This window comes from Esox lucius, chromosome 12 (assembly GCF_011004845.1).
Source record: "Esox lucius isolate fEsoLuc1 chromosome 12, fEsoLuc1.pri, whole genome shotgun sequence".
NCBI lineage: Eukaryota > Metazoa > Chordata > Actinopteri > Esociformes > Esocidae > Esox > Esox lucius.
In genome coordinates this window covers 16,747,248-16,812,297 of record NC_047580.1, presented here as the reverse complement: position 1 = coordinate 16,812,297, position 65,050 = coordinate 16,747,248, and the positions used below count along the sequence as shown (strand labels likewise).

The following is a 65,050-nucleotide window of genomic DNA, read 5'->3' as shown; positions in this document are numbered from 1 at the left end:
TGGGCTCAAAAAACTGTTGTAAATATAAGATGCCTTTTTGGCCTTCAATATTATGTTAGAAAAAGTCCAAAAGTTGAGTCCAGTGAAGGGACTTGTTGAAGTTTCAAACCCCATAAGAAAAGGCTTTTATCTGCAGATGGTGTGAAACCTTTGCCAATAGCATAGCTCGTTTTGCCAACAGGCTTCAGAAATATCAATTAGTCTTCCTCCAAGTCTACACTGTGAGCTCCACATCTGAGGTGGCGTTGTGAGGTAGGGGGAATCGGGCTAATTGTTGATCATTTGTCCTTGTTCTCTCTTCTCACTGTGGTTGTGTGTGTGAGTGTGCTCTAGGGATTTTGGGGGTTGTTTGGAACAAGCCTCTAGTCTACACACAAGCAGGTTGTAACACACAGGTATGCACATGACATACGTACACACAATAGTAATATAACCTACATACAGTAGATCAGAGTATTCCTTTTTTTATCACCATCTGTTATAGTAAACCTTTCCACAAAAATGCCAATATGTAAACACGTTTTGCACAAAATGGAAGTATCGTGCATTCATGGTTAACACTGCTCATGTCGACTCAAATTTCCATTATCTGTCAAGTGTACTATAAGCTATAACTCTAAAATGTACTTCTTGTTTGGTTAAATCCTGTCTTGTATTTTACAGCAAAATGGGTGACATACAGCCATGTTAGTATAGTTACTACTTACAAATTCAATGATAGCTCATTAACATTGATGATTGTCATCCCACAACTCTAGCTGATAGCTGATGTCTAGTGAGCATTCTGGTGCAACCTGTCTGCCATGCCTCTCCAAAGTGGATGGGGCTCTGTATGTAGGAGTGGGTGCGTGACTGTGTGTGGAAGTGGGTGCTACACATTGATGGCAGAAGGTGAGTTTTCCCCCTTACTATGTAAAGCTCTTTTGGTGACTAGAAAAAGTGCTATATAGGTCCAATTAATTACTGTTAATGATTATGAAATTGTTGCTAATGATCCACTTTATATATTTGAACATGAAATGGTGCTCTGAAAAAAAGTGTTTGCATGCTGCTGGATTTTTCTGAATATTATCAGATTTTTTACTTGAAAAAATAATTTACCCACTTACACTCAATGACTGGTTGTGCTTCTAAAGGCTTCTTGATCAGTCTTCACACGCATTAGTATGGAGGAATGTTGGCCCAATTCACAACTGTTTTAACTTGTTGTTACATGAACTCTTTGTTTTAGGTCATTCCAGAATCTTAATTGGTCATGTTGACTAGGCCATTCCACAACTTAAAGTAATTCAGCTCATTGCACATCCATTTTTATACTGGCACACTTTAGGAATCAAACCAATAACATGGGTTGCCTGTTTGATTAGTTCTTGAAACAAAAAATGTCCTTGACTCAACATTGTCGGGGGAGCTACAATGGACAATCCTTCAAAGAACGCAAGTGTGAGCCATGTCATCAGCATTGGACCAGTAAAAACAGTTGTTGGTTGTAATCCCGAAGCTGACAATGTAAAAAAAAAAGGTGCACACTTGAGCAAGGCACTTAACCCTTATTAAGTCGCTATGAATAAGAATGTCTGGTAAATTAGTGTAATCTAATTCAGGTGCGGAATACAGCAGCAAACCAGACCTAAACCATCACTCTACCACCTTTATTCTTGCCTATTAACTGTCATTAGTGTTTAGTTTTCGACACACATAACGAGACCCATGTCTTTCAAAAAGTGATCTGAAGTTTGTGAAAACTCCTGGAAGATTGTTATATGTAAAGATGAGTCAAAGGTGGACCTTTTTGGAAGACATGGGTCTGGCAAAAGATAAATACTTCACACTCAAGAATACAAATTGATTATTTGTTTACTCAGGCTCCTTCTATTTAAATTTACATTTGATTCAAGATATAATAATATTCATAATCAATAATACACTAAAATAAAGAAATTCTGAGTGGGGGGCAAACCTTTTTTTACAGCACTGTATATATGTGACAGGATGAGAATGAGACTAGAATGTGTCACATGATTAGGGACAAGGCAAGAGACAGCCACTGAGCCATGGAGGTTCTCAACTAACCCAGTCTATCAACACAGTCCTCTCACTGCTCCGACACACACTGATTACCTTATCATAGAGCCATTGCTAAAGCATAGTGAGAGGTCCACTGACTATGTCTGACTGGCTGGACCCAGTAAATGGCACTGTATTTCCTATATATGTAGTCCGCTCAGTTTGATCAGGGACAATAAGGATTAGAGGAATGTTTCCCCAGCTATGGATCGACTGGAAATGGGGTCCCCAGGAAAACTCTTAATAAAAATGTGCACTGGGCGCGTAATATGTTAGCGACCTCCACTTGCTGCTAAGTTGCAACAAACAGAGCAGTTTTCTTCCTACTATGTTGCGCTAACTCTTTGTTTCCACAGCAAGATTCTATGAATAAAGATTCACCAGTGAGGGATCATTGTCGTTGTGTGTGTGAATGTGTATGTTTGTGTGTTGCTCGCCTCTGAAAGGCTAGGGAAAGAGGTGTGAGCACTGACCTTATAATGGACTGCTATTTGCAGGGTAGGAGATGTGATATGATTCAAATGACAGACATTTGTTTGGCATATCACCTAAATGTCAAAGACGCACATATCACAGTAGTTCCCAAACCTCTCATCTGGGGACTCCCAGATGGCTCACAGTTTTGGTGTAGCTCTGAATGAGCTCACAAGAATAAAATTGATAATTAGTAGACACGTTGATTCAGCTTTGCTAGCTTTGGAATACATCTGAAACGCCCGGGGGCCCCAGGTGACATTTAGTATTTTGTAGGACCGCATTTTGCCTCCAGAACAGCCTGAAGTCTTTGCGGCATGGATTCAACAAGGTGCTGGAAGCATTTCTTTGGGATTCCGTCCGGGCTGACTGGACAGCATCACACAGTTCCTGATGACTTTTCAGCCACTTATGCAGCTGTTCCAGCTCATCCCAAATGTGCTGTATTGGATTGAGGTTTGCAGACGGTACAGGTCATTGGAGTGAACCAACGTCAGTGTCATGCTGATGGAACCAGCCTGAAATGGTTCTTGACGTGGTGCATTGTCATGCTGGACGTGTTTATTTGGAACCCTGTACCCCTTTATGATAGGTTTAGCATGGCTGTTGGGGTGCAGTAGTATGCATGTGACGCTTTAAATACACAACGTTTTTTATAGGCATCATGAGCACTGCCAAAGATTCAGACCCAGCACCAATGACTCCAAGTTCAAATCATGAGAGATGTGTAAAACTCTCTATATGCAACAATGTATACTTCCCCAAATACTTGTGCTGGTCTGTATCTATCTGGTTTCCCAGCTTGAAAGCTGAGCGATAGTCTATAAACAGCATCGTTACATATGGTGGCTCTCAAAAGTATTCAGACCACTTGGACTTGGACAGATTTTGTGACATGAAATCAAAATGTATTTAATTCAGTTTTTTTGCCACTGATCATCAATTACCTAGTCCTCAAGTAAGGCCTCTAACAAGATATGGAGTTGTATTTATTTTGCCAAAATAAATGTCACATACAGTTGGATTTCAAACAATTCTTTTAAACAAATATGACAGTTGACCATTCAACAACATCATAAATAGTTTGCCACAAACTGCACTATGGAATATCAATAGGCCCACTTATTTTTAGCTTAAAGAATATGGCTCTGTTATATCCCCCAAAAAACCAAATATACACTTCAATGTGTCCCTTTTACAGTAAATGACTAAATGTGCCTCCAAGACAAATTGCACTGGCACAAGAACTCTGAACGGAGCTAGCATTGAAACATCATTAAAATCTCTTTAGTGCCCCTTCCTCCCAACACTGACCCCCCGTAGCTCTCTGACAGATATCAATGACGTTGCCCCCAGGCTACATGAACTCATGCTGTGGCTAATGTCGGAAGAATAATGCACAGTTTGATGAAAACACTGTCCGCTCAACGCATGCCCTAGTGGTACTTTTAGGCTTTCAGGGATATTTGGCTTCAGATGCCTATTTTTTTGTGAAGGTGAAATGTTAAATCATAATTATTATCATACTCCCTATTTCGGTTGGCTTAAAAAAAAAAAAACTCCTGAAAGGCATTTTTTGTGTTGTGTTGGTAACTCATTGATCAGGTGTCAAAGCTCAGTCCACAGGGTTTGAAACACGTGAGTAATTAGCATTGAATTCTGGCTTTTTCTGTTGATATGAGCCATTATGTTTGTGCTGGCAGCTTTCTATGTAACCCACCTGCAACCTGACCCTGGCTGTGCTATTCAAGTTTTGCATTTATAAAAAAAAAAATAATCGTTAAAATTATGAAAGTTTGAAGAATGATATCAGGTAGGATTTGGCTATGTTTCCAAATATGATATTTAACACTAAATATAAGATTTAATTAATGAATTTCCATGCATTAATCAAATATAAACTAATTTAAATAAATTCAACCTAGCTTACCAAGTCAACACTATACATGACCCCTCCTATTACTGATTTTGCTATATTAGTTAATAACAGGTCTATGATCCAATTCATGGAACGTATAGGCCTAAAGTAGGGATTTAAAGGATAGAAAAGAATAATTACAAGGAAAATTACATAGGAACAAATAATGTGTGCTACAACAAAAATGCATTTCTATTGGGTTTAAGTACACTATAGTGGCGGCAGCATCATGTTATGGTTGTTTGTCATTAAAAAGGACTGAAATTTGAAGACTGCTAGGGATGTGTAGACTTTCACCAGCTGCTGTAATGTAACATAGTCACCAGGGTGTCCATATGACCTAGAAGGCAGCAGAGAAACAAAAGAGAGTGAGAGGAACCGTAGAGAGTGAAACAGATGGACAGTATTGAATACAGGTTGTAGTAAAGAGAGCAGAGAGAGTGGAGCACATATTCATTTCTATGCCGGTCCGTCATTGGGTTCTTCCCTCGTGACAGCTTTATTATCAGCGCAGGAATGCATTTCCAATAATGATCCGACCCGCTTCCACACCTCATGTCAAGTGAGTGCGGCATGACATGCAGGCTCTGTGTGTGAGTGTGTACGTGTGTGTAGTTAGCAGAGGTGGGTGGAAGCAGTATTACAGTGGGAGGGGTGACTAGAAATGGAAAGGAAAAGGAGTCCATCTTGATATTTTCTGTCAGATGGCTCCATTTATTAAAACTGCCACTACATATACATTCTCGTGTATTGTGTTGTGCTCCCAAAAATATATTTGGTAAACTACCTGGAAGCTTATACATACACTAGAATGGGTATTCATGCTGCCTCACTTTGATGTAGTCCGGAAATACAATGTCCATTTTAACTGCTGTGCAGACAACACACATCTGTACATTTCAATGAAACATTGCCAAGGCCCAAAATTAGCTATCCTGGAAACCTATGTTTCAGATATGGACATTTAATGTCTCAAGAAACAAATAGATTTCCAGTCAGATCTCACAATGAACTTTGACCACTGTACTGTGAGGGACATCAGTGTTTATCTGTACTCTAATGTCTATTGATTAACATCAATTATATTTCAATAGCAGCTTTTTTACATCTACAGGACATGACAGAACAATTGTAGAAAAATGATGCAGTAAATATTAAACTATTGCATGCTCTTCTCTCCGGCTAAACTGAACACAACAAATGAAAATAAATTAGTGCAAAATACATATGCTACAATCTTAACTAGTTAAAAAAATATAATATGTTCATATTAGCCTATTTACACTGACTGCACTGACTATGGTTGATTTAAAGTTATTTTAATTGCATTTGCAAATACTTAAAGGTAACTGTTTGTAAGTAAACAAAGTTATTTGCTAGAGCAGTCTGTTCGAAAATTGTTGGTTTGACACTTGTTTAATCCTCATAGGTTTCAGATGTGTTGGTTACTTTGTTAGCAAGGATGTATTTTACCTGTGCAGGCCCAGCTAATACGTAACACCTGATAATATTTAACAGAGCTTCAGCTGGAAAGAGAGATTTTGAGAACACCTTCCATTGTTACCTCCCATTTAAGTTCATAGAAGCCTGAGAAATAGGTTCTCTCAATTCTGTTTGTTGTGCACATTTTGTAGGCGTTTATGGTGGATGGCTTTTACGGCATTATACACTGATCAACCATAATATTATGACCACTGACAGGTGAAGAGAATAACACTGATAATCTCGTTATCATGGCACCTGTCAGTGGGTGGAATATATTAGGCAGCAGACGAACATTCTGTCCTCAAAGTTCATGTGTTAGAAGCAGGAAAAATGGGCAAGCATAAGGATCTGTGCGACTTTGACAAGGGCCAAATTGTGATGTTTAGACGACTGGGTCAGAGCATCTTCAAAACTGCAGCCCTTGTGGGGTGTTCCCGGTCTTCAGTGGTCATTACCTGTAAAAAGTGGTCCAAGGAAGGAAAAGCAGGGAACTTGGACCACGGAGCAATGGAAGAAGGTGGCCTGGTCTGATGAATCACGTTTCCTTTTACACCACGTGCATGGCTGGGTGCGTGTGCGTTGCTTACCTGGAGAACACATGGCACCAGGATGCACTATGAAGGCAAGCCGGCGGAGGCAGTGTGATGCTTTAGGCAATGTTCTGCTGAGAAACCTTGGGTCCTGCCATTCATGTGGATGTTACTTTGACACAAACCACCTACCTGGGCATTGTTGCAGACCATGTGCACCCTTTCGTGACAACAATGCCATCAGATCTTTCAGCAGGATAATGCACCCTGCCTCAAAGCAAAAATGGTTCAAGAATGGTTTGAGGAACACAACAACGTGTTCAAGGTGTTGACTTGGCCTCCAAATTCCCCAGATCTTAATCTAATCGAGCATCTGTGGGATGTGCTGGACAAACTGATCCGATCCATGGAGGCCCTACTTCACAACTTACAAGACTTAAAGGATCTGCTGCTAATGTCTTGGTGCCAGATACCACAGCAAACCTTCAGAGGTCTAGTGGAGTCCATGGCTCGACGGGTCTGGGATGTTTTGGCGGCAAAAGGGGGACCAACACAATATTATGCAGGTGGTCATAATGTCATGGCTGATCGGTGTAAGTTGCAAGTCAACATTTTATAGATACCCTATTTGGTTTCGTTTTGGTTGTCAGCAACTTCTTGCTTATTTCCCTCATTGTTTGAATTACAGTATATTTTGGTTATTTATAAAATGAATACAAAATGGTCACTGTAATAAAGGCAAGCTGTTCATGCTCCCAGTGTTTAACCAGGTAAAGTTGGTAGTTGTTACTATATAAAACTTGCACAAATCTGTGACAGACAAAAAACACACTGTTCTGGTAATATGTTCAATGGTTTTGGTTAGCGGGATGGTTTTTGGTAACATATGTGTTGACTTTTTGCCAAATAGTTTGAGTGCAAGTCACCGTATAGTGAAGAATTGGAGGAGTAAAGTTTTTTATTTTACCAGTCACGGGTCGAGGGAAGGATAACCTGGTCATTCAGCTGTTTACTCACTAACCAGTTGAGCTACAAAAGAGTAATGTTAAATATTCCTGTAGGGTGTCTAGGGAACAAGATCATGTGTTTGGTTTTAGGATGAGACTTCCAGTCACTCCATAGGATTGAAATTCATTTCAGAATGTGGCTGTACAAAGTCCACTCTGACAAAAAACGGTCCCTGGCTAAATACAGTATCTCACAAAAGTGAGTACACCCCTCACATTTTTGCAAATATTCGATTTTATCTTTTCATGTGACAACACTGAACATATTCCACTTTGCTATAATGTAAAGTAGTAAGTGTACAGCTCGCATAACAGTGTGAATTTGCTGTCCCCTCAAAATAACACAACACACAGCCATTAATGTATAAATCGCTGGCAACAAAAGTGAATACACGCCTAAGGGAAAATGTCCAAATTGGGCCCAATTAGCCATTTTCCCTCCCCGGTGTCATGTGACTCGTTAGTGTTACAAGGTCTCAGGTGTGAATGGGGAGCAGGTGTGTTAAATTTGGTGTCATCGCTCTCACACTCCTTCATACTGGTCACTGGAAGTTCAACATGGCACCTCATGGCAAAGAACTCTCTGAGGATCTGAAAAAATTAATTGTTGCTCTACGTAAAGATGGCCTAGGCTATAAGAAGATTGCGGTTTAACAGAACAGGTTTCACCATGGTCGACCAAAGAAGTTGAGTGCACATGCTCAGTGTCATATCCAGAGGTTGTCTTTGGGATATAGACGTATGAGTGCTGCCAGCATTGCTGCAGAGGTTGAAGGGGTGGGGGGTCAGCCTGTCAGTGCTCAGACCATACACTGCACACTGCATCAAATTGGTCTGCATGGCTGTCATCTCAGAAGGAAGCCTCTTCTAAAGATGATGCACAACAAACACCTGAGATGCCTTTACATTGTAGCAAAGTGTAATTTCTTCAGTGTTGTCACATGAAAAGATATAATCAAATATTAGCAAAAATGTGAGGGGTGTACTCACTTTTGTGAGATACTGTACATTTTGCCTAAACCTGGCCTTCTGTTTATTGTCTGTCAGCACATCTACAAAATATTTTTGAGTGGGCATGAGCTCATGTTCTTCAATTAAGTAGTAGCATATTACATAAAATAATTGTATATGTCAGGTCATGGATTTGATAGTTCTCTTCTAGTGCAGTTAACATTCCTCTGAACAGTTTGATGCTTGCAGTGATATATTTTTTTTAAAGGTTTTGAGTAAAAAACATCCTTAGAGCCTACATTACTTTGTGGTCTTATACATCAAATGAAATACTGCATTCCCTTTGATTGTTCTCCACCAATAAAGACCAGGTTATAGGCTATTATTTAATGTCAGTTGCTTGTTGCAGCACCCAACTAATCAGTCGAAGGACCTTTCCTCTATCACGTCAGTGCTGAGTCACAAATGTGTCCTTCTCCTGTCACTAACTGCAGTTCAAAGATTTCCCAGATGAACATGATCCTTTTTTATAAAAAGAAAAAGTATAAATGTTTGTTAACACAAATAATGGAACATTTGTCCATGCAAAGGTTTACCAAAATGTGATATCACTTGATCACACAAGAATGTTTCCCAATATCTGTGTAAATACTAAATTTCAACAGGATACCTGTAACCTGGTTTCATCCAGTAAATTTTGTCAGCAAATTCAATGCAGTGCTCTTCATCCATTCAATTATTGAGATGTCAGAGGTTATGTCTCTGGTTGCAGTTAGCGGTAATTTATGTAAATGGAAATCTACCACACCCCATTGTGCCATATTACTTTCATATACCACAGCTATCAGACGATCAACTTTCAGGATTTAAACCACCCGGTATATAATATCCCTTTTATCATTCATTTATGTAAATATACACTAATGAGCCAAAACATTATGACCACCTGCCTAATGTGCGGTTGGTCCTCTGTCTGCTGCCAAAACAGAGCCGACCCACCAAGGCAAGGACTCTATAGGACCCCTGAAGGTGTCCTGGGGTGTCTTGCACCAAGACATAGCAGTAGATACAAAACATTAGCAGTAGATACAAGTCCTGTAAATTGTGAGGGGGAGTCACTCTGGATCGGACTTGTTGATCCAGCCCTTCTCACAGATGCTCAATCGGATTGAGATCATTGAGGCCAGGGCAACACCCTAAACTCTTCATCATGGTCCTCAAATAATTCCCCAACAATGTGTTCAGTGTGGCAGGCACATTATCCTTCTGAATGAGGCCACTGCCGTCAGGGAATACTGTTACCATGAAAGGGTGTACTTGGACTGCAACAATGTATATGTAGGTGGTACGTGTCAAATTGATGACCACTTGAATGCCCGGACCCAGGGTTTCCACACTCAGAAAGAGAAGGACCGGTGTGGACTTGAAATGGTCGCTGCGGGGGCACCTTTTTGAGAGACAATTGTGTACCCTTTAGTGCCAGTCCATTTTTGTACCTTATCAAATTGTACCAGCACATGACCTACACGTTTTCAGTGCTGCAGGGTCCCATGTAGCCCCTACCCTCGGGGATGAAATGGTACACATTTGTTCTCTCTTTTGTTTTGATTCACTCTGTACCATTTCTGTTAGTCAAAAGGTGCTCTTCTGTCCCCATAAAGACCAACATTTTACCTTTGAGGGAACATTCTACAAAAGTGTACCTATAAGTACAGAACTGTTCTTGTTTTGTACCTAAATTTTTGAGTGTACAGCAGAGCATCACATATTGCCCAGAGCATCACACTCTCTCCACCAGATTTTCATCTTCCTAAAGTGCATCCTGGTGCCATCACTTCCCCAGGTAAATGGTACACAGTGATGTAAAAGAAAATGGGACTCATTGGACCAAGAGATCTTCCACTGCTCCAAAGTCCAGTTCAGACGCACTTTTGACAGTGACAGGGGTCATCATGCGCACTCTGAACAGTCTGCGGCTACTCAGCCCCAATACTCCGCAGGGTGCGGTTCACTGTGAGGTGACACTCAACCATTATTAAAATGTTTTGTGACTTCTGCCACAGCAGACATTCTGCTGGTTTCGGACCAGGCCGGATAACCCACAATGCCTTTGTTTCCCTCGCGCATCAATGAGACTTGGTCGACCAACACCCTGTAACCGGTTCCTCCCTCATCGGACCACTGTCGGTAAGTACTCACCACAACTGACCAGGAGGACCCCACAAGCCTTGTCGATTCAGAGATGCTCAGACCAAGTCACCTGGCCATAACAATTTGGCCCTAGTCGCTCAGGTCTTTACTCCTGTCCATTTGTCCTGCATCCAACATGTTGACTACGAGACCTGATTGTTCGTTTAGTGTCTAAACTACCAAGACCTTGACATGTGCCCTTAGGAGATCATCAACGTTATTCACTTCACCTGTGTGTGGCCATTATGTTTTGGCTCATCAGAGTATATAGCACCATTTGACTTTTACCAATATTGGTTAAATATAAACAATATATTTTTTTGTAGAGCAAACTGAAGCAAATATGTTAACAAACGTCACCTTGTCCTGACGAAATTTACACGGTTGTCAAAACACCACGCCGAGGGAAAACGAAACACTGACCTTATCTGGAGTGATAAAGTTCTTACGAAATAAATGAATGGCAAAATGCAAATAGAACCAGTGTTGCATTTTGCTGCTGGGGATTATGACGCGAAGACTATTTCAGTCTGTTCCATACCTCTAGATTTGCTGCGCTAAAGCCCATTATACATCTACAAGTCTCAAATTCACGCCAGACGCCTTGCTCGGGAGGCAGCGCTTGAGGGCCTGTTGGCCCAAGATTTCACTTTTAGTTCCAGTCGTCACCACAAAATGTATATAAATAGTATAAAGCCTGTTCATAGTCTATGGCAGCATGTTTGGTTGTGTTTGATACTTTGAACATCTCTGGTTCAAGCCAGCTGGGGTTAGAAAGTGATTTGCTATGTTCTATCTTTCCATTACAACGGAACACTTACAAAAGCTTGCATGTTTCGCAGGAACATGTTTACTTGGGTTTGAATTCTTCAACGTGTCATGTTCAGATGAAGGGAGATACTGTTAGTTCTCAACTCTGTCATGCCATAATAACGTTTTTTCTGTAGTTGCACGTTCATGTATATATAAGAAACACCTCACGTCTTACAACTATTTATTTCAGAGCTGCTCAGCTCAAGTTGTTCTCATTCATGATCCAATATTTAGATAAAGTTAGGAAAAATAGGTCTGTACTAGCCATCGTGTAGTGAAGAGGGGTACCTTATATGATTCAGTTAAGGGAATAAAAGTTGATCAAATCCTGCCACCCTGTGGCACATTGACAGAACAACATACACTGAAATGATGCATGAAATCGTAGGCACTCGCTTCTTTGCTGGATGTTGCTCTGGTGAAAGCCCATTTGGCTGCCATTAGACATGTGAATATGTTTTTTTATAATGTAATTATAATAAGGAACAAGTATCAGTTTAGTAATTTCTTTTTGTCAAAATTCTTCAAAACGTGTTTATCCCTATATTTAATTGAAATTAGTACAAAGACGACATATCAAATGTTGAAACTGAGAAAAGTTATTGTTTTTGGAAAAGAAAAATTATCCAAAACCGCTATAAATTTTAAGGTCTTGTGTCTATTGAACTTTGAGGTTCAAAGACATTTTGATCTTTCAATATTCCAGTTAGACTATTAAAAACATTGACATGACAACACACAAACAGTTCATATGAAATAAATGACAAAATATTTTTATTCTAACAAAAAGGTCACACGCTCAACATGCACACACAATACATTATGTTAGTCTATAATCCTTTTGACAATATCTTTTGACTGCATTTCAAACTTTAGGAAATATGGTTTGAAGTTCCTTTGATTACGTTGGGGCTTAAGAATAGAGGGAAATATGCGTTCCTGAGAATGTTATCTTTTAGGAATAGGCAGTTCAAATATCAGAGCAATATTACCAAGAAGAAGAAAAAAGGTTACACTTTGGACCATAGATTTACATTTTTGAAACTGAGAAGACACATTCATACAGACTGACAATGTTTAAATACCTTGCTTAAGGGCACAAATACTGAATTTACAAGGTTACCTTTTGGTTACTGCTCCAACACTAACAGCTAGAATGTCTGCCGACTCCTAGCTTGAGAAACACTCAACTAACCAAACAGTCAAATGAACTAGTAATAAGTTATAATACAGGTTTGTTCCCATACTGAAAATCAACACAATCCTTAAAATAACTTATACTTCAACAAAAACAATTCAGGCTTTCAACCACTGCTTTTAAAATCAAATGAACTTTAGTTTCTGTCTCACTATCCAATCGCTTCATTAGATATGAGGGATGCATACAGATCCAGGCAGAAGGTCTGGTTTGTCTCCTCCTGTCCCCTCTTGGTCTTTCCCCCGTCTGGGGCTCTCTAGTCCTTGTAGGCCACCAATCATGGAGCCCAGGGTGCCAAAGCTGCTGGGGCAGTGCTCCACCTGGGCGGACACGGACACACACAGGGACCCTGGCTGGGCTTCAGAGCCCTGGGGCACGGGAGTGGTAGTGTTCTCACTGATGCTCTGTACTGTCACACAGGACTGAGAGGAGGAAACAGAAAAATAGAGGGAGTAGGAGAGTAGGAAGGGGTAGGTCAAGGGAGAAAGGTGGGAGAGAGGAGGGAGGAGGGAGAGTGGGAGGAAGAAGATCAGAGAGCTAGTTGAGTGTTGTAAGGACTCTTTCCTACTAGGTACTCTTATTCTGTTCTCCCTAACAAGGGAGCAGCGGAAAGTTAGCAGTATGGTGATGTTTATTGCTTTATTGGAAAATTCTCTTACATTCGCCATAGATATGTCACTGCCCACCAGGGTCTTCTTCTTGCGGGCTAGATTGGGATTCCAGTGACACACCAAGCTGTCATTCTGAACACTGTAGTTCTTGTGTCCAATCAGCCAATATGTGTTCATTTTGCCTTTACCCTGACAGAGAAGGAGGATATTATGTTTTATTTAAGCAGGAAGGCAGTAGGTGGTGTGGCATATGGTCAAATATCACGTCTGTGGGCTGTTGCTATTTTCAATGCAACATGCCTGGATACAACATGCCTGGATAGCAGTGGTATATAGACAATATTCCACAAACCCCTAAGGTGCATTATTGGCATTATACACCAGTTAAAAGTTTAATAACAACAGTAAGAAAATTATCATTTTCATACACAACCCTTCAGATACCTCAGCCATTAGCGAGTCAGCATTCATTGTTTGAAACACCCAGGGCATACACTCACCTAAAGGATTAGGAACACCATACTAATACTGTGTTTGACCCCCTTTCGCCTTCAGAATTTCCTTAATTCTACGTGGCATTGATTCAACAAGGTGCTGAAAGCATTCTTTAGAAATGTTGGCCCATATTGATAGGATAGCATCTTGCAGTTGATGGAGATTTGTGGGATGCACATCCAGGGCACAAAGCTCCCGTTCCACCACATCCCAAAGATGCTCTATTGGGTTGAGATCTGGTGACTGTGGGGGCCATTTCAGTACAGTGAACTCATTGTCATGTTCAAGAAACCAATTTGAAATGATTTGAGCTTTGTGACATGGTGCATTATCCTGCTGGAAGTAGCCATCAGAGGATGGGTACATGGTGGTCATAAAGGGATGGACATGGTCAGAAACAATGTTCAGGTAGGCCGTGGTATTTAAACGATGCCCAATGGCTCCCCAAAAATACTTACAAAACAGGATTTTTTTTTTTTTTACACTGCTTTGAAAAGAAATCGATAACAGTTATCATCTGATGATTTTTCACAGTAAGATAATTAATTAGAGTGTGGATGTATAATTAAACACATCACTGGCAATCTGGGAACATGTGTTTATTGACATTTCCTGATTCAGTTTTTTTCTCCTCTTTATGTGTAGAAAGCTGACCTGCTACCTGTGCTGACCTGCTAGTATGTAAATATCCTAATAACGTTATAATGTTCGGTAATTAAATAAATATTGTTGAACTGTAATATAATGAGTAACTGTGACGAGTATTCAACCGTCACTAAAACCATTACAAAGTGTGTTACTGTGTGTTACCCAAACAAACTGACCTTGACCTCGATCTCTCCTCTTAGCTGAAGCTCATACGCCCCATCTTTCATCAGGGCCAGGTAGGTGGCTGAGCTGGCATGGATCCTCTGAGCTGACACACACACACACACAACCCACACACACAGAATGGATTAAGAACAGGTGCCTGCTTGTGTGTTATAATACCTTTGTGCGCATGCATGTGTGACCCTGGATTTACTATTACCATTCAATCCACAAGGTTTTTAAGCCAGTTCCAATAAGAAAAACGTCTCTTTCCGCCTTAATGGGTAAAAGTGGCTTAAACCTACAGTAGGGGTTTGGGTTAGAATTGTGACTAGGTTTAGGTTTTAGCATTAGAGGTTAGATTTATTATTAGACATTACGGTTAGGTTATTTCTGGGTTTATGATGAGGTTTAGGGGTAGGGAATAATTTCTCTGGTTCTTTCTGGTATACAAAAGTTTAGGTGTGTGTGTGTGTGTGTGTGTGTAGACCTACGCAGACTGGTGGATTCCATTCTGGAGGCTGTGTTGACAGTGTCTCCAAACAGACAGTATCTGGGCATTTTGTAGCCAACAATACCTGCAACACATGGACCTACACCAGGGACAGCAAATTATGAGAATGTCTGCTACACAACATTTTAAGAACTGCTATATGCATTGCTAATAACCCCATACAATAACCCCTGGTATAAAATATTAAGTGTACCTCAGCAATACGTATATAGTATATATTACATGACATAAATACATTTTGAGTGGTTATGACTGCGTAGTCACACAGGGCAATGAAATATTCAGTGCTGCTATTTTCATGATGTGTAATTGTAGTGAAGGAGTATGTAAAGTCATAAATAAATGTAAGATAGGGAGAAAGAGTTGTTGTGCACATTCATAGATTTTGCTTGGTAAATAGGTGATGTGTCCATGTACAACACTGTTCTAAAGGATTTATAGGTTGATCAAATTTCCATTTTGAAAGTCAAAGCTGTCTGTATGAATAGAGCTGCGGTCTTCCATCCTGGACTGGGTGAAACAGTCCGATTCTGTAGCGAGGCAACATTGTTTTTTAGTCCAGATGCTGTTTACACAAACACTGTGTGTTTGTATATATGATGAATATTTATGATGAGCCAAAGGATTATGATCACCTGCCTAATATGCTGCCGGTCTGTGCTGCCGGTTCTCGACGTGCCGCCAAAACAGCGCCAAACAGCTGAGGCATGGACTCTACAAGACCCCTGAAGACATTAACAGCAAGTGCTGTAGTTGTGAGATGGAGCCCCTGTGAATTTGACTTTTTGGTCCATCACATCCCACAGATGCTCAGTCGGATTGAGATCTGGGGATTCTAGAGGCCAGTGCAACTCCTTGAACTCTTTATCATGTTCTTCAAACCATTCCCCGAAGGATCGGGAATGGTTTGAGGAACGTGTCAAATTGATGTCCACATGAATGCCCGTACCCAGGGTTTCCCAGCAGAACATTGCCCAGCTCTACTCAAGCAGACAACTTTAACGTTCTAAATGGAAATTGTATATACCTATAAATCCTTTAGAACAGTGTTGGACACACTCCCTCCACCAGCTTGTCATTGTCCCACTGTGCATCCTGGTGGCATCACTTCCTCAGGGAAACGGCGCACATGTACACGACCCTCACATGATGTAAAAGAAAATGGGAATCATCAGACCAGGCCACCTTCCACTGCTCCAAGTTCCAGTTCCAACGCTCGCATGCCCATAGTAGGCTCTATCGACTGGACAGAGGTCATTATGGGCACTCTGACCAGTCCGCGGTTACACAGTCCCATCTGCAGCAAGGTGTGATGCATTGTGTTTTGTGATACATTCCTCCCGTAACCATCATAAACATTTTTGGTTGTTTCGGAATAGACTTTGTTGCCCTCGCACTTCGATGTGCCTTGGGCGCCCAACACCCAGTCGCCAGTTTGTGGTTTGTCCCTCCTTGGACCACTGTCTGTAGGTACTCACCACTGCTGACCAGGAGAACCCCACAAGCCTTGTCAATTCAGAGATGCTCAAACCAAGTCATCTGGGCATAACAGTTTGACCCTTGTCAAAGTTGCTCTTTACTCGTGCCCATTTTTCCAGCATCCAACACTTTGACTATGAAAACTGATTGTATGTTTCCCATCTAATCTACCCAGACCTTGACATGTGCCCTTGATTGGAGAGGATCATCGTTATTACATCACGGAACACTGTGAAGACCATTATTAAGAAGTCGAGTAATGGATTATTGTTAGTCACAGTATCTTATTACAGGTTTTAGAAGGACTGACATAATTTGTCAGGCTGAGTATTTGTAAAAGCACGTTGTGACAACTGTTGATGTAAAAAGGGCTTTATTAAATACATCTGACTGTCCAATTAGTGTGTATAGACTTTTGATATCTCCTGTATATTTATTTGCTCTGCTAAAATTATTGCCTTGCTTAAAGATAGAAATAATGACACTCATATTTCCTACCAAAATGTTGTTTTTAAGAAGATAATTGAACCCCCCTATTTTTGTGACTCGGCTACCATTTGTCTTAGGAGCTAAAACCGCATATCATTATCTTTCAACAGCATGTCTAAATCTAAAAAGGGTTAAAAATGAAATGTAAAAGGCTGGACAGACCCTGACCAAAGTTTATGGCAGAGCTCTACCGGAAGTGGTAATTTAGATAAAAAATGGAAGCAGTACACCAGTCCAAACATTATTTAACTTGCTATTTCAGAACCTCGTCAGGGGGTGCTGAAGCCGCGAAAATGGGGTTGCAGCACCCCTACTTCCCGTGCCCTTGGGGTGTTTTCTCACCTGTGTGTATGCCTGCTCGAAGCTGCAGTCTTTTGTTGGGCATGTGGGGGATGGCCACCTGTCTGACGGCCGCCACTAGGTCCAACGACATCTTGGCTATCTCGTCAGCATGCTTGTCACCGTTCCTCTCCGGTAGCCCACTCACCACCATGTAAGCATCCCCTATCGTCTCCACCTGGGGAAGCAAAGAAAATGGGTCCGCTCTTAATACGTGTCCTTACAATATGTCAGCAACTTCCCAATATTGTATTAATATTGTTCAAATACTGGCCTTGTGCATACTAAATACTAAACTACTTAATATGTAGATTGTGACATAAGGGTCTGATGTACCATACATGTGTTCTTTTAAGTTTTTGGTTATGGTTTAAAATGCTAGGCCACTTATTTCAGCTGTATATGTAGTGTAATGTAATTTCACAATATTGAAGAAGAGAGTCCTCAGACAAACACTGATAATCAGGTAAGGGGGCAGGCTGTACCAAAATGAACAAATCCTAGGGAACAGCCCGACTGCAGCTTGGATGACTGAGCATGGATTTATTTTAATGAAGGTTTTGTTGCAAAGGGCAACTTTGGGCCCAATGTAATACATTTGGTGGTTCATCAAGTTACTCCAACATGAAATGATGGCTCACATTTTGTTTAATGTTAAATGACCCCCCCCCCACGCCCCCGGTTGTTGGAGGTACCAGTAGTTTCCACATTATTTACACAGTAATTTAAGACTGCAAAAGGAAATCAGTATGACGATTTCCTTGGCTAAAGTTATATTTGTTTTGACAAATGCACATGGTTCACCACCAACACGGCATACGTTGTAATTGAACATCTTTCCGGCAGGCCTTGTGAAGCGTGGCGTGGTCCAAGAAGCTAGGTACAACCCATTCTTCATGCAGCCTGTTAAATGTTCAGTCTTACCTTGTAGACGTCATAGGAGTCAATGCGAGTGTCAAAGCACATGTACAGATTGTTCAGCATCTCCACCACTTGCAGAGGGGTGCAGGAGGCCGAGATAGAGGTAAAACCAACAATATCAGAGAAGAAAATAGTCACCTGTACAGAATTGCAGGAAAAACAAGACACCTTTCTTAGCCTCATCATGGTAAATTATTTGTTCTGATGGTAGTGTTTCCCAACTGCAGTTATCTAGTACCCAGAACAGCACACATTTTAGTCACAGACCATCACATCTGTTTCAACTTATGTTAATCAGATTAATCTGTCTTGGACTACCATAGAAATGTGTGATGTCAGGAGGCATGAGCCCTGGAGTTGGTAAATATTCTACAAGTGGTCAGTACATTGTATCTGTGGACAGTAGAACATCTAAGCCCCCTTGAAATTTGTCCACACCCCATTGAGTTTCAAGGCCTTGAGTTTAATGTATAGGTGCTGGTCATATAATTAGAATATCATCAAAAAGTTTATTTATTTCAGTAATTCCATACAAAAATTGAAACTTGTATAATGTATACATTCATTCCACACAGACCGATATATTTCAAGTGTTTATTTCTTTTAATTTTGATGATTATAACTGACAACTAATGAAAACCCTAAATTCACTATCTCAGAAAATTTGAATATTGTGAATAGGTTCAATATTGAAGACACCTGGTGCCACACTCTAATCAGCTAATTAACTCAAAACACCTGCAAAGGCCTTTAAATGGTCTCTTAGTCTAGTTCTGTAGGCTACATAATCATGGGGAAGACTGCTGACTTGACAGCTGTCCAAAAGATGACCATTGACACCTTGCACAAGGAGGGCAAGACACAGAAGGTAATTGCTAAAGAGGCTGGCTGTTCACAGAGCTCTGTGTCCAAGCACATTAATAGAGAGGCAAAGGGAAGGAAAAGATGTGGTAGAAAAAAGTATACAAACAATAGGGATAACCGCACACTGGAGAGGATTGTGAAACAAAACCCATTCAAAAATGTGGGGGAAATTCACAAAGAGTGGACTGCAGCTGGAGTCAGTGCTTCAAGAACCACCACACTCAGACATATGCAAGACATGGGTTTCAGCTGTCGCATTCCTTGTGTCAAGCCACTCTTGAACAAGACACAGCGTCAGAAGTGTCTAGCCTGGGCTAAAGACAAAAAGGACTGGACTGCTGCAGAGTGGTCCAAAGTTATGTTCTCTAATGAAAGTACATTTTGCATTTCCTTTGGAAATCAAGGTCCCAGAGTCTGGAGGAAGAGAGGAGAGGCGCAGAATCCACGTTGCTTGAAGTCCAGTGAAAATATTCCACAGTCAGTGATGGTTTGGGGTGCCATGTCATCTGCTGGTGTTGGTCCACTGTGTTTTCTGAGGTCCAAGGTCAACGCAGCTGTCTACCAGGAAGTTTTAGAGCCCTTCATGCTTCCTGCTGCTGACCAACTTTATGGAGATGCAGATTTCATTTTCCAACAGGATTTGGCACCTGCACACAGTGCCAAAGCTACCAGTACCTGGTTTAAGGACCATGCTATCCCTGTTCTTAATTGGCCAGCAAACTCGCCTGACCTTAACCCTATAGAAAATCTATGGGGTATTTTGAAGAGGAAGATACGTCAGACCCAACAATGCAGAAGAGTTGAAGGCCACTATCAGAGCAACCTGGGCTCTCATAACACCTGAGCAGTGCCACAGACTGATCGACTCCATGCCACGCCGCATTGCTGCAGTAATTCAGGCAAAAGGAGCCCCAACTAAGTATTGAGTGCTGTACATGCTCATACTTTTCAGTTGGCCAACATTTCTAAAAATCATTTTTTTGTATTGGTCTTAAGTAATATTCAAATTTTCGGAGATACTGAATTTGGGATTTTCATTAGTTGTCAGTTATAATCATCACAATTAAAAGAAATAAACATTTTAAATATATCAGTCTGTGTGTAATGAATGAATATAATATACAAGTTTAACTTTTTGAATGGAATTAGTGACATGAATCAACTTTTTGATGATATTCTATTTATATGACCAGCACCTGTATTTTCATAGTATATCCCCAACACACCATACTGTACTCCACAATTTTAAGCAGATTTGTGTTTATTATTGTGATACTAAATTATATTATATACTGAAATATAATTGGATAAGTGTCTAATCACTTTCAAAATCACACAACCTGTTAATTGTTAAATTGTATTGAATCACAATTTCCTGTTTAATTTAGCTGTTTCTCTAGCTTCTCTCTATTGGGTAGTACATTGTCAAGGGAAGGATGGGTATGTAAAGATTTCAAAGGCCTTGCTGCATGTTCTAGCATGGTATATGGCAACAATAAGACTCTAGATCAGGTCGTCTCTCCAAACCAAATAACCAAGCAAGTTGAAGACTGATAGGGGCTAACAAAAAGCCAACAGTATCTTTGACAGAGTTAAAGCCTTCCGTGGAAAAGACAGGATAAAGTGTGCATGGGACAACAATATTCCAAGCACTCTAAATATGGTCTGTATTGTAGGGTAGCAACACCACCATGAATCCCTTTTGAAGTATGGTCTTTGTCTAGCCACTGTATAATGTGGAAGTCCCCAAGAATATCTTCTATGGCCTTTAGTCTTTGTTTATATTAACTTAATCTGGGGTATGATGTTCATAGCAAAAATAATAAAGATGATAATGTTAAGATTGTGTTTGATTTTAAGAATGTTCCAATGCTGGACATGAAGCCCACATAAAAACAGACCACGTCCCCTTGCTAGTTAATAGTTCTGAGATGAGTGCTTTTGGCCCAGCTGCTCCCAGACCCTCAATAAGCTGGATGCAATTTTCACCCGCGTAATCCGTTTTATCTGCTAATGAATATGGAACACTGTAATTATAGGTAATTATGACAACAATAACAACAAAGAAACCAAATGTAAGGTTTCACTCAGCACGTTCGTTTAGTGATCTTGCTAATGTTTTGCACAAACATGGTCCCTTTAAAAGGCTCCTAACAGAAATGTATTTAAATGGTAAACGTGGTGAGAGATGTTTGAGTGGGGGGGCTACACGGACATCTCACTGTAATTTAGTTGTTTATAACATTTCATTTTCTAACAGTTTCTTGAAAGTACAAGTTGTATTTTCAAGCAGATCACATGATGGATCAGGATGAAATTGAACTCCAACCCTTACGATATAGTGTATCTGCGCACATCAATAAAGCCCACCTTCTCGTAGCTCTCTGCCTCCACATGCTTCTGCTGTCTTAGCTGTTTGGCCACCGTCTTGGGCAGCATCTGGTGCAGGAGGTCCTCTGCAAGATGCCTTTGGCGCTTTAGGGTCTCGGACCGCTTTCGCAGGTTGCATGCATAGCTCTGGATCCACTCCGTCATCTGCTTGAAAGACACCAGCACCAGCGGATAGATCAGGCAAGCCAATGCCAAAAGAGAGATCCGCATGCTTAGCCAAGAGAAAACAGCCCTGGATTGGAGCTTCAGAGCTGGCACCGCCCGGGCCAAAAGGCATGCCTGGGTGTCCCTCAGGGCCTGGATGCCAGTCTGAGAGCCTGCGAGGACTATGCCTATCATGTCAGTTGCTGAAATCTGCCAGGGGGCAGTGTCAAAGATATATGCGTCAACTTTGAGGCTGTTGGTCAGATTGAGGTTTAGTTTCATATTTTCCACCCAGCAGTCCTGTAGTCTTTCTGACAAGAGATGGGCAAATGCTAGACGACTGAGTGCATAGATCCACTTCTCGTGAAAGTCAGCCTGGGTTCTTACAGAAGGGAGCTCACTGAACTGGAGATTGAGTTCCACAAATGTGACCATTAGTCTCAGTGAGAGGACATCTTTCCAATCTGAAAACTGCTTGACCTGACTAATATCCCGTTCTATGTCCCCCCAAATGTGCAGAACTCTGAAAATAGCCAAGGAGAACACAGACTTATTTTTGTTGTCACCAGTGTCCCATGTTGTGTTCAGAAATTCTGTCAAATCTTCCCTAAGACTTTGGCAGAACTTCACCAACTCCTTGCTGCATGCATGACCCTGACTGTTTCTGTGCACCTCCATATCAGTGCAAAGACTAACAATCACAGGTAAAATACCTGTTGGATGTGTACATTTCTCTTGATGTGTCTCGTTACTCCAGTACCTTGTGCAAATATTTCTTTTGTTTTGGAGTTCATTTATGATTTGGAGAATAGCCATAGTCCTACATGAAATCAGCTCATGGAAAGCAGCTTCTGTGGCACGTAGCATTTTCAAGTTGGAGCTGAGGTCGACGGAAACTGAACCAAGCAGAGCCAGAAACGAGAACAAACAAGCTGTCAAGATGCGACGAACATTGCGGTTACTGCCAAGACAAGGAGAAAGACAGCAACTAAAGAAAGAAAACAAGAAAAAATGAATAGCCTAAGATTTGATGATTACATAATAGTGAATACAATCATTGATTGTTGATATGAAATAGGATTTTAAGAAATAAGGACACAACGCATTACCTTCATTTACATTGATTTTCATTGTAAGTACTATTAAACCTTGAAAATGCGCATCTGTTTTAAATCAAAATTATTTGTCAATTACTCATAATTTTTTAAAGATCTAGCCAACTGGTATGTTCTAGAATCATATGTACTATCTAACGGAAGACATCTTGATTGTATGAAAATATTTTAGTCCAACTGAGATCATCTTTTTATGAGCAAAAGCCTGTAAGTGTTACTCACTCATACAGCTTAGTCACATAGCTTTATGTTTGTCATACAGTACTATTGTTTAGCAAAATCCTGATGTGAGGAAGTTTTTGTATATAGGCTAAACACGTTCATATTTATCAATGTTTATTGCCTGTGAAGTCCTTGAACTAGATGTACAAGCACATTAGGTATTGTAGATATTTTATATTAACATTTAACTAAACAATACTTACAATTAACAGGCTACACACCTGTAAATATCAATGTTGTGGTCTGTCTCTTGTGTCTTTGGGGCGACTCTCCTTCTTCTGTGTGTGTGGCTCTGAATTTTGGTAAAAGTTCCTTTTAGAGAAGCAGAGGACAGGGTCCCAGATGCAAAGCATTCCTTTTTCATGTACTCCAAAGATGACATCGACTTGTCAAAAGTAAAACACGGCTATAATTATGATTATTAATGATGTAGACCATAGGGCTACATTTCTATTGTTATTTCTACAGGGAGAAAATTGTGACCTATTATTTCAGAACATTTCTGTGATTTAGCCCAGGAACATTGTGAGTTCCAGCTATCATCTACAGTAGGAGGCTCAGAAATGGGATGAACCTAGTGACGCAGGTTGGATAATTGCGTTTCTGTAAAGGGAGGGCTACATGCCAAACAAATCTCTCATTTTATTTTACAAGGAATTTCAACTGGAAAAATGTCATACATACAGGCCTATTTAACTAAATGTATGATTCTTTAAATACTAAATTATTATTTAGCCTATTTAAATGATTTGATAAAAATCTACTAATATCATGATCAATATTGTCCTCCATAAGATACTTAACATATACTTTATTTTTATGTCCCAACATATGTACATGAATGTAATGTAACAAGATTATTAGCATTGTTGCGCCAACTCCAAAAAAATGGGCATAGTCTTACCTACCCTAAAATGTCCTATGAACTATCAAATTGCTTGACTATCTGGGTTTGAAGAATATTTGACAAACCTGTGAAATAATCAAGTGTGTAATCTATTTTGCTTTAGGTGTCTCTTTTCCTGCACACCCATTACCAGAGTAAAGGATTATATATTCTGGTATGAGCCAAAATAATGAAACATTGAAAATTATAGTACACAGAATTGGAATAAGGGAAATTATTGTTAGGATGCTATTTATTTGCCTAATTCAATGTGTATGCTTCGTTTTGAATGACTTTGTAGGTCTTTTATGTTTTGACCAATTGAAATTCCTTTTGGCTTGGTAAGTGAGAAAACAAGCATTCTGTGGAAACCACCATGTTGATTAAATGCTATCTGCCATTAGTTTTTAAACCCACAGAAACAATAACAATCTTAAACAGCTTCACACATATAGAACTGATTACAAATATTCAAATTACTCTTTAACCGCCATTCACAAACAAGTAGAACAATTCCTCAACGCATTACTTTAATGTGACATATTTACACCATAATTTAAAGTCTATACATTTTGCATTTTATTCAAATTTAAACTTATAATAACATACATTTTTATTTACCCCCAAATCACATTATCATACAATATTCAAGTACAATCCAACCAAGTTGTAGGAGTAATCAGAATAAATTACTTTAAGGCACACTCATTAGTTACAAACAAAATAACTGATCCAAAAAAGCCCTTCAAATGCAAAATGAACCAACTCAAAAACACAAGTCGAAATTTGTAAATTTAATTTGTAGGAACTCAGTAGATCTAATGGTGAAATATCTAAAACATTGTTAATGCACATACAATCCCAATCGCACAATCATGTCGGAATAGTTAGTATATATTGTATAGTGCAACCTCATTTAAATGTTGTCACCACAACAAAAGTAGCATACAGTATAAAAAGTAGAAACATACTGCAAAAATGACCAAATGGAATTTCATTGCTTTAATGTTTATCAAACTAAACAGTGTGAAGTGGTAGTCGAAACAGGAAACAAATTGGCTACAAAAATATTTCAAGGGCAATTCCACCACCTTCCAACTTTATTTTAACTTGCTCCAGCACAATATCAGTAAATATATGTGGAAAAAGGCAAATTCTAGTTTTGTAAAAACTTTTCTTTTTATTTCAAAGCTCAACCAAATGACATCAAAGTTTAAACATGAGACTTTCCGGGCAGGTTTCACAGACAAGGATTAAGCGTAGTCTAGAACAAAAAAAATCTAGTTCAGTAGAAAACTTAATTGAGCTTGTTTGTTTGTTGAATTAATGTTTTTATCTGTAGACTAGAAAATCGGTGTCTGCAAAATTGGCCCTATGAGATTTGTGGAATTGTGAGAACAACCCTGCTCAATCTTAAAACCCATTCCAGGTTTAGAAAGGTTTTACTTACTAAAAATAACAGGGGCAGGCAGAGTGGCTACTATATGGAGAATGTCAGGCAAATTGGGCTTGTCAAACTAGACTTTCTTTCCTTATGAACAAAAAAATTATTATTTGGAAAATAATGGGTGCCTTAAGGAGAAATGTGTCAGTCTGCCCAGACTTTCAATTTAACATATACACAGTTATGGTGCTGAAGATGAGGTGGAAAAATGCTGAAATTGCCCCATAAGTAGGCTATATACCAAAACAGCATGTAAACACAGCAAGCTCATATTCATCCGCTTCCAGTCCGCTTGCTGCCTGTCCTCTATTACCTTTGACATTTTCAAAAGGTGGCGAGAGAGGTTGGAGAGAATTTTGCAAATCTAACTGGAAAAAGGCCTGTCTCATGTAAATGGATCAAAAGAAGAATATCAATTTCAATCCAGAGCAATTAACCCAATAAGACTATCTATCATTAATTCAATCAAGACTTCAAAGAAAGGAAGCAAAGATAGATTTTTACATTTCCCAACAGGGCCAATGATGTGAAAGAAAATCGGACTCCTCCAGTTTGCTTTCAATCAGGCTCATACTTCAACCTTTCTGACATGAGCCTCTATTTGGAGTTTTGCCAGTGAGAACAATCAGTTGGCTTCCCTCCCCCCATAATTGATGATGGTGTTGATTCAAACCGAGGGGTCGTCCTGCCAAAACGAATGGAAGCATTGTGAAAACTTTCATTAACCTTGCCAATTACACGTTAGCATTTCTCTGATTTCTGCTCCAACATGTCAAAAATCAAATCAACAATCAATCACACAACACAAACCATTGACAAAAGAATGGCCCAATCAGATGGCATGAACTGTAACACACTTCATGGCAAAGTAATTTGTCTTATGCTGCTATCGCAGGCTGCTACTCTGCATGCACCTGTGATGTCATGGCTGCTTCCTAAGTTTCCATTTCCTCATTTGGTTTCGTCACCTGGTGAGATTCATGGGGGGGTTACAAACAGGAAGAGGAAAATGGTGAGATTAATGGGGAGGGTTAAAACAGGAAGAGGAAACTGGAAATTCACTGTGTACTAAAGCAAGCAGCTACTGAAAGAAGGCAGAATCCCAAATTTGATCTAAATTGAGTTTCTGCCCCTTGGGCAAATGTGGAGATCTGAGGGGATTGGAAAGGTATAAGAAACAAAGCAGGAATTCCAATAGGCCTAACACATAGCAATGTGAAGGTACTAAAATCAGACAAGGACCAAATAGAATTGTGATTACAAGCAGCAATAGGTCCTGTTTTGGTTATTCCTCATTGATTAGTTGGTTGAAGCAGGATTGGGCAAAAGCAGTGGTTAAACTGGGACAGTGGTATTAATTGTGTGCAGATGATAAACAACTGATAAAATATTAATTTGCTTTTTAGTAAAGAAATTACAAACTTCAACAAGATTATGTAACCAAAATTATTGAAACATTGCCAAGTCTGAATTTAAGTAATTTTATCAACAGAAAACAACACCCCAAAAAAAGGCTAACCAAAATGATTCCACATAGGAAAAGGCAGTGGTTAAAACTATTAGAAAAAAAACCACTTAGCGTAGAGTTTTCCTGGAATTACTTATTCCAGACCTTCCTTTCTTCAGACTTAAAAACAAGCTTGTGCACATGTACGGATCACATACTGCAGAAATATTTATTCTCTACCTTATGCACAGTCTCTGATGTACTTGTAGAGAACAGGCTACTCTAGAAAATGGGGCTCATTAGCTACCTAAACAATGAATCTGCAAAAGTCTGCAAAATTAGCTCACTTGACATTGTTGGTGATTTCAGAACAACAGTGCTAACTCAAGATCGACATGAATTGCCCCACTCAACTTCCCAAATCGGTTTGCCAGAGAAATATGACTTTCTTTGAAAGATATGAAGCAGAAATATGAGTGGCAGTTTTTTCTTAATGTTTAAACTAAAAATGTTGTTTGAATGATTAAAATAATATTGCACATTCAATATATGGTCCAACTGATGCTAATGCTTATGACCATTAGGATGTAATTACGTTTGTCTACAGCATTTATACTGAGACTTTGGAAATTATTCACTGTTCACTTTGTCCACATTTTGTTGTGTAGTAGACTTAGTTGTGTAAACATTTTTTTATTTTGAGTTATTAGTGCCAATTCACTTATAATTAAGTACTGAAATCATTTTTGAGGGGTCCATCTGTGGAAAAACATCTGTGCGAAGACCTCAAGACTGAATTCTACCAATACTCCCTATCCAAACTGATAGAGTTTAAGAGAATTTGGGAAAATAATTTCTAAATCGGAGTTTGGCACCACCTGTGATGGATATTCCATGAAATTTCCACAACACACCCCATAAATAAGCAATATTGAGAGCATTAATGGAACGTTCACAGTGGCAGACCAAAAGTGGACAATGAGTTGGTTTACGGTCGAGCTTATCACATTACTGATGTGATGTCTCATGTGATTAGTGCCATAGAACCTTTGAGCAAAATGCATCCTCTGTTGTCCGTACACTTCAGGCTATACCTCAGCTATTTTTAAAGCGGTCGGTTATAGATTCTCATTATTATCTTGTTTCTTGCTCTTTGGGAATTTACGGGCCGGGTATATGTAGAAGCCCTATAAATTTGATTATTATGAGAGTAGCCTAAAGGTCAAACACACTATTTGTTCATGTAATAGTTTCCTAAACAATTTTTCCTATAATAGAAATTGTTTGATGGACCACATTATGAATATGTTTGTATTATTCACTGTGTTAAGCTAGTAGACAGATAAATTGAAAAAAGTATCATTTAATTTGAAAAATAAAACACCAACATGGCCAATATTTTTCTTGCATAAGCAGTCCAAAGAATAATAAGGCCATGATTGGCCAGTCCCTCGTCCAAAGAAAGTTTGAGAAATTTCCGCTATAGTACCATTGGTAATCAAAAGATGTACATTGTATAGGAATGCTGTCTCTCTTCACTTGCATGTATCGCAACTTAATAAAGCGGGCCTATCATCAATTGACTAGGATATTCTACACACAACAACAGACCAAAGACTAAACACACTCGCTAACAGGCAAGTCAACACCAGGGAGCGTGGGGGGGGGGGGGGGCACCATGTTATGGTAATCTGGACCTCACAATGTTTTCTACCAAAACGTCTTCCTCCCATCTGCATTGATTTACATTACACAGCTTTACCTAGAACTTTATTACCTAGCGTCCAGTTAAGCTATAGTCCAGCAAATAAAGTTGAGATAATGGCAGTCTGCACTTTTATGTACATATTGTTTCTAAACATTAACAATTTCAAATCAAATGTTCACCCCCCCCCCCCCCCCATGAAGGTTAGAAGACCATAACAATGTGTTAGTGCAGAAAGTGCTCCGCAAATGCACAAAAGCCTTGGGATGGGGGCCTCATTTTAAACACATTTTAAAACTAATGTTGTAGGACAGATCAGTATTTGTACATGACCTGAATAGAAAGAATTCTCATACCAGTTTGTGCCTCTCTTTGGCTAAATGCCTGATGGGTATTTGGGCATTTTACTTCTAATTTTAAGCCTGGCCAATCAGTGCACTGGTCCCCCAGGAGAACCCAGATAGCATATTACACCATATGTATAACAGCAAGAAATGTTGCTTTAAAACTGCAACATAATCAGCACCATGGCAAAATGAGAAAATGGCATGAAAGATTTTTAAAAGGGTTAGGTTTTTAGTCATTTTTAAGTATAACATAATGAGAAGATACTTCTGGAAAGTCATGTTTAAATCCCCTGGATTAGAGAATTTTTGGTCAAATGTATTCACAAACTGTTTCCTTTAACACAAAAAATAGAAATGTTAATATAATGTATTGTCTGTATGGAGAGCAGAAAATAGGGTGACGAGTGGACTGCAATTATACCAATCCACTCCAAACATAAAAGGCCACAGACACATTGTCATATCCCTGCAGAAACAGACAGAAAAACACCCAAAGAGGAACAGAAGAGAAAGGGGATTCGCACCACCACACAAAAAGAACAAAGCGGGAAGAGAAAAATGTCGAGCTTTAGTTCATCAGTTCAATGCAGTTTGTTTGCGTTATTATACCTTGCTCCTGAACAGCGGCTTGGCACCAGGCCCGCAGTACTCGTTGTAGATGAGCTTGAAGAGGAACAGGTGGAACAGGGTGATGAGCGAAGCCACGCTGAACCAGAAGAGGAAGGGCAGGCCCGGGTACTGCTTGGCCATGTGCTCCTCGTGGGCCAGGATGGCCTTGAGGTGAAGCGTGTGCCGCAGGTCCTGCAGATGTCGCAGGTCTGTTGAGATGTACAGCAGCGGCGTGATGGGCTGTGTCACCATCACCGGGAACACGTGGCCCTTGGCCTCCACCAGTGAAGACGTCAGCTCTACTGGCTCGTTGAGGCAGCCCGCCTCGCAGGCATACAGCGCGACGGGCTTCTCCTGAGGCTTCACGGACACGTGCAGGAAGGGCTTGCCCTCGGCGTCCAGCAACACCGCCAGGTTGATCAGGTCCTGGTTGTAGTGGATGCCCCGCAGGGCGTAGCTGTTGTGCAGCACGTCCGGGTCCGCCTGAAACTGCAGGTGGTTTTCATTAAATGAGAGGCCGCCGAAACTGAGCACAACACCCTGCATGACGCCGTGGGCCCCCGCCGCCACGAGCACCTTGCAGCCCCTCTTCTGCAGGGTGAGGGTCCACAGAGTGACCAACTGCAGGACCTGGGCTACGCTGCTGACCCGCTCCGGCCACAGGTTCTCAGCGTGCATGGTGGCGTGTCCGCTGAAGCAGTGGTCGGCATAGTTGAGGCTCGACTCCAGGCGGGCGCGCTCATCGGCGCCCAGGCGGCGGTCCAGTAGAGGGGCGGGCGAGGCTGAGAGGATGTAGTAGAGCGTGGTGTTGACGGTGACACTGGACGGCGTGTGAGAGTCGGTAATCTTGCGCATCTCCACCCCTGCAGGAGACGTACACATGTTGGGAACAGAGAAGGTCTCCATAATCCTTCTTCTGAATAGGCGTGACCATAATAGGTAGCGAAGCAAAATGTTTGAAATACTGCAATGATCTATAATCGAAATGCTTAAATGAATTTATCCTTTACAAATTTGTGACACTAAAGTAAATACTACTGTGTGCATTTACTGTTTAACTGTACGGTCTACTGTGAAAACAAAAAAACTCAAAATACCACAGCTGCTGCACTACACAAAGTAAAGGCGCGGCATCTCAGCTATGACTTTGTATTCACTCACCAGAGATGAAAAGGTCCACCCAGGCCTGTTGGTGGTCTTGGACCAAATCTTCGATGTTAGCTCTGAGAAGCTCACCCAGCTCTTTCTTGGCCCCCTCTCGGAGCCTGGTGAAAGTATCTTCCTGCTTGGCAGAATCAATGGGCTCTGAAGTCCACACCACAGACACCACACTCTCTATGTATTCCGACTTGGCTGCCACCTGGATGCGACTGCCAAGCTTCTTGGTGGCCACCACCACTAGCACCATCTGATTCTTCTCTGGTAAAACCACACGGCCTGAGGACAGCACCACCTCCCTGTCTTCCACCTTTTCCACGCTTGCTGAGAACTTACTCCCGAATGACGGCAATTCAGTGGAAACCTCCAGGGTGGCGACCCTCTCCGAAGGGTTGTTGACGTGGATCCTCTGGAGGTATATGTTGGGCCGACTGCGGTGTGCAATGAACTCCTCTCGGACGGTAAGGCAGTCGCGGGCTGACCCGGAGCTGCCGGTGCCACCAGGGAGGATACAGCGGACGGACAAAACAGCACCTTTACGGAACCAGAGCATGGTGGCCTGTGCCTCAGCCCGCTTACCAGGGACATGGACGCTCACTATGGGTGAATACTCAGTCTGGTGGACAGGGGCTGAACCGGGCTGGAAGGACGACGCAACCCACAGTTTGTTGGAGTCAATGTCCACCAGGAAATGTCCATTACCTGAAATGAAAGGCGTAACCACTTTCTCCTGAGAGGTGGTGTAGATTCCTTCCCCCCGATCCACCAATGACTTCCACCTGTGGATTTCAGTCTGGAGGCATTGTCCTGAAGGCCCCCCTGATTGACCTAAGCCACTAAACAACCTCAAAGCACCATCTGAGCTAAGGTACCAATAAAAGATGAGGAAAACCAGGAATCCAATCAGCATTCGTCTTGCCCAGCTGCTCGACAACAGACCCGGTAGGCCCTTCAATCTTTGTTGTAGCCACATTTTGAATATACACTGAAGTCAATTAAACACAACTTAACTCTTAACGAGCTAGTTAGTTAGCTAGACAATAAACACAATATACGATCAGTTAGTTAATTCTCCATTCTATCTAAACAGATGCAACACTAGCATACCAGGATATGTCCTATACAGCCATTTTACAATTGTATTTGGAAGTTTTGTATTTGCTCACAACAAGCTAACTTCAGTAACAGTGTATAACCAGGTAGCTAAACTAACGTAGCTACCGTCGCTAATAAAGTTAAACTGTTAAAATTAACCACTAGTTAGCTATGTTGTTATCCGACAGGAACATACATTACATTTCAATTAAAATGTATTAAAATTGCTTGCGGTCAAATCTAGACAGTTATCAAGCTAAATAACAAGCTTACCAAGAGTGCTAACCCGTTAGCTGTAATAATGCTGCTAGTACTACTAGCTATGGCGGTTGCAAACTAGCATTACGCTGTGAATTACGCGACACTTTGCTTGTGTTTTTCACATCGTGACTATACGTCCATTGAGCGCAGTTGTTGCTCATTAGTTGCTTGCGTCTATAAGTTGTGAGATTGCATTCCTTGTTGAGGTGGATTACCTTGTTTAAGAACTCAACAATATAGAATATCGTTCACAACAACAGCGTCTAGTGAGATCAACGTTAAAAAAAAAACTTCCGGGTCACAACAATTTGGAATATTTCAAAATAAACGTTGCCAACATATTGGTACAAATGTAATAGACTGAATTGGTAAATTGCATGAGAAAATATACCTCTGTAATGTGAATCACTGAAGATGGGATACACAGAATGTTACAAAATGTATTGGCTAATGCAATGTGTGTTGCTGTTAGACAGTACTATACAGCCACACTAGGGCTCTGATTAGAAGTTGGGAATGTAAACAATCTAAAAAAATTTTTTATTGATTATATAAATTATTCATTGAATATATGATAAAATGGCTTGCCATAGGGGGAGCCGTTTTATCAGTATTTGGATCCTTTTTCCTTGGTTTTTCAATGCACACAAATGTGTAACCATTTGACGTTTACCATGGTGGAAAATGAAAAGGTAAGCCCGTAAATTATATCCTTTAAGAGGTAGAAGAAACCCAATGCAGCAGTGGTTCTGGAAAAGGCAGGGGTCTGTGCATGGTGTCTAAATAAGTAACTTAGGGGATAATCTAATTGCATCCCTCCTGTGCTCTCCTCTCTTTCTCAAAACATATTGATTGAGAAATCCAGAGGTACCTACCCTCTAACATTTATTTCCTGGCCGAGTTTGCTTCCCATGCTTCTTTTTCTACTATTATTTGCTAATTACCTTATTTTCTAACTTCCTAATCTAGTTCCCTTGATTTACTTGCCTTATTTTCTTTTCTAGTTTTCCAGCTTGAAGTTTCAGTGAAAGGCCATGCTACAACTGGATATCAGAGGGAAGAGGAAGAACGACAGTGTACATTATATAACTCTGAGTGCAAATACCCAGACCTTGGTCACAAAGGCGGGTACTGTGGCTCCAGGCCATCAGCTGTGTGAGGATGCCTCGGGTAGCCTCGGGTAACTTCTTTACAAACTTATGTGTCTGATAAACACGTAATAACAGATAAGTAAAATGTCAATAATGTATACATTGGAAAGGGTAGATGTGTGTTGAGCAATTTATTTTTTGTTTAACAAAATTGTTTCCCATAGTATTTTAGTCAACACGTACCTGCATTTTTGTAGCCCCTTCACTCATAACCTAGTACCAGTGCCAGCACAGTAAAATAATGAACTCAGTCCGAGTGAAAAGGCAACATTAAACTTCATCAAACATTACTGTAGTTACAGTAACTCAAGTATGAAATTGTAATCAGTTAAAAACTAAAGGTTGGAGTAAAACCCAACATGAAAGTACATTAGTTAACTTATTTAACTTAAGTACATGAGTTAATATTACATCAAAATATGCTGTCAAATTACAAGTCAAAATATGCTACATGCTGTCAAATCACGTGGCACTCTTTAAGTGGAAGTGTTACTTGCTTTTTACTACACCCCACAATTAGCTACAATGGAAATGACTGAACATGAAATACATATTACCCTATACAGCAAAAACTATGTGCTGCAGTGAATCTGTGGTAGGAAATACACTGGACTCAGCTGTGAAGAGTCCAAATATGTCAAATCATGGGGTACTGTGTGCTGCATCCAGCAACACAATATTTACCATCCCCTCTTCAGACTCCAGTACACTTTAATATACTGTACATGAGATACCTATTGCAAAAATTTTTTGAGAAAATGTGTCCATATTAATTTTATAAAATGATCAGTGTGGTACCACGCATCCACATAAATATAAATGTTTCAAATATGACCACATGGTGGCACTATATGCCCAAATAAAATATCCTCCATTCAAAGGGAATATAATTTGATTCCATCCTACTGTGATGTGTCTTCTGCCATGAGGCTTTTGTCATGGGGAGGCAATGCTGTCACACACAAACAATTTTGACACCTTTTGTAAAATATCTGTATTTAATGGTAACTTAACATTGACAGTTATAGGCCCTCCAATAGTACAATGATGAAAATAGTAGCCTTCTCATTGCAGTGCCAGGCAACTGAACATTTGGGACACATATGCAGTCTACAGAAAATGTTTGTTTATTTGATTTGATGCTATGTGAAAAGGGTTTATGTACTCACGAATGGAAAGAGCCCATACATTAAAATTTAAAGTTTGCTTTTTCACACCCCTTGGACTTAATTGAAATTATTTTATTGTGTTTTTATTCCTAGTAGATTATATAATGCAAAAGTAAAACATTAATAAAATAGCTAAAATATAATCACTGGACAAGGATTCAGCTGCTTTGTTTATCCAAGCCTAAATTGGTTCAGGAGACAAATTTGGCTTAACAACTCACATAGTAAGTTATGGACTCCCTCTAGGTGAAATATTCATATTTTAAAATGACTTCTCATTGCTTTGTTTCCCATACAACATCTGAATGGTTCCTCAGTCAAGTATTAAATGCTAAGCAGAGATTGAACTAAACGGGTAACAATAACAAATCAGACATTTAGTATCTCTTTAAGGATGGTCAAATTAATAGCTATGTTGTGTGTGTTATATTAAACCACAGACACATCAAAGATACAGTCATCCTTCTGAACTGAGCTCAGACACTAGGAGAGGAATTTACCTGTAAGCAGGACAATAACCACAAACATAAGGCCAAATTTGCAATGAAGGTTCTTATAGAGAATACAGTGAAGGTTTTTGAGTGCCCAAGTAACAGTTTTGGCTTAAATCTGTTTGTAATGGAAACATGTATTTCACATTCCAGGTGTGCATTGTATTTAGAGACTTACCCAAGACAGAGTTGTAATTACTGGGATTTCTAACATGTACATGGAGTGTACATGGAGTAAATACTTAATCAATAAATCTAATCTGTGTATTAGTGTTATATATTTAATTGTTATAAACTTGTAATTTTCAATTCGCCATGATGAAATATTTTGTGGTGAATGTTAAATCACAATTAATCTTATTCGTAACGCAACAAAAATAATCCATAGGGGATGAATACTTATTAACTGAATGTAGCAAATGAAATCCTTTGTGTCTTCTTCTCTTTTTCCTTTAAAAAACTTCTCGCAATCATCAAATGGCCATTTCTGGACATAATGATTATGTTTGTGCAACCAAACATAGATGAGACGATTGATGTCCAAAATAAAGGAGACAATATTGATGCAAAATCTATGCAAAAATAACATTTATTGAAATAAAAACATTCAGTGAACTCAGATGCTTTAAAGATTTTTTTGTAGGATTACCTTCCAACTTAAAACGTACTTGATTTAAAAAATATATGAAATAAATAACATTAACAATAAGCCTATAGACGTTGTTTACCTGTAATAACGCGTGATCGGATCTATTTCTTAACAGTTTTGTGGGGTGGGAAATACTAAAGCCAGGCCCTACGTATTCCGCTCTGACCTGCAGAAAACCTTGAATGTCCAATGTTGCAACACTAATAGTCACTATAACTGCATGTATATCCGAATACCTTTTTACATAAACATATTAACACAACTAGCGGATTGCAGTAATTCGATCCAACTGATTAAACTCTGGAGAAAATCTCGGTATTGAATACATAAACATATTTTTAAAAACTAAACGGGTTGCAATACTTCGGTACAAATGTGATTAAACACTGGAGTAATACTCCGTATTAAAATCCTATCACATAACAAAACAACGAGCTGTCTAGATTTGCACAACTATTACTTTTTTTAACAAATGACAACCGAAATAGTAAAAAAACATCCATTCAAACATTTTCAAACCTTGGCCCAACATCTCCAGCCTACTCAAATGGGTGCAGAAGTGACATTTCTGGTTGTCTAGCATAGGAAAACTGGGGGTAGCTCGTAGAAGTCGAGCTACCGCTGGGGCTCAAACTAGGCTGGCTCATCCCACCGTAAGGGTATCCATTGTGTGGCACCATGACGGACGCGTGTCGGTGGTAAGCACTGTAGGTGGCGTGAAACTGATGGTTGTGGTAGTATGTGACCGGGGAGCTGGTGTATCCATTTGGAGACAGAGGGCATGCGTGTCCGTTGATGGATTGCGGCTGTGGGTAACTGTATGAGGTGGCTTGAGGTGATTTTGGCTGGGAGAGGGTCCAGGGGTTATTGACAAACGGCGTTTGTACGTAGACAGGTTTCTGCTGCAGGTATAAGGGCTCCGGATAGTCAATGCAGGTGTTCCCGGGAATGTAAGGAACGGTAGCAGGTCTGTACGGTCTCCTCACCCTTCTCCGACGTCTGTAGTTCCCTTTTTCAAACATGTCCTCAAATGTAGGATCCAAAGTCCAGAAATTCCCTTTCCTGTCACCTCCACCTTCCCTGGGCACTTTCACAAAGCACTCGTTGAGACTGAGGTTATGCCGAATACTGTTCTGCCACCCCTTCTTGTTTTTCTCGTAGTAGGGGAACGTGGAGATGATGAACTGATAAATTCCGCTTAGGGTCAATCTCTTCTCTCGGCTATCCTTAATGGCCATGGCAATGAGAGCAACGTAAGAGTATGGGGGCTTCTCTAACTGACCCACTCTCGTCGCGTCAGTGTCATCCTCAGCGTTCGCGTCGCTGTGTGAAATGTCTGCGTAGCCTTTAGACATGGTCGAGGACGAGTCCCTAGTTAGATCCACAATGTCCAGTTTCTCTTCGCGAAAGTCCTGTTTGTCCATTGTCTCATCGAATCAAAAATATTGCGCAGTTCAGGAGCTACCTGGCCAGACCTCTCAGTGAAAAGTTTTTGACAATAATGTTTGCAGGTGAGACACTCATTCATGCCGTTTTAAAACCCTCCCACAGGTGATGTCTGCACAGGCTGACATGCTTTCATTTTGCCGCGTTTCCCACACTGTTGCTGGGTTCTTTAGGTCAACAGGTGTTTGTTTAGGTTCAAATGGAGAGGGCAGACATGTTGTTGATAAACCTATCCATTTATAATAATATGAAATCTTTTGAAACGCCTATGACGTGTCAATGTATGTTTCTACACAGTCGAGTGATCTGAATTTTCTTAAAATAACACCTACACATAGGTTACTTTCTTGTCCCAATATAGAGACAAGCTGAGTTACAACATGTCTGCCCTACTTGATCAACAGCATTTCCAAAGGTTGTGACACTGAAAATGTAAAGAAAGAGAGAATGCAATGATGGGCAAATTATTTAAACCCTATATTCACTAGAAAATGGTACTAAGACAACATATCACATTTTCAAACTGAGAAATGTTATAGTTTCTTGGAAAATAAATGCACACATTGAATTTGATGCCAGCAACAAGTTTAAAAAAAGGTACCAAAAGACTGTAAACATTGTGTAACACTAAACCTGGTGGAATATCACACAACTAATTAGGTAAATTGGCAACAGGTCAGTAACATTATTGGGTATTAAAAGATAATTCCAGAGAGGTTGGGCCTGTCAGAAGTGAGGATGGGGAGGATTGAAATTTGAAAGATTGCACACCCCAAAAGTACCACAATTCAAGAATAACATATCACAATGTAAAATTGCTAAGAATTTGGGTACACAATATCATTAAAAGATTAATAGAATCTGGAGTAATCTCTGTACGCAAGACACAGGGGCAAAAACCAGTTGGATGGCCATGATCATCGGGCCCTCAGGCAGCACTGCATTAAAAACAGACACAATTGTGTAGTGGACATCACTGCATGAACTCAGGAACACTTCCAAAAACCATTGTCTGTGAACACAGTACGTCACAGCATCCACAAATGCAAGTTAAAACTCTACATGCAAAGAAGAAACCATATATAAACAACATCCAGAAACACCAGCGACTTCTCTGGGCCCAAGCTAATTTGAGATGGACTCAGGCAAAGTGGAAAACTGTCCTGTGGTCTGATGAATCAAAACTTGAGATTATTTTCTGGAATCAAGGATGCTGTGTCCTCCAGGCTAAAGAGGAGCAGGCTTATCCGGCTTGTTATCAGCGCACATGTGAGGTTCTGTTTGGTTTTTGCTGTTGTCCTTGAATGTAGCCTGTTCTGTTTGTTTTTTATTTGTTATTCTTGAATGTAGCTTGCACTTCTGTCACTGTTTGCACCTGTGTCTTGTTAGCATCCTATTTATTCAGTTAGTTTTTTTCAGTTTCATTGTGAGGTGTGGTTTGTATGTTACAACTCTACTAAGCCTGTTACTCTATGAACCTTTTCGATAGCCTTTATGTATACCGAGTTCTCTAGCCTGTTTTTTTTCCTGCCAACGATTGTTGATCTCATCCCTGCGTGTACTTTTGCTTGATCTTCTTTCCTGTTGTCGACCTTGCCCTTAATGACCACAAGTTTTGCCTGTTCCTGGTCCTGTGAATAAACCTACTTACTCTGCGCTTGGAACCACACCATCTGCCTGTATCATATTCTTACAACACTGTGCAAAAGCCGGCATCCGTGATGGTATGGGGGTGCATTTAGTGCACATGGCATGGGTGACTTGCACTTCTGTGAAGGCACCATAAATGCTGAACACTATATACAGGTTTAGGAGCAACATCTGCTGCCATCCAGACGTCTTTTTCAGGGAAGGCCTTATTTCAACAGGACAATGCCAAACCACATTCTACACATATCACAACAGTATGGCTCTGTAATAAAAGGGTCTGTGAGCTTGACTGGCCTGTGTGCAGTACAGAGATGCCCCCTTTTGAAAACATTTGGCACATTATGAAATGATAAATACTGCAAAGGAGACCCCAAACTCTTAAGCAGGCAATCCTATGTCAAGCAAGAATGATGAAACAGTGTGGTAAAGACGCCCCTGTCCCAACTTTTTTGACTTGTTGCTGGCATCCAATTCAAATTGGGCATGTATTTTTCCAAAAAAAATAGCATTTCTCAGTTTCAACATTTGATATACTGTCTTTGTACTATTTTCAATATAATACAAGGATAAATTCTGTTTTCATTTACATTTTATGCGGTGTCCCAACCTTTTTGGAAAAGTGGTTCTATGTTCTTAAGGCCAAACTTAAAATATTAATAATTAAGGGATGTCACACTGGACCAACTGCATACATTATTATAGTTTGATAACATTTTCCATTTTCCAAGACAGCCTATATTTTCATCCTAAATCTAAAACCGAGCTCTCCGATGCACCAGCTCTGGTCCCAGCTGTCCCAACATTACAACACCACAGCTCTTGCTGAGCCCTGTATAAACTACTGTCCTGGCACCCATTATTGTGAAGCCATCTTCCAACTAAATTCAGGACAGCTATTTTCATAATTTCTTTAAAGACTACTTTAAATAGCACTCATGAAATTGGAATCCAGGTTGTGTACTTGTGATACGACGTTGGGTAATGGTGATACAAGGTTGTGTAATTATTATATGCTGGTATTTGGACATTTTCTACATATGCCTGCTCTATAGAAATTCAAGCTCCCCCCCAAAATGAACACCTCCCTCTGATCTCCACTACAACAATATCTGTTTTATTTGTGTGCTAGCAAACATTATCAGCGTCAAACCAGCATCCTACAACATTAGAATGTTCATTATGTGCTGTTGGTAAGACACATTTTCTCACCTCAGCAGCTATCAGGTTCGCAAGGCATTCATTTCTACTAATGTACAAGTCCTTCTGAGTGGCAACCATTAACAATATGTACAGACTCTACCTCAGTCAGGGTGTAAAATAAAGGACCGACCACTGTTATAGTCAAAAACCTATACTACATCTTGGTTTTGCCTGTCAGGTTTTCACTAATTTCACATTTGAGCTACAAACATGATCAGTCTTTTTCAGTAAATGGATAAGTTGACAGCTTAGGCCTACAAGTAATGACCTGACACTGTTCTGTTGGGTTGCAAAATGGAAAATCCCCATTAGTCACACAGTGCAATCTCCAGTTTACCATGACTAGAAAGTAGACGCATTTTGTGAGGCAGGCAGGTAGGCAAACCTGATTATCTACCTGCAAATTTTGCTGTTTGTAAAAGCAATTGGTGGCATTACATGAGATTGAGGGATGTAACATTAATTTGAACAGCCCTTCATCTTAAATACTAACCCAATTTGTTTAAGCAAGGAAATTAACTGTCATTGAAAGTTATTGAAGGTAATTATAAGAATTTTATATTTCCTGTTTTTGCACTGCTGTGCAGGTTTTACATGAGAGTGTCTGATAAGAAAATGCATATGCAAACATACATATATACATACATACAATTGCTATCCTTTAAGAGGCTTTATCTGTTCTAGTAATTCTATTTCTATGCTCCCGCCCAGATACAGTACAGTGAGGCATGACTAGCAGTCCTGTGGGAGACAGGTGATAATGATCACTGGCTCTTAGGAGACGGATTGTCTCCCCTTAGTGACTGATAGGGAAAGACATATTTCTACCTCACTGTAGATTTATAAAGGCTACTTTGTGATGCTGGGTTTCAGCTAAATTGGCTGAAAGGTGAGATTAAGTTGGGATTTATTACTTAACTCTAGGCCGACAACATTGTAGAATTATGATAATTTGGATAGTTGAAAGAGATGTTGTAGCTACAAACACTAGCTGGCACTTTATTCCTTTTTTAACAGGCCCAAACTGAAGAAAGTTTTAAAGACACTGTAAATCACAACTTCTGTGTACATACAATATATACAGTAATTGAACAAATTTTTCTAAAATGGTAAAATTCTGTAAAATCGCTCATGCCCTCACACTGCTATCTCTAGATGCCATTCTGTCACAGATATTGTCATTCAAGGAAGCTCAAAACGTCTCCACTTGCTAGATTTACAGGCTGATGTCATGAGACCAAAGGAAGGCGCCAGGTAAAATACAATCTTTCCTCAGACGAAGCCACTTGAAACCAAAAAAAGAATCCACTGGCAAGTCCCATACCAAAGAAAAAGACCAGGTTAATTTTTTATACTAGGGTTACCTTTTTAAAAGCAGTACATGGAACTTCCCCCTAAAATGTGTCACTTTCCTAAGATAATTCTGAAGATATTTTTTTTATTGTTGTCTCCTGTTCTAGGTTAAAAGGTCAGTCTTGCCACTTTACATAATAAGATGAAAATCATACTAAACATTTGTTTTTGATCTTTTTCATATTGCTACATTTGCGGGAAGGGACATTTAGATACTGTACTTTGTCACAATGTTGCTACAGTTCAAAAGGTTTGAAGGTCTGTGGAAATTATATACCATTAAACTAAACCTTGAATCACTATATTTGGTGAAACTGCTACATTTGTTTCAGATCTAACAACAACAAACCTGTTAATTCAAACATCAATTGGACATTACTGCATGCTCAAACAGCAGAATAGTCATTGCAGTCTAATCTAAATACATGATGACATTGTTGTGGAAAAAAATCTACACCACATCAAAGTAGGAGTACCATCCAGGATCAGTTTTATCGTTTGGATCATAATAAACAAGATCACATGGACAGGTTGAGACATGATCTTTGATCAGCATTTTTATTCTGAGAACTTAAGGAATCCGGGTTCTGCACTTTTATGGATTCCAAAGATGTATGAAATAGACATAAAACAGAAGGTTAAAGCCTTTAACCATGTGATAATATGAAGGGGCAATGAAAATGACAGCTTTCTTGGGTCAGTAAGAAGATCAAAAAAGTATCCCCTTTTCTTCCTATAGTGACAAAAAATGAGAAAAGCTGCAATTCAGTGGCCAGTTTTCAACAGAATTACTGGAACATATCTTCCGCACTGTTGTGTTGACAGATAATGCTTTTGAAAATGCAACTAAATCCAAAAATAACCAGAAATGTCACCAAAATCTGATTATTGTCAAAGTTTAATCATCCCCTCCCTAAAACACAGACTCAAAGATAAACCCAGCCTACCAGAATATTCATCACCAAATACTCTCCAGATCAATCCAAGAAAACTGGCAAACCAGTTTCCCTGTTACAAAATGACCAAACTCAGATAACAGCATTCATATTAATTAATTATTAATACCTGTTTTATCAGTTCAAAGAAGGTGTGCTTGGAGACAACCAATATCTTATTTTTGAGATGGTTAAAAAATGAAGGTTTTGGACACAGTGTGCCAAATAAATGTCTGCAAACAGGCAGATCTACTTAACATTCTATCCTGCGCAATATGATACCTTGATGTTTGAAAATGAGTTGACTGATGTCCATCTGCTGCTATTGTTTGAACCCAATGGTTTTATTGCTCCTGCCCCTTGAGTGTCACTGAACAGCACACCCGCACGGATGGGTAACAGTGCAAGCACACACACTAACAAGGCAGAGAAACTTAGAACATGCTCAGCATCTTTTAATCAGGGAATAAAACAAATTTATATCACCACCCGTCACCAACATCCCACCATTTATAATTGATTCTTGTGAATTATACGCATTCAGGATTTGTGCACGGTCAACTTTTCAGAATCCCAATGAATTATGACAGTTGATTTTTTTATGTTGGTGAGTTGTAGAAGACTGAGATACTGAAAGACTTTGAGCGCTGAGTGTTCGTCAAACCAGTGTGACTCCACGGAGACACCTGTCAAGCTGGCCTAAGTGATGAAAGGAATTGACGGTGTGTTGTGGCTTTTATCTAAATACACGTGCATGGAGCAAACCTGTACAGCAGTCATTTAGGCACCACTCCCTAACCCTGCTAATCTAGAGATTACAGGACTCCACAGCCCCTCTATTACTATACTCTACCCGAAACCCACAGAAATACAACACACCAAGGCTAATACGATGATGGCCCTATGTAAAGATATAGAAAATAATCATACAGTATTATTTATTTTTTACTCAATAGTCTGAAGAGGACTAAAAGGTCACACACATTAAAGAATAGAATCATCAATGTAATGATAACTTCTCTGGTTTTGGTCAAACATGAAGCAGCATTAAAACAAATAAAGTGATGAAGAATTTGTTTTTCAATAGAAGTCCCGCTGGCTTTTCTTCGACTCAGTTTGCTTGGCTGAATTTTTGTTGTAGGTGTGGCCCTGTCTCTCAAGTTATGAGAGACTGAAGTTCCATTTTGAGTTCACCAATCCAGTGCCTCTTCCCACAATGCACCACTTCGAAGGTTCTACATGACAGCACTTGGGCCAGTTCTCTGCCAGTCTGGCCCACAGCCCACAGTGCTTCCATTCACAGCCCAGTAGCCAGCTGATCCTCTCCCAAGACAAGCCTACTGTTGACTCCTTGCCATGTGGGTGTATTATTAGGCTACTGTAAATTACAGTAATTTGAACTTAGAGCTTTATTCAGTCCATATCGAGGAAGTTCAGTGCTACAGCACGATTATATTTGAACGCGCGTTAGAGGAGACTGCATTCACAGTAAATGCTGCATATGTATCAGAAAATAATATATTGCACCTGCCGTACCAGAACACAAAAACAGACAGGAATGGCCAGCTGAGAAGACAGGACTTCAGTGGTGCTATTCTCTTCCAAACAACTGTGGGTGCCTATGGTCTTCTTCTCAGGGCCGTCACCACGAATCCTGAGCCCCCTGAAAATATATATGCCAGGGCCCCCTCACTTATAAATGGAATTTACATTATTATGATCAGTGGGGCCTGCCAAGCCATGGGCCCCATGAATCACACCTTGCCCTGTGTTAGCTATGACCCTGCTTCTCCTACTCCAGGACGTCAGAACTCTGTGAACTTGTGTCACAAAATGTGTGGTCGTATACTGAGGGCCGTGGCGATAAGTCGGATGCTCAAAACGGTGATTATATTTTGCAAGCTTGTACATTTAAGGTACGTGCTTACAAGCTTATCTTCGTACGTTTACATTTAGTTTGTGCTTGCAAGCAATATTTCACAATCTTGTACAATAAAGTTTGAACACATTTTACAAACTCGCAATTCTGTAACCAAACATTTGGATTCAATTCAGCTCGAGCAGCTAGCATATTTTGTTTTCAGATTTAAAATAGGAGCGTTTTCCGCGTCAAATATCTTGCTGTGAGGCTAAAAAGCGCGGGTGGATCGTTCTTTTCTACAACCAATATAAATTGGTCAGATAAGTCAATCAATCTAATGGAAACACTCTTTTCAGATGATGAGTAGTTCTCCGCAATTGTGGAAAGTTTATTGGTCTACATTGCAAATTTTATTCAATGCGTACCCTCAAATCAGCAACGGTTGCCTAAGAAAACATGTATTACCCAATTCATACTTTTTGACCTTTTATTTGGTCAAAACTTTCATAGAAGTTTCTCTGAATATCCCTTGGACATTTGAGGAAAAATCTTTAGGAGAGGGACCTATGTTTTCCTCTAATATGTTTGAGGAAGAAGAATGGAAAGAACTACAGATTGTTGAACTAAGATGGGCCCATGTGTTGTAGTTCAGAACAACAACAGTAGAGGGCAGCAGAGGAATACAAAGGAGACTTGAATTTGTGATTTGGTGGCTGCCATGTTGTTACAGCATGAAGTGAACCAATACTTTACATAGGCACAGATACATTTCAACATCTGTGGTTGTGCCTGTGGCAACATAAGGTCTTACATACACTTTACACTTTAAGACTGGGATTTGGGCAGTCTTTTATTCATCCTAGTAAAGCCGATCAAACTCTGTCAGATTGGATGGGGAGTTTTGGTGAACTATGAACTTTAGGACTCCCTGCAGATGTTAAATGGGGTTCAAGTCTAGGTTCTGGCTGGGCCTCTCAGTGACATTCACAGACTTGTCCCAATACCACCACAACATTGTCTTATATAATGTCCCTAAATCATGTCCATTCAATTGAATTTGCCAAAGGTGGACCCCAGTTCAGTTCTAGAGACATGTCAAAGATGATCAAATGACACAGGATGCGTCTGAGCGCAATTTAGGATGACATGGCAAAGGGTCTGAATACTTCTCTGCATGAAAAATTTCAAATTTTCAATAAATTGTCAAAATATCTAACAACATGTTTAGGCTTTGTCAGTATGAGGTACTGTGTTTAGATTGATGTCAAAACATGTACCCTGTATACTTAATCAATTATAAATGAAGTCTATAGTTTAACACAATGTGGAAAAAGGGAAAGGATGTGAATACTCTTTGAAAGCACTGTAAATTAATCTACAGTGAATATTTTAAATTAAAGGTCACCAACAGCAAATTTGTATCTGTGAGTAAACCGCCAAGTTTCTGAACTGTATAGTAGATGTTCATCAACCAGCTGAGATGATCATCAAACAGACCTAGAAAATAAGACATTTTTCAGCCTTTCACATGAAACAATCAGGAACCACCGCACATCTACCACCACCACTTCAATAATGGCTGTTATGGTTGAGGGTGATTCCATAGTTTCTTGGTCCATGATTGATTCATTGTCTGTTTGGCTGGCACACATTGGACCTGATGACCCCAGTCAGATTCCTTAGTGCAACACATTCCGTACCAAATAACTTTGATGTCAAAGACAAGGGGGAAACTGTACCCCTAGGGCTTTGGAATTCAAGTGTGCGGGCCACAGAAACAACACTTCATCAGGACCACCATTCAGACTGGTGATCAACATCAATATATGTGGGAATTCAAATGAGAGGCATTGTGTGAAGGAAGACTGGAGATATTTTTCTGGTCCCTGGCCCCTTCCCCTTTTTTACATCGTCTCATGAGAGACTTTGATGTGGACAAGATGATTGAAAAACAGAGCAGCGTGGCTTAGTTTAATTTGGTGGAGAATAGGTTAGTGGGGGAAAGGAGGGGTCGGGATGCAAAAAAATTGTACATTCACAGAGAATGGTGGAACAGAAATCACATTTCACTGAGTGTATCAATCTGCCAGCCCTGAGAAGAAAGAGAGGAGGTGGTATGGGTGAATGAGAGAAAGAGAGATGTAGAAAGAGAGAAAGCAGGGTGTGAGAAAGAGAACTCCAGTTGGCTGGCTCTTTAGAAAAGGCCTCTCCTCTCCTGCTGGGCCCTGCTCGGCTCCCGTCCCCTCCTCACAATACTGGCGGGGCGGCAGCCCCCCATGCCCCTTGACTGCCCTCCATGTGCTGGGGCTAACACTGACAGCCCTGGTCCAGAGCCCCAGCATATGGAGGCCAGGCCAAGGGGGCTCCAGTCCTATGTGGACCCCAGCTGGAGGTCCGCTGGATCCAGCAGAGTGCAGAGACACACCCCTCAACTCTGACTTATGCACACGCTCACACACACACACACAGACACACACACATACACATACACGTACACACACAGAACAAATGTGATGGACAAGCATTCTGGTATTAAATGGTAAAGAGTCCTCCAACTATTTTGGCAGAATTGGTAACCAAGTGAGCTATTTTGTTGAATGACCTGCTGTTTAATAGTGTTCTTCAGGCTTGTGGTCTTTATCCTTTAATTATGTACTTACAGTAAAAGGAATGAAGGCGGAACAAAGGCGCAAGACCCCAAGTACAGAGGTTACGTACCTTTTTCATTGCCTAGTACCCACATCTCCTTCAGTTTAGCACAATATGTGAGAGACATGTTTATGTGAAGACAACACAAGACAACACAAATCTTACAGGAATGAGAGTGATTCATTTTTTAAACTAAATCAAATGAATGTGATGTATATGATTTTCAGAAAAGGTAATCCTTAGAATGTTCCTTTGGATGCTGTATTGTTGACATGAACTGTTCAAAAGCTTTTGGGAAATAATTGATCATGTTTTGAGATTTTGGCCATATATATATATATTTACATACATTGACTACCACCTGGGGTCATTTTCAAAGAAATGTCAGAAATAATTTGAAAAAGCAATTGTCAAAATGATATATACATGTATTTCTAATAAAAAATATATGTTCATGCAATGATATCTGCAGAAAAAAAGACCAAAACAGATGTTTTAATAATCTGCTAAAATGGGCTGTTTCCTGTCATTTTAAGCAGTTATAATAGTCAAGAAACATAAGGTGCTCTATTTGTACAGGCCATTTTGGTCAAAATCACCTTCTGATCATATAATAACTTTCTTTCTCCAGCGAAAAAACAGGGGTTGCAACATTTCTTAGATTTTTTATTTTACAATCTTGCTTCTGTATTGCAGTTCTAATAAGTATGCATGACAAATGCAGAATTTAATAAAAGTAAAGATGACATCAAATTCAATTTTAAAGGTGTACACAATCATTCAAAATGTGGAATAGAAAAGTACAGTCTTAAGCACATTTGGTATTTTTAGGGTGTTACAGTAAATCTGTGTATTAGGAAAACACTGCTCTAGCATGAAGGTGAAGACTCCATACTGTTTAGTCTGTAGATACTACAAAGCAGACATTTAAGTCATATCAAGCATCACTGCTGTAATATGAGCTGTATTTTGATTTCAATTAATAAATCATGTTCAAATATGAATATAGAAAATATAAACATGAACATTGACTATGTGTCATTTCAAAGAATCAATACATATTTTAAACATACCGTAATACACTATATGGGCATATTACATTTCCAGAGTGGGACTTCTGCAAAAACCAACATTCAGTAGACACACAGATCAAATGCACTATAAGCATCTCAAAATAAGGACCACACATGCAAGCCCACACAAAAAATGAATGGGATCCATAAGGGTTCTTCGCCTGTCCATGTAAGTAGTAGAGGAACAGGTTTTTTTTGTTCCAGGGAAAACACTTTCTGGTTCCAGGTAGAACTATATGGGGGTCCAGGTAAAATCTTTTTGAGTTCCAGGTAGAATCCTTTTGAGTTCCATGTAGAGCCCAGCTTCCAAAAGGTTCAACCAGGAATTAAAAATTGTTCTACCTTGAACCAAAAACAGGGTTATCCTACAGGGACAGCCATATAACCTTTATGGAACCTTTTTTTTTTTAAAGTAAGGCACAAGAGGAAATTCCAATACACCCCAGAACACTCCTACATAGAAGAGAGCTATAGTTTTTTGGCCTGCCCTCGTCTGACATGAACTAATGTTGACTCATGGCAGAAATATGTTGCCATTCTGATGCTAATGAGTTTTTTAACCACCTCCTTCAACACACTGCCTGATGCAGCAGCACAATCTGTGTGCATGTTGTGTGTATGTGTGCATGTGAGTGCGTACCTAAAAACGGAGGGGTGGGGGGGTGAAGTGAGAGAAAAGGCAGAAATGCTGGGGGGAAAATGACAGAACATTTAAAAGCATTTGCTTTTGGGGTATATTGATTTTACATAAACCTATAAAAAATACCTAGTCTTAGACAAAATTATATTATATAATGTGAAATTATAAATAATGTGAAAGTGTATTTAAAATGTCTGGACTTGAGAACAACATTTATTGTGATTCTATTTAAGGGGCATGTAACCCTGGGAAACTCTTAGGAGGTTTGTATCATGTTTGAGAGATTTGTAGGTCAGTGAGATTTGTTTCACATATAATTGGCCAGAAGGAGCGCGGGAAAGGGATTTGTGTGCTAAACAAAATGCTGTATTACGTTATAATGTGTATTGAAGGGCTAGTAATTACAGGCAGAACACAACATGAGCATAATCAACGTTGGTACTTCAAAAAAAACTCTTGTTTTAAAAGGTTTATATTTTAGTCTTATATTATTTCAGTCGTATTCTCTGCCATTTTGTTGAGGAGGCGTAATCTATGTTCGCTATAAAAAACTTTTTCTGAGATGGGCACACAACCAATAATAAAGTATTTATAAAATATAATGATGAAGTCACACAAAGTGCTTATGTACTGATTAATAAATGATTTTTAAGCAACTTAAACATACTTTGAATCAAGTAATGATTAATAAATGATTCACTAATCTTTTATTAAGTGATGACTGTAGTTATAATATTTATTATCATCGGTCCACTGTCCTGACCTCTTCTCAAAGACCTTGTTAATTATCATTAGTCCACTGTCCTGACGTCTTCTCATAGACTTTGTTAATAATCATCAGTCCACTTTCCTGACCTCTTCTCAAAGATCATTTTTATTATCATCATTCCACTGACCTGACCTCTTCTCAAAGATAATTTTTATTATCATTAGTCCACTGTCCTGACCTCTTCTCATAGACCATATTTATTATCATAGGTCCACTGTCCTGACCTCTTCTCATAGACCATATTTATTATCATCAGTCCACTGTCCTGACCTCTTCTCATCAACCATGTTCATTCTTTGAGGTGGACAAGCAGCTGACCCCACAAAATTACTTGAACAAGTAATTTGAGTGTTGCACTGTAATCAATGGAGAAAAAAACATGCCCATGGCAAGAAAGAATAATCTATTGTCTCAACTATTGTTGTATGCATTTTGAGTTATATTCTGTGAGATGAAAATGAAACAAGAAACATGAAAAAGTTGCCCTTACAGGCAGAATAGAAGAGTCATACTGAGCCCAGTATTGCTTACACCTTAAGTCTTTTTATTAATAAGAAAGTACTTCAACTTTAACCACTATCTTTTGGGTAGTGTCTGCCACATTTGTGATGGTGGGGACAAGGGTCAGTAGTCTATGGATGATGTCCTAAAGCCACAGGACTCTAGAGCCGCTCGGCCCAACACCACACAATACTGTGCAGGAGAAAGGGCAGCTGGTTATTAAAAAGGCTGTAATCCTTTCCATGAATAGCTCAGGACTTCTCTCACTCTGTAAGAGATGACCATGGTCAGAGAGGGAGAGGGATAAGGATTGACTGAAGACAGAGAAGGTAAAGGGAGAGGGAGGGAGTTGGCCCCGACGCTGTTTGATGCCCTGGACGCGGGACTCTTTAGCCTAGTTCCGCGGGCCGTGCTTCAGAGCGGATGTGTTAACAGTTTCAGGCTCAATGGAGGGAGAAATCCCAACAAAGGGAGGTGTACAAATATTGTGGGAAATCAGTCCACTCTTTAATATTTCATGAGGGTCCGCCATCTATTCATGGGACTTCATTCCTCTGGAGGGGCCCGCATTCAGGCTCACTCCACAGGCTCAATGGGAGGCCGCCCTTAATTGAGTGCCCGCTTATTCTTCGTTCTCCCTGGCAGATTGTTCCCAGTGAAAGGCCTCTGCCTCTTCATCCTCTTCCTCTTCTCACTGAAAGCAGCCCAAGAAGAGGGCATATATTTCTTGCTGGTGGTTCATGTGGGGGGGTGCAATAGTATGGTGGGGGTGGATGCGGATCAGATATTGTAATGTGGGGAGGGGGAGTAGTGCCCTGGGATGTGGGGTGCGGGATAATCTCTACCAGGGCGGGGGGGAACTGCATTCCGATGGATGAAGTGTGCGTGTGTGTGTGCGTGTGTGTGAATGTGTGCGTGTGGTCACAACAGGAGTTACCTAGAAGCCTACAGAAGTTTGGCATATAAAAGCTCCAGCGCAAAGAAAGAGCAGATATGTGGCATCTAACATCAGACTTAAGCTGAGGCTACACTGATTGGGAACAGAAACCATGTTATCATGGATACATTTTAGTAACGCGCATGTGGAGTGTGCTAACTAGATAACGTGCCCATTGTGCTATTAAAAGTTTGGCTACATCATTTCTACTCAGGGGCGGCACTAGGGGGTGGCTTGCAGTTGCTCGAGCAACCCAAAGAATTGGCAAAGCAATCCTAGAAAAATATAACCATTATTTTAGTTTTACATTTTTCCTCTTTGACTTTTTTGCTGATAAATTGCAGTAAAATACTGCAAAGCAACTATTCAGAATAAGCTGAATATGTTGAAACAGAAATAAAAGGTGACAATCTGCCCTTTTACCTTATATTCATCTTTCAATCGTTTTCACATGGCAATTTTTAATTTGCTGTCCCAATATTATCGAGGGGATTGTATTTCCCTTTAAAGCTGTTCCATGGATCTTGTCTGAAAAGTGTAGAGCAGAAACCTGAGACCTATAGCTCCCTACTTTTTTTGTTTCTGTGAAAGTCAATGAGCTAAGTAGATAATACCACTTCCTAGAGTAGACCACATTGAAATGACATGCTAACACAGTGTAAAGAGCTTTGACCATCTTTGGTGATACATCTGATTCATTAGATATTATCTGCCGATTAATGTGATGGGCTGTTTTATATATTTCTATTTCTAGTTATGTAGGTTATTGATTCCATCTTTATGACTTACTGCTATATTTGCCACCTAGATAGCTTGAACTTTTACAAACATATCTTCAGCCAATTAACGTCCCTGAATGGCTACCAATCTCCCACATTGATTCTACCATGTATTCATTTTAAGGCTATCAGTCATGTTTGAGCTTAGTAATTTATGCTTACTGGCAAGGTAGCTAGACTGAATTTGACTCATTGCTTTCAAACCTTTACCCAGATTTTAGACAGGGTGCCGAGTAGCATACAAAATATTTAAGGAATTAGCACAAAGGGTCTTTATGCCAAAATTGCCTGGTATTTGGAACTGTTCATAATTCCCTCCACTCTGACTGAGGACCTGTTTCCAGTTGAAGAAAAACAGCCCCCAAGCATGATGCTGCCACCACCATGCTTCACGGTGGGTATGTTTTTCTTTGGGTGATGTGCAGACCATAACACATTTTCCCACATGCTTTTGGGGGACTTGTTTTTGCAAACTTCAGCCAGGCTTGGATGATTTTCTTATAAGAAAAGGCTTCCGTCTTGCCACCCTACCCCATAGCCCATTTATATGAAGACTACAGGAGATTGTTGTCACATGTAGCACAGCCAGTACTTGCCAGAAATTCCTGCAGTTATTTTAATGTTGCCGTAGGCTTCTTGGAAGCCTCCCTGACCAGTTTTCTTCTGGTCTTTTCATAAATTTTGGAGGGATGTCCAATTCTTGGTAATGTCTCTTTTGTGCCATATTTTCTCCACTGGATGATGACTGATATCTTTCAGCAATGAGATCCTTCTGATGCTTTGGAAGCTCTCTGCGGACCATGGCTTTTTCTCCTTAGATGCAACTAAGAAAATGTCAGGAAAACCCTACTAGAAAAGCTGAACTTTATTTGTGATTAATCAGTTACTTTAAATTATGGCAGGTATGTAATGACTTCTATTTAACATGAGTTTGAATGTGATTGGTTAATTCTGAACACAGCCGCATCCCCAGTTATAAGAGGGTCTGCACACTTAGGCAACCAGTTTATTGTTAGGTTTTTATTTTTCATTTTTCAATTGAATTGTTGACATTATAGGTCACATTAAGAGTGGAAAAAGTTCTGACATGATTTATCTTTATCTCGTTCTTTTACATCACAAAAACCTGGCATTTTAACAGGGGTGTGTAGACTTTTTATATCCACTGTAAATACCTCATGTCCACACTGGCTACTTCATCTCAACCCAGCTGATGCTAGGTTGCAGCAGTCAACTCAATGTGAGCATGACCCAGGGCAGCAGTGTAATCAAGGCTCCTGGGGTTGTCCAGCTGCAGTCTTGGCTCCTGATCCCTGATTAAAGGTCATCCCACTCCCTCTAAGGGCCTGTAAGCCCCTGGGAGCCCTAGCCGCTCCTGGTGTGTCCACTTCACCAGGCCTCATGTGTGTCCAACAGGCTTAGCCCGGCTCATGAGGGAAGGAGAGAGGGCCTGCCGAGAGGAATCCAAGGGACAGGAAAATCCGCAACTGCCCCAACCTCCACCCCCTCATCTACATTTCTTCACCTACACCTTTTCTCGCTAGGTGCCATAGCTTTAGACTACATGAGCCTTGAAGGTTCCATTGGACTACTCAGCACCAACCCCTGAGTCATCCTGACTCCCACTGGCCAAATCACCACTGATCAACATCATTGTCCAGAAATTCCAAGATAGATTTGAAATTTACTGGGGTGTGTTACGAGGTAGGAAACCCGAGGGAGAAGCCGGGACAGATCCAGTAAAATGATTGCACCTTGTTTGTTAACCTAACAACTACTAGATGATTAATTCAGTGAGCTAATCCCCGGTGACCCATGTGCTCATGGGTGAAGTAGTTCCGGCAGTCTAATCCAAGACTCACCAGGCCACTCCACCACGGCTTTGTGTCAGCAGGTATTACCACCGCAAGTGACACCAGAAACAACAGTGGGCACAAGACTGGGAAGATCCAGGACTCTAAGCCAGGGAGGGAAGGAAGGTGGACGGATGGGGTCAGGAGGAATGTGGAGGGATGGTGGAGGGAAGGAAGGTGGAGGGATGGGGCAGGAGGAAATTAGAGGAATGGGGCAGATGGATGGTGGTGGAATGGGGCAGAACGAAAGTGGAGGGATGGAGCAGAAAGATATGGGGGTTGCACTAATCAAGGCGAGACTTCGCTAGACTTGCATTTAAAAATAATTCAAATCTGAGTTAAAAGCTAAAGCACATTGTCCCCATAGCTTTGCTGCAAACAAACTAATAGAGATAATCTTGAATGCTGTATTATATATTCTGAGAGTGATGCTAAGGGATTCAGAATGGTAAAGAAACCTTAAGTAATGAAGCCAATGGGGACTGTTTTATTTCTCGGTACTGTCTTCAGAAAATATAAAATATAAAGATTTTTTTAGATAGCTCCTATATGGATGGCCATTGTGTGCATCCATGTGCTGAAGAGGTTCGTACAAGAGTATGACCTGCCAAGCTTCAGGTCTATAAATTAATTCTGTTAAGTGGCAGCATTCAAGCCCCAAAATTATTTATACCCTTACTATTGGCCAGGGAGTCACTAAGATAAACACTGCAGAGGTTCATCTCATGTGGGCCACAAAGAGCCAGAGTGTGCCGCTGCCAAAGGCTGCTCTGAACTCTGACCCCATCGGGTCACAGAGAGCATTTGTCCCCCCAGTAATTGGACAGAAGGGCCCTTTCGCTCTTCATTTAACCTTTTGGGACTGATTCTTTCTTCCTCAGCTAGCATAAAGCCCCTGATCCCGACCTAGTGTTTTCAGGCCTATCTTTCCACCCCACAGGCACAGGCCTTTGAAAGCTGGAGAAAAGCTGGAGTGTGCTTGCCCTGTCAGGAACAATGGTGGAGTTAGTGACCCCTGACCTCCGCAGCCTCTAAGCTTTCTTTCTGGATCAGGGGCAGCCATTCGCTACGGTATGTTATTGCAGCACAGCTCGGCAACAGAATGAGGGTAAACACTTGTTAAAAGGTGATTTTGCACCCCTTTTCTCTCTCCTTTTCTTTTTGGGAGTCTGCGTGTTAAGGATGGACAGGAGTTAAGGCAGGTCCCTACTTTAAAACACAGACAGCATCTCCACACTCCATCATTGTGACAGTTCTTTGTCACTTCTCCAAAAGGGACTGGATAGGACACAGTGTTACTCAGATACAGAATCAAAGAACAGTGTAAGTCATTTAAGATATTAACATTGGCACAATACATGATCTGGGAGAAATATAAAAGGGAAATGCTACACTAAGTTTTCAATCAAAACCACAGGGATTTCATAAAAGAGCATATCAGGCTACAATATAAAGAGCTTGAAATGGTATACTTTGTCTCCAAACTGGAATATGTCTCAAACTGCCTGACTGCAGGGATTCCTCTCTGACCATTGCCATATTTATAGTGGATATAAAAAGTCTACACACCCCTGTGAAAATGCCAGGTTTTTGTGATGTAAAAGAATGAGACAAAGATAAATCATGTCAAAACTTTTTCCACTATTAATCTGACTTATAATGTGAACACTTCAATTGAAAAACAACCTGAAATCTTCGAGGGGGAAATTTCTTAAATAAAAACCTTACAATAACCTGGTTGCATAAGTGTGCACACCTTCTTATAACTGGGGATATGGATGTGTTCAGAATTAACCAATCACATTCAAACTCATGTTAAATAGAAGTCATTACACACCTGCCATCAGTGACTCTGATTAATCACAAATAAAGTTCAGCTGTCTTCAAACCGTGACACAAACTGATATCGTGTTAAACATAGGATTTGCAGCCACTTTACTTCACCGCTTCATCAATCCACTTTCCAAAAGTGCTTCCTACACTTCTCTGTAAGTGTTGATCAATTGAATCCTAGTACATTGCTGTGTGGTTAGGCCTTGTTTACATAAAGTTACATTTTCCAAAACATATCGAAGAAGTCTTGAAATGCTAGATTATTTTGTTGTGTAAACTTGCAGATATTGATAGCTCGAGAAGCCACCTTCCGAAGTAGAGTGCATCATGTTTTCACCAGATCCTCACCCGAGTTTTGCGAGTGTCAACACAACTGCAGACCCTGTGTGGTAAGTCTTGAACATGCGGGTATAAATTCAAACTGTATGGAAATTAGTATGCAAACTAACTGGCATTTTATTCTCTCTCTCCTAATGTAAACAATCCCTATGGAGTTCCCCCGTGACTGCCTCCCTCCCTCCCCCCAGTTCACCACAGGCTCCATGCGTCCAGATCTCAGACATGTGGCCGTTGTGCCATGAGCGTTCTGTGAGGTGGCTGGGAAGCATATGGGCTGAAAGGGACAGCACCTCTGGAGTTCCTGGGACATAAGCTTCATTGTCCACACCCTGCCCTTCATGTCACTTAATGGTGCAGAGCAGCATTGTACAGTATTGTCAAGTGTTCCTTGTCTTTTTTGCCCACTAAAGTGGGGCTCTTTACCCTCTCACTCCCTCTTGCTCAGTAGGTGTTTTAGTACCCTTTCCTCTTTCAACCCTTTCTTCTCCCGCCGCCTATTTGCTACTCTTTTGCTGGAACGCTTAAGGTTCCTCTTGATTGATTGGTTAATTGTGTGAGAACAGTGAAGACATCAGATTTCCAACCCTCTTCACTGTAGTCTCTGCTTTGTTTTAGGTTGTTGTCTCTTGAGGGAAAAGGGACTCGAGGTCAGTCCAATATCTGTCCGGATTTAAATGCAAAGCCTCCCAACCAGGAGGCCCTAACTCATGCACAACTGGTGGGGTGTGCTCAACTCGTGGAACTCTTAAAGAGAAATGCTGAAATCTTCTGTCTTAATGGTTTGTTTACATTTTGTATGTATGGGTCGGTATATATATATATATACATATATATATATATATGCCAATGTGTTTGCAGAATGCCTGGAAGGAGGTCTGAATTGGTTAATATGAGTTACTGATTTTTGATAAGCCTACTGAAGTGTTTGGGAAAAAGCAACACAATTAAAAGAGCAACATGTAAAATAAAGCCCACTTTTTGAAAGTAGGTGAATTGCAACAACCTTGTTCAAATAACCCTTCCCCCTCCTTGCATTGCAAACTTGAGTTGGAGCATATAATTTCAGTTTTGTCCACCAGACAAAAACATGTCAAAACCATCAATACTGTCAAATACTATATAACATTGGTTGTTTTCTCAGGAATTCCTATAACATTTTTTTTAACTTTATTTCTCAAAGAGAGTTGAAAACAAACAGGGTCTGATTTTAAAAGAGGCTTCATATTGCAATATTTCCTGGAAGAATTACGAAGCTGTCTCAAGAGTCCAGATGGAAGTAGTCTTTAACAGAAATACATGGATTTGAGCCAATGTCTAAAGAAGATATGTTAAAATAACACATTTAGATTTTTGACAAAAGGACAGAGTTGACAGACCAAAAAAACTTTGATTTGACAAACTGCATAAGCACAGTTCAGCTCAAAACAAACAGTAGTAGTACAGGTCCTGAGGTCATATCTCCTCACAGGTGAAGCGAAGTACGCATTATGAATTACTCCTAACAGACGAAAACTTCACTGACTAAAACCTCCTGTGACTACATTATAGTAAGCCTGAAATAAAACAGTTTACGGTTATAGTACGCATCAGTGCATGCGTTTTGGGTAAGGATAGACAAACACATTTGCTGGCTACAACATAGGCTACAGTAGTAACTTTACAGTGAGCCTTAACTAAACCTGTATACGGTTATGCTGCGACTGTTTCTGGCATGGAAAAGTTCATCTTCAGTTTAGCTATCAATTGCTTAATTCCTATGATTATTCCTAAGAAGTTAGTAGATACCAGCTAAGCCTATCACTGGCTTATAAGCTGTTCAAACGGCCAGTGGCAAAAGCTAACAGTTCATAGACGCTATTTAAGGTGGAGGTAAACTTAATAAGAAACGTTAGTCAATTTAACACAATGCTTAATAGTGTTTAGCGACTGGTGAAATGCGTAATGCAGTGGCGTTATAGTTAAAGACAGTGCCTCTCACATGGGAGGCTCAAGTTCTAATTCTATTGTGAACAACAACATTTATTTAATTTATTTCCACGATTCTCTCGTCATTTTACTGGACGAAAGAGTTAGTTATTGTCACCTTTCTTGATAGTTATTGTATCAATGTCATTCACAAATGAAAGAAAAAAGTATGTTGTTAGCATGAAAGAAAAGAATGCGTTCTTATGCCATGAAATGAAATAGCTTTAGCACACTCACTAGCAATTGCTCAATTCCTATGACTATTCCAGTAAATTAGTAGATTCTGGGAAAGCCTATTACTGGCTAGTAAGCTGTTCAAATGGCCAGTGGCAAAAACTAACAGTTCATAGACACTAATTGTGGTGGAGGTAAACTTAGTAAGAAACGTTAGTCAGTTTAACTGTATCAATATCATTCACAAATGGCCGTTAAAACGGACAGTGGCAAAAGAGGATTTGTTCATAGACACAAGAGGCTATATTGACACAGCCTTTCACGTGGGCGACCGGGGTTCGAATCACACGAGGGCAATACTTTCTATTGCAGTCCGGCTGAACTAGGCTTGCCTGGTTTCTGGTTATTTCTGTCGGTTTCAACGCGTTTAACCAATAAAGAATAACAGCACTCAGAGTTCCATCCCCACATTTCATGAAAGTGTAAATTCAATTTAATTCAAATGTAAAAGGTATGAAAGACAGTATTTTGTAGCAAATCCCTTGCATGCGATTATAGCAGTAAGTCTGCGACCCACTGACATCACCAAATTGTTGCTTTCATTTCTGACTTTAGACACCTATTCAGCATGTTCAATCAGATTTCAATCAGGAGATTTGCTTCCCATCGAGTTTGTACATTTACATTTGTCTGAGGCCCTTATTCCTTCCAATTTACAGTAGCGAGCATATACATTTCTGATCTGTTCCCTGTGAAAAACGAACCCATCACCCCTGGCGTTGCAAGCGCCATGCTCGACCAACTAACCTACACGTGACTACACACACTTCTAAAATCATTCTGCAGCTGCCATCATTCGTTACATCATAAATAACAATGAGGGACCATGTTCCAGAGGCAGCCATGCATGATGATGCCATGACACTACCTCCACCATGCGTCACAGACATTTCTTTATAATCATGATTCATTTAAGTCATATCTAGTGCTCCTGTACAAAAAAGAACTTGTTTTTATGATAAACCATTCACAAGTGGTATAAACAGAAAGGTCATGGGCAATTGTAGGGATAAACTGATTTCTCATCAGAGTTCATAATCATACTTACCAATCTTACTTATTTACAAGCTATGTTTTCACCATCAACGTGAAGAAATCTCATTTGTAGAATCTAAACAAATGTGGGGGTAAATTTGGGTGCAGTAGACCTGGAAAATAATTCAATTTCCTGTTTTAAAAGTCTGAATCTCATATTTTTCTGTTCTCATTTTACCCTGTTGCCTATTAATAGCCATTAACATTCCCTGTCTACTTTCGGAACGCCACTGGCAGCGGTGGTTAATAATCAGCCAGTGCAGTCTTTGTGGCGTTAGCCAGCGAGTAGACGATACTATGGCGCTAATGAGAGCAGAGAATGGCCAGGTCTTTCCCTCTTTTTTGTGTCTCTCTGTGTCTTCACCTTAATGTGTCCCCTTCTCTCTACTAAAAGGCCTCAGACAGATTGGCATGAGGTACACATATGCTAATCTGAAGCCCCATGATAATGGTGGTAAATGAAAATTAATTGATTCTCATTCAAGCTCCTTGTCAGTTCGCTGTTTTCTGCCCCTGTGTTTTTTTTATATGCAGACTTTCCCTGTTGAACAATACGCACCAACCCTTACACCTCCCCAATTCAAACACATGGTAATGTACTTGCCATTGCTAGGCAGGCAGAATAATGGCACAGAAGAGAGCAATAGAACACCAAGGTATGTGTGAGATGTCACTCTGAATAGTAACCAGAGTAGACCTCCTACGATCAATAACATCATTCATGTAGACACCACATCTCAGGCCATACTTCACAATCACATTTCTTAATGAAGTTATAGCACAAAATATAGCAAAAAAAATAACTGTTTGATAAAGACCCATATGTTGAAAAAATCAGACATAATCCCTTTCGGAAACATTTACTTAACTCTATGGCATGCAATATCCTTTTTACGAACCATACTTGGTGCTAGAAGAACTTTCTCAGCGAGGAATGAAAAGTGTAAATATAATGTTATGGTGAATTTTTTCACAGGTCCTAGAACAGAAGTACAACCCCCTATCTCTTCCCTCCATCACTCAGCTGCATTGTCCATCCTATGTATTTACCAGTCAATGGATCACCTTCCATTTTCTCTTTTTTGTGACTAACCAAGACTCTCCTTCTTTTATTCCCCCCCAGGGCCTGATGGCTCAAAATGGAAGGCTGGTGAAACATTAACTGGGCCAGGCCAAGCTGACGCTGATGGAGTGAGGCTGGAGGGTGATGCAACTATTGTCTACGATTGTTCCTCTTCCTGTAACTGCACCAGATCACCGTAGGGGTCCAAGTAAGCACTCATCAGAGTGTGTGTGTGGTGTTGGTGTGTGTGTGTGTTAGTGTGCATGTGTGTGTGTGTGTGTGTGTGTGTGAGTGAGTGAGTGAGTGTGTGTGCGTGTGTGTGTGTGTGTGTGTTTGTGGATACAAACAGGGAGGACCTGATGCTAGATGTGCACTCCTACTCTGACAAAATTTTGTAAATACCCAAAAGTTTAAATATTATTGGTTTCCATTTGTATATTTTGTGCACTTGATTAAACCTACTTGCAGTGCAAAATGTTTTTTTTTTCACTCTAAGCACTGTTTCATTTGTTCAGTTGTGGTAACTCAAACAAGCACAGCTTAAATACGGAATATCTTTGTTATATGAAACCAGGTCTGATATATTTCAATTAATATATGAGTCACATTAATCCAGACAATTCCCTTATCTACTGATAATTACACAGATGAATGGCAAGGACAAAACCAAATATATATCAAAATATTAATTGATACATTTTCTGTGAGGTCGCTGTTTCATTTATCTAGTTATATTTATGAAATGTCACATATGGTGTAAACTGGGAAAGAAAACAAAGACATGCCAGGGAATCCAATCACATTCAGTCTCTTTAGTTGATGACTGTAATCTTTACATCATACCATAGGTCCTACCGTGAGACTGCTAAGCTCAACCACTTAACACACAGAAATGTACCACACACAAAAGAACATACCAAAATCTGACAAAAAGTAACATTTCTGAATCTAAAACCAACCAAAACCACCCTCCAAAAAACCCTGCAAAGCTCTGCTACGTTTCAGGAGTGTGAAAGAAAACGAGCGATGGCTTGCAATGAAAGCCAATGAAAGGAGGGCCATTTGCTAAGCTATCATTCATGAGCGAGGGTCCCATGCCTGCACAAGCTTGCTCCCAGCTCCACACACTTGTTGCCATTGTGACACACTGGCAGAGAGAAGCCTCTGTGGTCCCAGGGATCAATTCAAATCCTGACAACACTATACTAAACCAAACCCCCAAGAACCCCCTCTCTTCCCATCTGTCAGGGGGCCTCCAAGGCACATTGTGTATGTGTGTGTATGTGTATGTGTGGGAGGGAGGAAAAGGAGGTGTGTGAGAGGAGGTTAATCAAGATTTGGATGAGTGAGAGAGAGAGAATGAGGAGGAGAGAGAGAGTGTATGTGTGTGTGTGTGTGTGTGAGGGGAGGAGCTGGTCATTATGCTGATTTTCCTGTTTTCTTTTCAATGCCATTAGAAGAATACATTCTTTTAGGTTCCTTTCTTTTTGGTTAGGCAGTCTCTGTCACCTATTTGGCCCATTTTCATGCTACAGCAAGGGTGGTCACAAGGGGAACTGGAATCTGGGAATCAGGTCAATTATAGACGATGGCTTGCTGATAAGAGAGAAAGAAATTGAGAGAGAAAGACAGGGCGGGAAAGAGAAAGTCTCATGGTTTATAATAAACTGTAAGAATACCACTGGGTGACCTTCCAGACAGAGCGGAGCTTGACCTGGCCGCCTGGTTTTGTCCGGCCTGTTGTGACGCTACTAACAAGATCTGTTCTCACACAGACCTCCCCCTCTGGAGCCACGTAAACTTTAGGTTTTCACATTGCAGTGCTTTCTCATCAAGCGGCTTTACACGCATCTATGCACACCTGCACATCCCACCCCCCCACCCCTGCACACACACCATTTGGTGCTGTGGCATTGATGGTGCATAAAAGAGTGACAAAGCCGCACAACTATTTGTTCTACTTTTAATTAGGGAATTTCAGCCCCTTTCAACCCCTTCCATGCGGCAGACCATGTCAAAGCAACAACCACTGTTCAGTTTTCATCCCAGTGAACCCGAAACAACCTGAGCTCTCTTCTCTGCCAACGTAGCCTTGGATTTGAGTTCATGTTGGCTCTAGGCCACAATAGGACAAGTACTGACCCCTGACCTTTGCAGCAACACATTCTCTTCCAGGGGTTAGGGGCTGAGGAAGATGTGGGTAAACTTCAGTGAACTAGAGAATGGAGCACATTTGTTAAAAGGGGGTATGTTTTCTCCCTGGATTTATAGTATTTAAAGTTCAATTGGAAGATGGTTCTAATTGGGAAAGGTTGGAGCGTGGGGTTCAAATAGCAGCAAACCAGCTGACGCACACAATGACTATCAGTCGGTGAGCAGGAGACTAAATAGATGAAAGGTGCTGGTTCAGGTATGTTGCTAATTAGGGCTACAAAAGTGTGATAGGTATCAAAAGAAGCACTTGAAACCCTCACCGCACACAGATTTGTTTGAGATAGGTCTAAATATGAACAACATATTAAATTGTCAAAAAAGGGTTAATGGAGTATTTCTAGGATGAATAACTACTAGCAATTAATGTAATAAAATATTTTGAATCTACAAGCATCATAAACATTTGCAGTCTTAAATAGTCATCCATTTAAACATGAATAGCAGGCTAGACCTAACTCTTCGCAGAGTAATGAGTTATTGCTGCAATCTGCAGACATTCCAACTGAGTATTAAAGTTCACGATACAAACATTCCTTACAAAACATTCCTAGAGTAAAAAACAAAAGCAAATGAAACACAATTTTAAACCTGTTATCTGAAGCCTGAAGAATGCAAATTTGCTTATGTTTTCAGTATAATTTTCAGAATTTCTGGTGTATAAGCAGTGTTCATGTGCTATTTGAAGCAGTGGGAAATTGTTGTTCATTATGATGAGACCAGAGGTTTTTGTAATTGGAGTCACGTGGTTAAGCCATTTGAAAACTGTGTCAAAACCCTGTCAAACTGCAGCAAACTAGTATCACCTTGGCTACATTCGTTAAACAGGTCATTTTTTTAAATTCTCCATTATCTGGTGATGGGCTTTGGATTTTCTGACTAATTATGGAGCGGGAAGAGATGCAGGGCTTCTTTTTGTGGAGTTTCTGCTGCCTACAGTTGAAAAGGTTGAAAAATCTGTGCAATATATAGCTAATCGCTTATATTTAGGTATAGGCTTCGACCTTATTATTGAAGATTTTCTTTGGGTCTATCCATGATGTTTATCGTGCTTAATAAATACATAATCAGAAGAAAGTGGAGCGCGTGCCTGTTGTCCTGTGTGCGCGTGGTGCCTGTGCAGCAAATTCTGCGAAACTGATTTAGCACGTCACCTATCGAGCCTATAGCAACATCTGTATCAGGGGCAGATAATTGTGCACATGACCAATCATGAGGGAGATAGTCTAAAAGTCAGCACTTTGTCCCTCATTATAATGGTTTGCGTCTATGTATTTTAGCTAAAAGATAAATAGGGGTGATTGAAAAGTCCCATGACGAATAAGGCATAGACTAGACACGTTTTCCGGCGGGTCTGTCGATTTCCATTTAACGTCGGTAGGTGGCAATCCAAACCAACTTCAGATTTATGATCCGGCCTACTTAATATGACCGCCGACCTGCAGCAAGAGCGCTTCAATCGTTAATGTTCAAATGTTTAGTTTGTGGCCGAGATAAAAAATAACAACACTTGAATCATAGGTAGTGACTGACTGAAGCTGTAAATGCATGTAGGATATCAGATATAACGACGAGATACTATATGTTGTCTACGCCCTAATAATGTGATTTGCATAAACACTTTTGCTATATAATTCAACGAATGTTGTTTTGATATTATTGCCAAGAGTTGTAATTTGTCTTCAAATTCACGTCTTGTTCTTCTCTAGAGTGACGGGTGGCTTTAACTGCTCATGGGATGCAGGAAACACGGAAGTGGACTTGCGGTTGAAAGCATCCATCCAACTATTGCTTATGTAATCAGGTAATTTGATAACATTAGTAATACTAACGTTGACCCTGTGGTCAGACAAGCTACATTATCAATACTGTTGTAATTTCAAAAACTTCTGATTTAAATGGTAGGCCTAAAATGTCAATTCTGAAACATCGTTATCTGGATAAAAGAGTTTCCTGAGTTATCAATCAGATTTGATAACTTCCTATGAACATAATATCATGTAATTAGAGGTTTCCATAAATTATCAGTTAAATGGGAACCCTTTAAATTTAGATTTTGGCCTCTAAAGCAAAATAGATCATCATGTTCGTAAGCAAACATACATGGAAGCCCACATTCCTTCCGTTGATTTGGGCTTGACATTTTCATTTTAGTTGCTTAGTTTCCGGCTTGTCATTTTCAAATGCTAGTAGAATAATGTAATGGAAGAATTCTGCTGACTGCAGCCTAATGAGCATTGAGACTAATAATTAAAAGTCAGTGACTTAAAATACTTTGATTAGAGCAGAGACAATGGCTGTGAAAGGTAATAACTGGCCATTTAAATCACCCCAAATGGGACAGGCTCATTGCGCACTGTGGGGGAAACCCTTTCTTTAGGCCTGTAAACCCCACTCATCTCCTCATCTGTTCAAAAATGTCAGGGTGTCAAGCTGAGCATTCTCATTCTTGGGGTGTCAGCAGGGTTACTGCACCGGTGTGTCCCAAGTGTGAACCTCTAATTTTTTCCATGGCCCAAGAGTCATAATGTCTTGTTCCTATTGTGTGGGAACTCATCATAGACAATGTCTTGGCGGCTCTGTTAGCCAGTAGCCAATAAGGGGAACATGGTCTCCTATCGAGCTGTAGTCTAGCATTCCTGGCATTTCCAGTCTGGCATAAGGTCGGCAGGGACGTGGTCAAGCCGAGGAACATTGTTTTGGTCCTTCTCCCTGATATGGAGACTGTGGTTGTCTCCTAGTTGGAATGTCTTTGTCTCCCAAATGTGGCTACTGAGTGGAAAAGACAAGACCCAAACAAACTAATTTGGATCGGCGTCTAGACAAGTTAGAGTTGCTACATAATTTGACAAGTATATCACTGTTATTCATTTCTGTTAAATAGCTCAAACTAAATGATCTATGGGTGGGGATGCAACCCAATGGCTGTGTCAGTAAGAAAACAAACATAGAGGAGGGTAGGCTTTAGCAATATATTGAGGTAGGTGTTTAACAAAGCATATCCATGGGCATTAAATGAAATACCCTTGACAAACTGTGCCTATGTGGATATGCATTGTTTAACATCTTTCTGACTGACAAACCTGACTAAAATTGGTTAAATACTACCCTTCCCTCAGTTTGTGTTCTTACCAACATACACACATTGTGTCCCCTCGCAACTATCCTTAAGTTTGAACTATTTCCTATGGTGTGGAGACCCGGTATAATAATGCAATAGCCTACTAGCTTCCCATAAAGCCTAAGAAGCAACTCTCTGTTTTGGACTGTTCAATTCAGAACCTT

At 40.2% G+C, this 65,050-nt stretch overlaps 3 protein-coding genes and 1 long non-coding RNA gene across 5 annotated transcripts; 1 reads left to right on the top strand and 3 right to left on the bottom strand.

Annotated features, from left to right (window-relative positions):
- Positions 1-12,187: 12,187 nt before the first annotated feature.
- LOC105013795 (receptor-type guanylate cyclase gcy-4) lies at positions 12,188-22,125 on the bottom strand. Its single transcript, XM_010875579.4, has 7 exons — positions 21,526-22,125; positions 18,295-18,429; positions 17,374-17,548; positions 15,044-15,142; positions 14,564-14,655; positions 13,293-13,433; positions 12,188-13,055 (listed from the first exon to the last, which is right to left on the bottom strand). The coding sequence occupies exons 1-7, from the start codon at positions 22,123-22,125 to the stop codon at positions 12,801-12,803; spliced, it is 1,497 nt and encodes a 498-aa protein (XP_010873881.2). The 3' UTR covers positions 12,188-12,800.
- A 2,301-nt stretch (positions 22,126-24,426) lies between these two features.
- Positions 24,427-32,263, bottom strand: kiaa2013 (KIAA2013 ortholog). Of its 2 annotated transcripts, none has more exons than XM_010875551.5 (3): positions 30,627-32,263; positions 29,466-30,328; positions 24,427-26,325 (listed from the first exon to the last, which is right to left on the bottom strand). In XM_010875551.5, the coding sequence occupies exons 1-3, from the start codon at positions 31,594-31,596 to the stop codon at positions 26,293-26,295; spliced, it is 1,866 nt and encodes a 621-aa protein (XP_010873853.1). In that variant the 5' UTR covers positions 31,597-32,263; the 3' UTR covers positions 24,427-26,292. The 2 variants fall into 2 exon arrangements, with proteins under 2 accessions (XP_010873853.1, XP_010873854.1); XM_010875552.5 differs by having other exon boundaries at positions 24,427-26,042.
- A 3,098-nt stretch (positions 32,264-35,361) lies between these two features.
- foxl2l (forkhead box L2-like) lies at positions 35,362-37,020 on the bottom strand. The gene has a single exon (XM_010875553.4). The coding sequence runs from the start codon at positions 36,861-36,863 to the stop codon at positions 35,979-35,981; it is 885 nt and encodes a 294-aa protein (XP_010873855.1). The 5' UTR covers positions 36,864-37,020; the 3' UTR covers positions 35,362-35,978.
- Positions 37,021-54,995: 17,975 nt separating this feature from the next.
- Positions 54,996-55,990, top strand: LOC105013778. The gene is made up of 4 exons (XR_828262.3): positions 54,996-55,073; positions 55,203-55,307; positions 55,413-55,608; positions 55,873-55,990. It is a non-coding gene; the product is annotated as an uncharacterized LOC105013778 (long non-coding RNA).
- The last annotated feature ends 9,060 nt before the right edge of the window (positions 55,991-65,050 follow it).

Bases quoted from the DNA above. Each gene is read 5' to 3' on its own strand.
- LOC105013795 (XM_010875579.4), bottom strand. From the start codon at position 22,125: ATGGTCACATTTGTGGAACTCAATCTCCAGTTCAGTGAGCTCCCTTCT. The intron at 15,143-17,373 runs GTGAGAAAACAC...TCCCTGGTGTAG, and splicing joins TCGAGCAGGCATACACACAG to GTCCATGTGTTGCAGGTATT. The intron at 14,656-15,043 runs GTAGGTCTACAC...TGTGTGTGTCAG, and splicing joins AATGGAATCCACCAGTCTGC to CTCAGAGGATCCATGCCAGC.
- kiaa2013 (XM_010875551.5), bottom strand. From the start codon at position 31,596: ATGTGGCTACAACAAAGATTGAAGGGCCTACCGGGTCTGTTGTCGAGC. The intron at 30,329-30,626 runs GTGAGTGAATAC...CGTCTCCTGCAG, and splicing joins GGTGGACCTTTTCATCTCTG to GGGTGGAGATGCGCAAGATT. The intron at 26,326-29,465 runs GTATAATAACGC...GAATCTCACCAG, and splicing joins AGCCGCTGTTCAGGAGCAAG to GTGACGAAACCAAATGAGGA.
- foxl2l (XM_010875553.4), bottom strand. From the start codon at position 36,863: ATGGACAAACAGGACTTTCGCGAAGAGAAACTGGACATTGTGGATCTA.